Raw genomic sequence first — 72,089 nt, 5'->3', positions numbered from 1 at the left:
AGAGATAGGGTGAGAAGCTCTGCCATCCGGGAGGAACTCAAAGTAAAGCCGCTGCTCCTTCACATCGAGAGGAGCCAGATGAGGTGGTTCGGGCATCTGGTCAGGATGCCACCCGAACGCCTCCCTAGGGAGGTGTTTAGGGCACGTCCAACCGGTAGAAGGCCACGGGGAAGACCCAGGACACGTTGGGAAGACTATGTCTCCCGGCTGGCCTGGGAACGCCTCGGGATCCCCCGGGAAGAGCTAGACGAAGTGGCTGGGGAGAGGGAAGTCTGGGTTTCCCTGCTTAGGCTGTTGCCCCCGCGACCCGACCTCGGATAAGCGGAAGATGATGGATGGGTCTACTCTCACTTGGATGCCGACTCATAGGTTGTTCATATTTTCCCATTTAGATGAAGAATTTATCATAATCTTGGGGGAGCATGCGGCCACCTTTTCTGTTATTTTTCGCCATTTCCTGGTCTACAGTACGTTGGCTGTCAAAGTGTACCAAATTTTTGGTTTAAATCCATGTTGTTTTACTATCCAGGTGCAAGGCATGATTTATAATCTAGAATTAGCTTTCACCAGGTCAGTAGCTCCCTAGCTCATAATGTCAAAACAGCAGCATAAGGAAGTTACTTCAAACTGCTCAATCTCGCTAATACTTGGTTAACATTCAGGTCACAAAATGTAAATGAAGTATTTTTGGTGGGTTTTATGTTTTTAGTGGGTTTAAGGGCATAATAGACATGATTTAATGTCCCTTGTAAGTTGACTTTCTAGTTGACTATTAAAGTTGGTCTGTTGGTTACTCTCCTGGTAAACATGGCACCAAAGTCAAATTACTACAATTTTTTTTAATAATATAGTCACGTTCGACCGGCGGAGTCTCAAATATCGATGGCTCAATCGCTATCAATGGGTTATGGATCCCTGGCTTAAAGCATATTCCTAAATTAAATATCTTGTCGGTATTTGGAATTTATCTGAATGTGTCGGCTACAGTCATGGTCAATTGTCGTGAATTCTGAAACCATGCAGGCATTTTGTGATTGAAAAGTGTCGGTCAAGAGATTGTGGTTGTTGGCACCTGCTTACACCACCACAATGGTGCATAACAATTTATCATCAGATTAATACAAAACGTGGGGAAACTCACTTGCATTATTTATTTGCTGTATTGTGTAGAAAAATCACATAAAGCATTAGAACATGTTTTTTCCCCACATAAACTTCACTATACATCAGGGGTACGGAACCTATGGCTCTAGAGCCAGATGTGGCTCTTCTGATGACTGCATCTGGCTCTCGGATAAATCTGAGCTGACATTGCGTAACACGATAAGTAATGAATAATTCCACATGTAATCACAGTGTTAAAAACAAAAGTTCAAAATAAACATTCACATGCATTTTTAATCCATTCATCCGTTTTCTACCGCACCAGTTCAAGAAGTTGCGTTAATGGTAAGAAGTTATTATTGGTTAGTGTAAGGGCTTGCCCTCCTGGGGGTTTTTCAGACCACCAAGCACTGACATGAGAGCCTGTTTCAGGGTTACAATATTGTTTTGTTTTTCAATAAGTCTCTCAGTTTCTTTCCAGCAATTGTCTTTTCCTCTTCCGTTCTCGCTCGCGCTCTGGCTCCAGCCCCAACCCCGTCTCTCCTCCTGGCTGCTGCTTATAAACAGAGCGACGGGTGATTACATAACAAGGCCAGGCGGGCCATACGCACCTGTCGCTGATTTCGAGTCCGATTCTGGCAACACTCCACTTAGCTTCAGAATGACAGTGTTATTACAAAGAATAAGAGACCTATTATACTCTAGAAATGTTGGTTTTACTTAAAATGCACGCATTTAGTTGTGTTCAGTGTTGAAAAAAATATATGGCTCTTACGGAAATACATTTTAAAATATTTGGATTCTTGGCTCTCTCAGCCAAAAAGGTTCCCGACACCTGTTATACATGTATTGATGATTTTAAGAATCAAAATCATCAAGTAATTGAGTGGATTGATAATACTCTGCAGTAGGGGTGTCAAATTAATTGTAGATCGGTGGTTACATAAAGAAAAATCTACTCTCAAGTGGGCCTGACTGGTAAAATCACGGCACGATAATTGAAAAATAAAGACAACTTCAGATTGTTTTCTTTGTTTAAAAATAGAACAAGCAAATTCTGAAATTGTACAAATCATTATGTTGTTTTATTTTTATTTTTTTTACGATTACCTATTGCGGTTAATAGTACATATACTGTATTTGTCGTTATTTATATTTTCTGAATAAATTATGTGATAATGTTCATCAGACAACTCATTGGTGCTAATTTTCAATCTATCAAGATAAAAAAAAATATATCAAAATTAATTGAAAGTAGGTTTTTTATGTAGTTTGATCATTTTCCATCATCTACAAAGATACAAAAAATTGCTATTGCGACATCCAGTGGACACATTTAGAAAAGTAGTTTCTTTCATTCAAAATTTGAGGTCAATTTTTATACTAGGCAAACTCAAACCGCGGGCTGGATAAAACCTGTTGGCGGGCCTTTTCCGGTCCTCGGGCCGTACTGTTTGACACGCCTTTCCACAGGTTTTCTCATTGCATGTATTGATAATAAATAAGACATTCAACGATGATCTTTTTATTGTTACATTCTTAATAACAGTTTAACATATTAAGTAAGGACCATCATTAGCTGGTGTATTGGGTTGGTTCTTTATTCAAACTTTGAACACATTACAATGGACTATTTTTACATTACTGAAATGTTAATGTACATGTTATCGTGTAATCACTTGATAATCAATAGCTGACAGTAGCAGAACGCAACAAAAGTGAGTCAGTCATAATTTTTAAATTCATAAACTCAAACATTTGAGTATATCAGATCATAAATATTTGGAGTTTAATGTTAAATGTACTTTTAAATTATAATTAAACTTACCAATTCAACTCAAAAATGTTCCTCCTCGCGTCTGCTGCCTGAACAGGAAGTGCAAAATAGCACTTCCTATGTGTGTGTGCGTGCGCGCGCATGTAATAATTTATATACACATACACACGCAGAGTTTAATAACAATACAAATCTATAATGCGATTGATTCATTCTTAATGTATTCTTGACTCAGCAGTCTGCAAACAAGTTAATATTAATTAAAAATAGCAAGTTTAATAAACTTAAAAAGAAGGAAAATGTTACTCACACTCAACATTATTAAATAAGTACAACTTTTAAATGGGAACATTATCACAATTTCAAAAGGGTTAAAAACGATAAAAATCAATTCCCGGTGGCTTGTTTTATTTTTTCGAAGTTTTTTTACACCTCACGGAATATCCCTAAAAAAAGCTTTAAAGTTCTTGATTTTCCCTATTTGCTATGCGACTGTCCATTTCCCTGTGACTTCATACAGGGCTGCCAATACAAACAACATGGCGGTTACCACAGCAAGATATAGCGACATTAGCTCGGATTCAGACTCGGATTTCAGCGGCTTAAGCGATTCAACAGATTACGCATGAATTGAAACAGATGGTCGGAGTATAAAGGCAGATAGCGAAAACGAAATTGAAGAAGAAATTGAAGCTTTTGAGCGAATAGCTATTGACGCTATTCGGCCATAAAATGGGTGTACCTAATGAAGTGGCCCATAGCATAGCTGCCTTATTAGCATCGCCGGTAAAATGTGCAAACCAAACGATCAGGACTTTCGCATCTTGTGACACTGGAGCAACTTAAATCCGTCGATTGGTAAGTGTTTGTTTCGCATTAAATGTGGGTATCTAGTTTCAAATGTACATACAGCTAGCGTAAATAGCATGTTAGCATCGATTAGCATAGCATGTTAGCATCGATTAGCTGGCAGTCACACCGCAACCAAATATGTCTTATTAGCACATAAGTCAACAATATCAACAAAACTCACCTTTGTGATTTCGTTGACTTAATCGTTGCAAATGCATCTGCAGGTTATCCATACATCTCTGTGCCATGTCTGTCTTAGCATCACCGGTAAAATGTGCAGACAAATTCAATGGGGGTCTGGCGGCAGATTTCTTGCCAGTGGTGCAACTTTAATCCCTCCCTGTTAGTGTTGTTACACCCTCCGACAACACATCGACGAGGCATGATGTCTCCAAGGTTCCAAAAAATATTCAAAAAACCGGAAAATAACAGAGCTGAGACCCGGTGCTTGTAATGTGAAAATGAAAGTGGCGGGTGTATTACCTCGGTGACGTCACGTTCTGACGTCATTGCTAAAAGAGCGATAAACAGAAAGGCGTTTGATTTGCCAAAATTCACCCATTTAGAGTTCGGAAATTGTTTAAAAAAATACATGGTCTTTTTTCTGCAACATCAAGGTATATATTGACGCTCGCAAAGGTTTGGTGATAATATTCCCCTTTAACAATTTGTTAAGTTTACACTACTTATTCTAAATAATTATTTTAAGCATTCAGGTTTACAGTGTGTATGTTCTTGGAAGGAAAATTACTCAACATATTTTTGGGAATGCAATTATTTCTTTATCTTAATAACTAGGATAAAATTTGTTGGTACCCTTGAGTCGTGCGCACAGACTACCAGCTGCACATGTAATCGGATGCTTACAGTTGTCATTTGAGTCAAGATACAGAATAGCAACGTGGGAAGTGATGTAAACACGTTGTACAAACGAAAAACAAGCGCCATGTGGTCGAACACAGACCAGGATTTCGAAGTCGACCAAATACCCCTCTCAGGATACAAATCTTCAAACCAATGTTTGCCACCCTTTTTTGGAAGAGGAAGGCAAAGAGTCAACCAGAGAATGATCACACAGACAGGGAGTGCTCCACTTTGCTGCTCAGTGAATTCCAACAACTTCATGGCACAACAAGCGGCCCTGCAGGAATTTAACAGCAATTTAGTTTTGCCCAGAGAATACTTGAGGCAGATGACAAAGGTTATCCAGGACCGTCCCGAGGATGCACGCATGGCAACCGGCAGCCAAAACCAGCACAGCTTGATGGAAAGAAATGTCACTCTGTGAAGTGACATTTTCATCCTGGCAATGTGGACTCCCGCCAGTAAGACCGAGGCCAAAAAAACTCCCCTGACCCATCTGCTAGTGACAGCAGGAAGACAACCATCCAGTCTGGCTGAGGTGAATCTGAGGATGTCTGTAAAAGGGAAAAAAAAATAATACAAGTGACACATTTCGGGGAACATTTAGTGGTTTGTGTTTACCTGATCTTCGAAGAAAGGCCACTTTTGGAGAGTATGTGTCAAAGGCCTCAGACCGTTTCTGCATACGATAAAATAATACTTCAGTTTGCTAGGTGCCTGTTTGGCTTTTTAATTAACATTTTATGTACAGTCGTGGTCAAAAGTTCACGTACACTTGTGGAGAACATAATGTCATGCCTGTCTTAGGTTTCCAATAATTTCTACAACTCTTGTTTTTTTGTGATAGAGTGGTTGGGGCACATACTTGTTTGTCACAAAAAAAAAAAAAACATTCATGAAGTTTGGTTCTTTTATGAATATATTATGGCTCTACTGAAAATGTGAGCAAATCTGCTGTGTCAAAAGTATACATACAGCAATGTTAATGTTTGGTTACATGTCCCTTGGCAAGTTTCACTGCAATAAGCCGCTTTTGGCAGGCTTCTGGTTGAATTTTTGACCACTCCTTTTGCCAAAATTAATGCAATTCAGCTACAGTTTTCTGGTTTTCTGAAATGGATTTGTTTCTTCAGCATTGTCCACACGTTTAAGTCAGTACCTTGATGACCACGGAACTTTTTTCCAGAAGGTCTTATCTTTGTCCATGTGATGTCAGATGAAACAAAAATTGAGCTGTTCAGCCACAATACCCAGAAATATGTTTGTTGGAGAAAAGGTGAGGCCTTTAATCCCAGGAACAACATGTCTACCGTCAAGTATGGCGGTGGTAGTATTATGCTCTGAGCCTGTTTTGCTGCCAATGGAACCGGTGCTTTAAATGGGACAATGAAAAAGGAGATTTACCTCCAAATTCTTCAGGACAACCTAAAATCATCAGCCCGGAGGTTGGGTGTTGCGCGTGTTCCAACAGGACAATGACCCTAAACACACGTCAAAAGTAGCAAATAAATGGCTAAATCAGGCTACAATTAAGGTTTAAGAATGGCCTTCACAAAGTCCTGACTTAAACGTGTGGACAATGCTGAAGAAACAAGTCCATGTCAGAAAACCAACAAATTTAGCTGAACTGCACCAATTTTGTCAGAAGGAGTGGTCAAAAATTCAACCAGAAGCTTGACAGAAGCTTGTGGATGACTACCAAAGACGCCTTAATGCAGTGAAACTTGCCAAGGGACATCCATCCATCCATCCATCCATTTTCTACCGCTTATTCCCTTTTGGGGTCGCGGGGGGCGCTGGCGCCTATCTCAGCTACAATCGGGCGGAAGGCGGGGTACACCCTGGACAAGTCGCCAACACATCGCAGGGCGCCAAGGGACATGTAACCAAATATGAACATTGCTGTATGTATACTTTTGCTCACATTTTCAGTAGACCCATAAACAATTCAGAAAAAAAACAAACTTCATGAAGGTTATTTGTGACAAACAATTATGTGTTCCAATCACTCTAACACAGAAAAATAAGAGTTGTAGAAATTAATGGAAACTCAAGACAGCCATGACCTTATGCTCTTTACAAATGTGTGTAAACTTTTGACTACGACTGTATATCATTGATTAACACACATATCACATTTGAATGGTTACATTAGAATATAAACTGCATTTTATCATATTTGTGGAAAACTTAATAGTGTCATTGAGTCATGTTTTCCTAACATCCATTTCAATTGAACAGAAAGCAAAATGTAGTACACGTTATTTTGAGAACTTAGAAAACTGGAGGCAAAACCTGCTCACAGCAGATCCCGATGTAAACCCTCTCGGGCTCTTCTAAGGACATCACTTCGACCTCAGGCAGGACATGTGGTATCTGGAGAGGTCCGATAGTTAAACGTTGTTCAATTTTGAGCTCTGGGTTGTAGTCAGCATTTCGAGAAGCCTCTCCAACGAGAGAAGCAACAAAACACAAAAAACTGCCGCAATTCGCATGTGTGTTGCGATGATCAGCATGAATCTACACAGAGGAAAATATATGCAGACAAGTCGTCAGTGCATTATTCAAATGAAGACAACTTTTTCCTATTGATTTACAACTCACCTGTATCATCATGATATGACCTCTGCGCTTAAACATAATCAATCTGAGACAATTTTGCTTCATTTTAGGTGCAACTTCTTGAACTCGGTTCCTCAGTTGCCCATCAAGACGTTTGTTCTGTAAAGTGGAATCTTGTCCTGAGAGAATCATGTGTCTCATCTGTGGAACGCTAAGCAGGTAGGAAGAAACAAAACCCTTCATTTAGTCGTAAAAACCACACCAGGTTGACAACGTTTAATTCATTCATCATCATCATGATATGATTTCAAACTGTGTATATTTAACGTCAGCAGAAATTACATTTAGAAGTAAAAGACAAAACAGTTTTTATGATTCCAGTGTGCTTTAGAGCAGGCTTAGGCCGCTGTCAATCAAGTCGGTTACCTCCTGAATCGTCAAAAAGATGTGTTGAATAGAGAAAGGACATTATTTTACTCACCTGTTAGAGCCCTGACTGTAGACATGGTGACCCAGCTGAGAACGGGGAGCCAGCATGGACCATGGGCCAGCTGACGCCATCCAAGTGAGCGGTGCCAAAAAGACCAATGCTACTGTTGTCATCTCAGCTGATTCCCCTTTTGGCACAGCCAGCCTCTTCCAATGGGGGTCTGAGTTTTTATAGCTTCATGTCTACTATTCAGGAGTAGGAGGCAACTATGAGAGCCGTTCTCTAAGGTACCCGCTTGACTTTGTCAGGCATAAAAGTCAATCTAATTGCAATACTCCAGGGCCAGGGTTTCTTGTTACAATTGATTATAAAGTGATCACCGTGGGTGTTTTGATAAGTTCGACTAATATGTTTAGATGCTTCCATGCAGAGATCTCTCCAAAAATCTTTAAGTTACCCCATTGAATTGCATGTACCGTATTTTCCGAACAATAGGGTGCATTGGATTGTAAAACCCACTCCGGATTAGCGGGTCTAGTCAGGATTATTTTCATAGAAAAGGCGCACCGGATCATAGAGTGCTTTAAAGGGGTTATATTATTATTCTTTTTTTTCTAAATGTAAAACACTTCCTTGTGGTCTACATAACATGTAAAGGTGGTTCTTTGGTCAAAATGTTGCATGGATTATGTTTTACAGATAAGCTTCAAAACGCTTTCTGACAGTCGCTTCAGGATGCGCCGTTTTGTGGGCGGTGTTATTTACATGGCTCACCTTCGACAGCGTCTTCTCCCCGTCATCTTTGTTGTAGTGGTGTAGCGTGCAAGGATGTGAGTGGAAGAAGTGTCAAAAGATGGAGCTAACTGTTTTAATGACATTCAGACTTTACTTCAATCAACAACGGAGCAGGATCTCCTCATCTGTGGCTCACTAGTGCAACAACAAGGCCAGAATATGTGTCCCGTGAAAAACCGTCCGACCGGAACTCTCTAATAACTTGGCTGAATAAAGGTAAACTCACTTCACAGCAATGTTTTAGCGCTCTAATAACTTGGCTGAATAAAGGTAAACTCACTTCACAGCAATGTTTTAGCGCTTTCATGACGAGTTTACTGACAGACAGTACGAACTTTACACTACTTTATATTGAAAATGGCAACAGCGAAGGATGAATGTCCCATAACAAGAAGATAGACGAAAAGAAGAAATTTATCGGCTACGGTATCGTCAAGGACTACAAAGGTGAAAGTGCGCAAATTTTCAGGACTTATGTAGATCCCATATACAGATCAGCAGGTACCAGAAGGTAAGAAAAGTTGCTTTTTGCAATATATTGCGAAACAAAATGCCAAATGATATGTCTTACCTTATACACACACCATAATAATACTCGTATGTTGACGCACAGTACAATCCATCAAGCGGTGCGGCTTCATTGCTTACCAAAGTCGTACTAAAACATTTTGATAGATTTTTGAGCGCTGTGTGTAATTTTTCATATTTTCATTGGAACATATACAAATTTGGTGTTGTTTACTTGAGTCATATTGCAGTCTACACATATCTCTTATGTGTGACTGCCATCTACTAGTCACACTTATCATTTCACCATGTACCAAATAAAATAGCTTCATGGTCTGTAAGCACAACCAAAATCATTTCGTACATTCGCCGCACCAAGTTATAAGTTGCACTGTCGAGTTAGTGCCTTATTGTCCGAAAAATACCTTGGTTTGTCTTTTTTTAGGGATTTTGTATGCTCCATCCATCCATTTTCTACCCCTTGTCCTTTTTTTTGGTCGCGGGGGGTGCTGGAGCCTATCTCAGCTGCATTTGGGCGAAAGGTGGCGTACACCCTGGACCTGTCGCCAGATTTTGTATGCTTTTATATGCAAATAAATATTGTGTAATCAGTAGAAAATATACATGTTTTGGGGGTTACATTCCTAATTCCATCCATTCATCCATCCGTTTTCTACGGCTTCTCCATCTCGGGGCCGTGGGGGGGCTGGAGCCTATCCCAGCTGCACTCGGGCAGAAGGCGGGTTACACTCTGGCCAAGTCTCCACCTCATCACAGAGTCAACACAGATAGACGGATAACATTCACACTCACATTCACACACTAGGGCCAATTTAGTGTTGTCAATCAACCTATCCCCAGGTGCATTTTTTTGGAGGTGGGAGGAAGCCGGAGTACCCGGAGGGAACCCACGCAGTCACAGGAAGAACGTGCAAATTCCACACAGAAAGATGCCGAGCCCGGGGATCACAGCTAAAAGGTTTCTCTCATCTTGTGTTCTGTTCTCGGAAGACTTTCTGTAAGATGTTGGAAAGTGTCTCATATTTGAAGCGTTCCGGTACCAAACCAACCAAGACACGGTGAAGAGACTATGTCTCTCAGCTTGCCTGGGAACGCCTTGGGATCCCCCGGGAAGAACTGGACAGAGTAACTCTAATCTGCTGCTGTCAATAAGAAGTTTGTATGCATTTTATGTGACGAATCAATAGATGACAAGCGTAGTGTGATAACTATAAGCAAAGTATGGGACATATATTGCAGGTTTTTAGATACCAGTTATAGATGCAATAGTCTGACCTGGACTATTTACGTGCATAAAATAGATAGAATATATACTGAATACCAAAAATGGTAGAGGGTAGGGTTGTACGGTATACCGGTACTAGTATGGTACCGCAGTACTAATGAATCAAAAATTGTACTATACTCTGTTTGAAAAGTACCGGTTTCCAATGTATTTATCTTTTCTTTTAACAGGCATGTTCACGTTGGACTGGTTTAACAGCAGAGGAGCATGTTTGGCAGCGCACAAGTACAGGTACATACAGGCAAACAAGGTGTGTAGACAGAAAAGGGAGAATGGACACATTTTGGCCTGAAAACTGACGATAAAGGTGCAATTACAACACTGAAACGCCCTCAGGAAGAGGTGCTATAAGCCATGGCTAGCTAGCTAGCTGCAAACATCCATTCGCAGTGGGCGTTGTTTTAGCTACTTCTAAATCATTGATCCTTGCCTCCGTAGCGACAAATGAACAAGGAATAGCTAAACATTATCATTACACACCGTAGGAGGATACAATAGCTCTGGCGTTACTGCTAACAAAAGGGTCGTTGGCTCTACACCTGACATCTACTGTAATGATACCAAGTACACGAGCGTATCTAGTCGATATCACTATGATTACATCTTGAGTCCTTTTTTAGAAATTCATATCATGTTTATAAACTCAGGAACCATGTCCCTGGACACATGAGGACTTTGAATATGACTAATGTATGAACCTGTAACTATTTGGTCGATACCTAAATTTGTGATATCGTCCAAAATTGATGTAAAGTATCCAAACAACAGAAGAATAAGTGATTATCACATTTTAACAGAAGTGTAGATAGAACATGTTAAAAGAGAAAGTTAACAGATATTAACTGTAAGTTAACAAGTGGATCAATAATACATTTTTACAGCGTGTCCTTCATATTGTTTACAAAATACTAGGATGATAAATGACACAATTTGTTACTGCATACGTCAGCAGACAAATTAAATTATTTGTTTGTTTACTTACTATCAAAAGACAAGTTTTCTTGTATGTTCACTATTTTATTTAAGGACAAAATTGTTCTCAGATTGCAATAAGAAACATATCTTTAATGTACTCTAAGATTCTTTTGTTGAACTCAAGCCAATAATGACATTTTTTGTGGTACCCTTTTTTGTTTTTAGAAAACAATGAAAAAGTATCAAAATACATTTTGGTACTGGTACCAAAATATTGGTATTGGGACAACCCTAGTAAAGAGTGGTAGCAATTATTTTGGTCTAAACCAGGGGTCGGCAACCTTTACCACTCAAAGAGCCATTTTGACCCATTTCACAAAATAAAGAAAACAATGTGAGCCACAAAACTCTTTTGAAATTTAAAATGAAATAACACAGCGTACAATGTTTTTTTTAGCTTTGTGCTATGTATAAATCAGGGGTCTCAAACACGCGGCAAAATTTAATATTGGTGCGGCCCCGAAAACCGCTTGACAACATCACATTTGCCAACCATCCCAAATTTTCCAGGAGACTCCCGGATTTCGGAGCAGCAATGTCTGCCGATTTTCACTTAAACAACAATAATAAAGTCATACAATGTGTTTACCGACCTCTACAACCGTAACAAACGGCTTGCACGCCCATCTACATGTTGTGTGTGGCTTCTGCAGATACACGTAAGTGACCGCAAGGCATACTTGTTCAACAGCCATACATGTCACACTGAGAGTGCCCGTTTAAACAACTTTAACACTCTGACTAATATGCGCCACACTGTGAACCCACACCAAACAAGAATGGCAAACACATTTCAGGAGAACATCCGCACTGTAACACAACATAAACACAACAGAACAAATACCCATAGACCCATGCATCCCTAACTCTTCCGGGCTACATTATACACCCCCGCTACCTCAACTGACGCACGGGTATAATGTAGCCCGGAAGAGTTAGGGATGCATGGGATTATGGGTATTTGTTCTGTTGTGTTTATGTTGTGTTACAGTGCGGATGTTCTCCCGAAATGTGTTTGTCATTCTTGTTTGGTGTGGGTTCACAGTGTGGCGCATATTAGTAAGAGTGCTAAAGTTGTTTGTATCACAACCCTCAGTGTAACCTGTATGGCTGTGGACCAAGTATGCCTTGTAGTCACTTACGCATATTGATAGCAGCCGCACACTAGATGTGACCGGCCAGCACTCAGATAGCATGATATAAAACATGACGCGACACATGTTCTAGAGGACATTAGAATCATTGCCATCACGGCACGCCCTCAAAATTGTTGTCCGGGTGAAAAAATTATCCTCGGAGATTTCTGGGAGAGGCACTGAAATCCGGAAATCTCCCGGAAAAAAATGGGGGGGGTCGGCAAGTATGCAGCTGAGCCACATCAGAGTGACCAAAGAGCCGCATGCAGCCCCGGAGCCGCGGGTTGCCGACCCCTGGTCTAAACTATAGAAACCAGGAAGTTAGAGTGATCCTAACAAGCTCCTAATTGCAATAAAACACATGAGTATGTGTTGACATACTCATTTTGCCCGAGGCATCTAGCCACCTGTTGTACATGTTGTTGTGTAAGAGGATGAGGCAACATTGTTCCATCTCTTGCCTCCTACTTGGCGCACTCTCCCAGTAGGCCGGCACCGCAGGGTAGGAAGTTTCCGAATACAACATATGAGGATGTATTTAGCTCCCACTGGTCTTCCTCTTCCTCTTTGTTGTTTTCGTGCATGATATTGCATCATTGCATAGTTACACTTAGCTTAGGGAGAGCAGTCAGTGACTTCTCTGGATGGCTTTGCAAGCCTTTGCCATATTGAAAGGGCTAACATACCTTTTTCAGTTATATTTGTTTTTTCCTCATTTATTTTCAAATGAATTAATTAATTTCTTCTGGCTTTTACTGAGAAAGTACACTGTATTGCCAAAACTATTTGACCACCAGCTTTGACTCACGTATGAACTTGAAAGTGCCATCCCATTCCTAACCCATAGGGTTCACTATGATGTCGGTCCACCTTTTGCAGCTGTTACGGCTTAAACTCTTCTGGAAGGCAGTCCACAAGGTTGCGGAGTGTGTTTATAGGAATTTTCGACCATTCTTCCAAAAGTGCCTTGGTGAGGTCACATAGTGATGTTGGTTGAGAAGGCTTGGCTCTGTTTCTGTTGTAAGTCATCCCAAAGGTGTTCTATCGCATTCCAGTCAGGACTCTGTGCAGGCCAGTCAAGTTCATCCACACCAGACTCTGTCATCCATGTCTTTATGGACCTTGCTCTGTACACGGGTGCACAGTCTTGTTGGAAGAGGAAGGAGCCCGCTCCAAACTGTTCCCACAAGGTTGGGATCATGGAAAGGTTGTAAATGTTTTGGTATATTGGAGCATTCAACGTTCCTTTCACTTGAACTAAGGGGCCAAGCCCAACTAATGAAAAACAACCCCACATCATAATTCCTCCTTCCCTAAATTTCACACTCTGCACAATGCAGTCCGAAATGTACCATTTTCCTGGCAACCTCCAAACCCAAACTGGTCCATCAGATTGCCAGATGGAAAAGCGTGATTCATCACTCCAGAGAACGCATCTCCACTGCGTCTGCTGACCCTTCTCTGTCAATTTATGTGGCCTAAAACTTCGCGGCTGAGTTGCTGTTGTTCCGAAACTCTTCCATTTTCTTATACTAAAGCTGACAGTTGACTTTGAAATATTTAGGAGCGAGGAAATTTCACGACTGGATTTGTTGCACAGGTGGCATCCTATGACAGTTCCATGCTGGAAATCACTGAGCTCCTGAGTGCGGCCCATTCTTTCGCAAATGTTTGTAGAAACAGTCTCCATGCCTAAGTGCTTGATTGTATACACCTGTGGCCAGGCCAAGTGATTAAGAGACTTGATTCTGATAATTTGAATGGGTGGCCAAATACTTTTGGCAGTATAGTGTGTTGTTTCTCTTGAACAAAAAAATGGCTTAACTGTTCCTTATTAACCTGATTCTGATCATTTGAATGGGTGGCCAAATACTTTTGGCAATATAGTGTATATGTTGTTTCTCTTCGACAAAAAAATGGGCTAACTTTTCCCTATTGAGGCCTGCACTGTAATATATATATTTTAATAATAATTATTATTAGTACATGAGTTGTGCATTGTGTTTTAAATATGCACAAATAAATAGTTTATGTTGCTTTTATTATGATTTGAATAAAGTGACACAACAGTATTATTGACATGTTCTTTATTTGAAATAAAAAGCAAGTCTATGTTTTGGACACATGTTAACACGGTTGCACATTTGAAAATAATACATTATATTGCCAAAAGTATTTGGCCACCTGCCTTGACTCACATATGAACTTGGAGTGCCATCCCATTCCTAACCCCTAGGGTCCAAAATGATATCTGTCCATCTTTTGGAGCTATTACAGCTTCAACTCTTCTGGGAAGACTGTCCACAAGTTATCCACAAAAAACAGTGTCCATGCCTTAGTGCTTGATTTTATACACCTGATTCTGATCATTTGGATGGGTGGCCAAATACATTTGGCAATATAGTTTATCTATGTTTACAAACATCTTTAATTATTTGACTTTCCCATGATGTGCTTCTTTGTATTTTTCTCAGGCTTAAACAGTATTATAAAGCATTTTGGCACAAAAATGCAAACGAGCAGTCCGTAACTAGAGGCCAGGATGGCAAATATCTCCACAGCGACAGTGAACTTGCCAGGAGAGCTCACATAAGCCGGGATGAAGGCGATCCAGACTGCACAGAATATCAACATACTGAAAGTGATGAATTTCGCTTCATTGAAATTATCTGGTAGTTTTCGAGCTAAAAAAGCAATTAGGAAACATAACACGGCCAGGACTCCTATGTAGCCCAGAACAGCCCAGAAGCCCAAAGCAGAGCCGAGGTGGCACTCTAAGATGATTCTGTCTTGGTAAAGTAACATGTTCTTGAATGGCAAAGGAGGGCTGATGGTTAACCAAAGTATGCATATGACCACCTGTACCAGAGTGAATGCCGCAACACAGAGTCTCTGCTGTGTGGGTCCAAACCACTTCATTAGATTACTGCCTGGAAGTGAGGCTTTAAAGGCCAACAACACCAGTATTGTTTTACCTAGAACACATGAGATGCACAGCACGAAGGTGATGCCGAAGGCTGTGTGGCGCAGCATGCAGGACCACTCGGTGGGTCGGCCGAGGAAGGTCAGAGAACACAGAAAGCACAGGGTCAGCGAGAAGAGCAGCAGGAAACTCAGCTCAGAGTTGTTTGCCCGTACGAGCGGCGTTTCTTTGTGGCAGTAGAAGACCAACGTAGCTATCGTGGTCAGGAACATTCCTAGCAAAGAGAAGAAGGCTAAAAGAGTTCCTAGTATTTCTTCATAGGTCAAGAACTCTATTTTCTTTGGGATGCAGGCATCTCTGTGTTTGTTGGACCAGAAGTCAGATGGACATTTCATGCAGTGTAGAGAATCTGCAAAATGGCAGTGTTTGTTTACATTGATTTGAAGGTTGTTCTTACAATGGAATAGTGACCTGTTTACCTGTCATATTACTGATCTCTCCTGCGGGGCAAATAATGCAGTCATAGCAACACACTGGACGCCCTTTTTGAAGGACTTGGTGGGTTCCTGGAAGACAACTCTCACTGCACACTGACGTGGGCACCTGTCAAACAAACCCAGTGTGAACCAAGCATTAAACTACCTAGACCAGGCCTGGGCAATTATTTTGACTCAGAGGGCCAAATTTAGAGAAAAATATGTGTCTGGGGGTTGGTATATCTGACAAACATAGCTAAACTTTATGACGGACCGCGTTACAAAACAGAATGGAATTTAAAGGTTTTAAACTAAATGAAAAACCCAGAATGTACATGAAAATAAATGAAGCGGGATTTACAATATTAACTATGAACGATGAAATACAGAATATTGACAACATATGAATGTCACACCCCTTCTCCATCGACATATTTCAAAATAGAAAAAAAAATGGAACAAATTCAGCAAAATATGAACGCAAAGGGTTCCTACAATCTGATACATCTGATATATCACAAAGCTTTAGAACTTTGCTGTTAAAATCTCCTTCCGATATGCGGAAGTGTCTCTGACACCCGGATTTCAGGCTGGCCGCTCTAGAAACACTCTGTAGAAACGCTCCCCACCCACACTGCTTGGTGCCTTGTCTGAGCTGTTTTGAGTTAGATTACCATGGTAACTGGTATATCATGCAAAAGTGCAGATTCCAACCATTGAAATACTTTGTACAGTCCAAGACTTACAGTCATTTGAAAACATCATAATGACAGCTACAGTTTCCCCCAAAAAATGTTTGGGAATGTCCGGTGGGCCAGATTGAAAAGCTTAACGGGCCGCATGCCCAGGTCTGACCTAGACAAACAGTCTTTTATCAAAATGACTAATAAAACTCAACCACCACCTTGGAGTGTCCGTTTCCCCAGACCACTGGAATGTTGCTCATGATAAACTGATGGCTCTCTGCCAGAGAAGCGTCATAAATGCCCACTGTCACTCCCTCCATCATTCCTCCGCTTTTCATTTGTAAGTTGACCAGTTCGTATTTTGCCGGTGAGTCACCATTGCTGTCGAAATACACTCTTTCCCCTCCTTGAGTGGTGAAGTTGACTTTGCTGAGATACTGCAGGACCTGGAGAGATGGTGCAATGTGCAAACAATTTAGCAGAAATTGCACAAAATGTTAGGCGCTCTCACTACACCTGCATTTGCTTTGTGAAAAATCCCACAGGAATATACAAACACAGGAATGATGAGTTCTGCTACAACACAAAACACAAAAGGGGCTAACGTTTTCAACAAATAACTTTATTTTGCCATCATTTCGAAGCAGCTAATGTTCCATGAGTGTAAAAGAAATAGTAATTGTTTACCTGCCATGGCTCAATGTGTGCAGTATCAGCACAACTCCCATTGGAAAAGGGCCCTTTTCCTTCTTCACACCTGAATAGGTTGTTTAGGGCGTGGGCCACCGAGTAGACGGACTTGTAGACATTGTTGGTGAACCTCAGCTCGGACACGTCGGTGTATTGTGACTGGACGTCTTGCAGGCTCTCGTGGCCGGTGCAGGGCTTCCGTTGGCCATTTGCGAATGCAGTTAGCGAGCAGTCAAACGTCTCCTCCCAAAAGTCTTGCACGAACTGGCTGTGCGGGAACTGCGAGGGGTGGAGCCCTCTCAGGTGCTCCTCGAGCCCGGGGATCTCAGCTCTGCTGACAGTGAAGCCCAGTGAGCCCGCAAGGACGCCGTGGCCCTCGCTTTCAGGCAGAGAGTGATCCGTGATCCAGGCATCACTGCCGACCCACTGCAGACCTGTAACGTTACGTCTGAACAGCTCCTTTGCCAGCAATTTGATTTCTCTATGACTCACAAAGGCCATAATTACTTTGGAAGTAGCACTTTGAATTGTGTCTGTTACCCTCTGCAGATCATTAGGTGGACCAGAGGATGAGAAGGCATCTGAATACTCAATGCACACTCCATATTCTTGTGCAGCCTGTATGAATGCAGCAATGCCATTGAGGCCATACTCATTGTCCACAGCTATGGCTCCAATCCACGTCCAACCCATGTGCTTGACCAGCTTTGCTAAAGCTCGACTCTGGTAGTAGTCACTGGGAATGGTTCTGAAAAAGGTTGGGTACTCTTTTCTGTTGCTGAGGCAGGCACATGTGGCAAAATGGCTAACCTGTAATGAACCAAACAAACTCTGTGCCAAATATTACAATGTTTACAATATTAAAGTTAATAAAAGCATGTATTCATACCACCGGAACATTGAAGCGTCCAAGTATTGGTGCAAATGCAATGGTTGGTCTGGAACCTGAATGACCCAGGATAGCTTGTACTGTCTCTACTTTGGTACAGTTTTCATTGCGGATTTCTCTCTCGAGTCCAGTCACCAGTGCCAGTGCAGCTCTCAGAATATCCATAGTCCCACAGTCGTCGTATATCTTGTAACCCAGTTTGATGTCAGAAAGCATGTCAGGGTTCTTATTGATCTCATCAATAGCGAATATCATGGCCTGAGAGAATTTAAATTCCCTAAAGTTGAAGCTGGAGTGGCAAAAGAAATGCACTCATGTGTCAGATTCAAATAAGTTCTACATTAATACAACAAACGGATAACTAGCAGTACATACTTTTTACACCTTCGCACCTCTGGAAGGACCTGAAATGTGTTAACTGCATAATCCTGCCCCGTCCGGAACGAAAAAATTCCTCCAATCACAAGATCCCCATGCTGCTCCAGCTCGGGCAGGTGTGGTGACCCTTGCATTCTGCACACACACTCCCCCCTCTTCACTGCCAGCAAGACCAAAACCAAGAGGCTCAACGGCGACATGGTGCAGCTCTGCAGACCAGGCCAGCCAGCAAGCCACACGACACATTACACGGCTTTATACACTAAGGAGGGAGAAGTTGTCATGGTTCATCTCATACCTCAGGAGATTAGAAGAAACCAAACAAGTGAAGATGTGTTGTTTTGTGGAAATGTGTTTTTTACTCCAGAACAAATAAAAATAATGGGAATTATGATATAATCACAGGTAATGTACTGCATTGTAATTCTTCTTCTATTTATTCTTCAAAATATGCAATTAGATTTATAGTTATTCTTCATGTGCAGTCTCGTTCAGTTGCATGTCTTCAATGTATTGCGTTAACATATTTCTGTGTCAGATTAACTTCTCATACATTGATAAAAGTATTAGGAATGGACATTACACCTGAAGGCAGTGAAATTTTGTGAGGCAGCTGATGTTGGACCTGGGAGAGTGTTGGTTTAAAAAATTGGTTTTAGTTACAAATGTGATCGGAAATAAAAACAGAATAAAAGGATTTGCTAATCCTTTTCAATTTATATTCAATTGAATACACTCCAAAGAAAATATATTTGATGTTCAAACTGTGTGATTTTTTTTTGCAGATAATCATAAGCTTAGAATTTAATGGCAGCCACACATTGAAAAAAAGTTGGCGGAATGGCATTTTTACCACTGTGTTACATGGCCTTTCCTTTTAACAACACTCAGTAGACGTTTGGGAACTGAGAAGAAATATTTTTGAAGCTTTTCAGGTGAAATTCTATCCCATTCTTGCTTGATGTACAGGCAGGCAGGCCAGTCTAGTACCTGCACTCTTTTACTACGAATCCACGCTGTTGTAACAAGTGGCTTGGCATATATATATATATATATATATATATATATATATATATATATATATATATATATATATATATATATATATATATATATATATATATATACACAGTATATATCTACCTCTTTGGTCCGGAGGACAAGATGTCTGGAGTTTCCAAATATAATTTGAAATGTGGACTCGTCAGACCACAGGACACTTTTCAACTTTGCATCAGTCCATCTTAGATGAGCTCGGGCCCAGCAAAGCTGGCAGCGTTTCTGGGTGTTGTTGATAAACGGCTTTCGTTTTGCATAGTAGAGTTTTAACTTGCACTTACAGATGTAGAGACAAACTGTAGTTATAGACAGTGGTTTTCTAAAGTGTTCCTCAGCTCATGTGGTGATATCTTTTTCACACTGATGTCGGTTTTTGATGCAGTACCGCCTGATGCTTCAAAGGTCCGTAATATCATCGCTTACGATTCTCTGAATTTTTTTGATGATATTACGGACCGTAAATGGTGTAATCCCTTAATCCCCTACAATAGCTTGTTGAAAAATGTTGTTCTTAAACTGTTGGACAGTTTGCTCAAGCATTTGTTCACAAAGTGGTGACCCTCGCCCGATCCTTGTTTGTGAATGACTGAGCATTTCATGGAAGCTGCTTTTACACCCAATCATGGCACCCACCTGTTCCCAATTTGCCTGTTCTTCTGTGGTACGTGTTAATTAAGTGTTTGATGAGCATTCCTCAACTTTTTCAGTCTTTTTTCCCACTTGTGCCAGCTTTTTTGAAACATCTTGCAGGTATCAAATTCCAAATGAGTAAATATTTGCCAAAAATAACAAAGTTTACCAGTTTGAACATTAAGTATCGTGTCTTTGCAGTCTATTCAATTGAAAATAGGTTGAAAAAGATTTGCAATCCTTCTGTTTTTATTCACGATTTACACAACTTGCCAACTTCACTGGTTTTGGGTTTTCTACAATGATTATTACATCAATATTTTTGGTTTTCACAAAATCTTTTATTTATTTATTTTTTAATGTTGATGAACTTAGGAAATACGTCCCTGAAAACATGAGAACTTTAATTATGACCAATGTACCACCCTGTAACTACTTGGTATTTGATCCATACCCAAAGTTGTAGTATCTCCCAACACATATGTCACATATCCAAACAAAAGAAGAATATGTGCTTATTACATGTTAACTGAAGTGTAGATTGAGCATATTACAAACCCCGTTTCCATATGAGTTGGGAAATTGTGTTAGATGTAAATATAAATGGAATACAATGATTTGCAAATCAGTTTCAACCCATATTTAGTTGAATATGCTAGAAAGACAACATATTTGACGTTCAAACTGATAAACACTGTTTTTTTTTGCAAATAATCATTAACTTTAGAATTTGATGCTAGCACCACGTGACAAAGAAGTTGGGAAAGGTGGCAATATATAGTGATAAAGTTGAGGAATGCTCATCAAACACTTATTTGGAACATCCCACAGGTGTGCAGGGTAAATGGGAACAGGTGGGTGCCATGATTGGGTATAAAAACAGCTTCCCAAAAAATGCTCAGTCCTTCACAAGGAAGGATGGGGCGAGGTACACCCCTTTGTCCACAACTGCGTGAGCAAATAGTCAAACAGTTTAAGAACAACATTTCTTAACGCTCTATTGCAAGGAATATAGTAATTTCACCATCTACGGTCCGTAATACCATCAAAAGGTTAAGAGAATCTGGAAAAATCACTGAACATAAGCGATGATATAACGGACCTTCGTTCCCTCAGACGGTACAGCATCAAAAAGCGACATCATCGTGTAAAGGATATCACCACATTGGCTCAGGAACACTTCAGAACTCCACTGTCAGTAACTACAGTTTGTCGCTACATCTGTAAGTGCAAGTTAAAACTACTATGCAAAGCCAAAGCCATTTATCAACGAAACCCAGAAACGCCGCCGTCTTCTCTGGGCCCGAGCTCATATAACATGAACTGCTGCAAAGTGGAAAAGTGTTCTGTGGTCTGACGAGTCCACATTTCGAATCGTTTTTTGGAAATGATGAACGTTGTGTCCTCCGGACCAAAGATGAAAAGAACCATCAGGACTATTCTAGGTGCAAAGTTGAAAAGCCAGCATCTGTGATGGTATGGGGGTGTATTATTACCCAGGGCAATTGGTAACTTACACATCTTTGAAGGCACCATTATTGCTGAAAGGTACATACAGGTTTTGGAGCAACATATGTTGCCATCCAAGCAGCGTTATCATGGACGCCCCTGCTTATTTCAGCAAAACAATGACAAGTCATTTGTTACAACAGCGTGGTTTCATAGTAAAAGACTGTGTGTACTACTAGACTTTCCTGCCTGTAGTCCAAAACTGTCTCCCATTGAAAATGTGTGGCACATTATGAAGCCTAAAATACCACAACGGAGACCCAGGACTGTTGAACAACTTAAGCTGTACCTAAAAAAAGAATGGGAAAAAATTCCACCTGAAAAGCTTCAAAAATGTGTCTCCTCAGTTCCTTTGGGAACTGAGGAGACACATTGTAAAAAGAAAAGGTGATGTAACACAGTGGTGAACATGCCCTTTCCCAACTACTTTGGCACGTGTTGCAGCCATGAAATTCTAAGTTAATTATTCTTTGCAAAAAAAAAATAAAGTTAATGAGTTTGAACATCAAATATCTTGTCTTTGTAGAGCCTTCAATTGAATATCGGTTGAAAAGGATTTGCAAATCATTGTATTCCGTTTATATTTACATCCAACACAATTTCCCAACTCGTATGGAAACGGGGTTTGTAAAATGGAACGTAGTCCGATAATAACAGCAAATGAAAAAATAGATTAATAAGTCCATCCATCTATTAATTTCTTACTTCTTGTCCCTCATCATTTTGACAAGTCTATACAATCTGAAATCAATGACACAATACAGTGGGGCAAAAAAGTATTTAGTCAGCCACCGATTGTGCAAGTTCTCCCACTTAAAATGATGACAGTGGTCTGTAATTTTCATCATAGATACACTTCAACTGTGAGAGACAGAATGTGAAAAAAATACAGGAATTCACATTGTAGGAATTTTAAAGAATTTATTTGCAAATGATGGTGGAAAAAAAGTATTTGGTCAACCATTCAAAGCTCTCACTGATGGAAGGAGGTTTTGGCTCAAAATATCACGATACATGGCCCCATTCATTCTTTCCTTAACACGGATCAATCGTCCTGTCCCCTTAGCAGAAAAACAGCCCCAAAGCATGATGTTTCCACCCCAATGCTTCACAGTAGGTGTGGTGTTCTCGGGATGCAACTCAGTAGACTTTTTCCTCCAAACACGACGAGTTGAGTTTATACCAAAAAGTTCTATTTTGGTTTCATCTGACCAGATGACATTCTCCCGATCCTCTGCTGTATCATCCATGTATCCATTTTGGTATAAACTCAACTCGTCGTGTTTGGAGGAAGAAGAATACTGAGTTGCATCCCACGAACACCACACCTACTGTGAAGCATGGGGGTGGAAACATCATGCTTTGGGGCTGTTTTTCTGCTAAGGGTACAGGATGATTGATCTGTTAGGAGCGTTTATAACCAGTTTGCTTACTTTCAAGGAAAGTTGTCCAGTATGTTCACTAAGTTAATTATTGCCAAAAAATTTATTTGATTGCAAAAAGAAACATGCACTATGTTTAATGAGTTTTTGTTAAAATTAAGGCAACAATTTAATATTTTTTGGGATGTGCTTTATTTTGACAAGTATGGAAATAAAATTTGGTAAGGGTCCCAAAATATTGGTATCTGAACCTTGGTGCCTCAGACCGGAGGTCTCTGCAGAGAGTGGTGAGGACGGCGGAAAAGATCATCGGGACTCCTCTTCCTCCTATCCAGGAAATCGCAAAAATCCGCTGCCTGACTAGGGCTCAGAAAATCTATAGTGACTCCTCCCACCCCACCAAGGACTGTTTTCACTGCTGGAATCTCAAAAGAGGTTCCGCAGCCTCCATACAAGAACCTCCAGGGTTCTGTGACCGCTTCTTCCTTCAGGCCATCAGACTCTTGAACACATCAAAACAGTTCTCTCAATTCCCCCCTCCAAAACGGATTAACTCGCTGCAATATAAAGACAATTTAACATACATCCATAAACGTGGATGCAAACGAAAAAGTGCAATATTACAGTAATCTATTTATTCATACCTGCACTATATTGCTCTTTTATCCTGCACTACAACGAGCTAATGCAACGAAAAGTTGTTCTTATCTGTACTACAAAATTCAAATTTGAATGACAATAAAAAGGAAGTCTAAGTCGAAATAGCAGTTTTATTTTTATTTATTTTAGAATGCACAGAAAAGTGAAAGACGTGTGCTCTTGTCTCACAGAAGGATTGTGAATGATGGGCAAATTAATAAAACGGTTGCCATAATATATCTATCTAGTTTTACTAATAAAGAGGTGTTCACCGTCTCTAAATCTAAACAAATGTGTTGTGTTGTGTTGTGTTAAGTATTTATAAGGATTTTAGTGTCCCTTTACTCATCATGTTCTTTTTTGTGTTCTTCTCAGGTCGCATTAGTATTATGTAACATTTAGGCACAAATATGCAAATGAGCAATCCAAAACTGGAGGCCAATATCGCAAATATTTCCACAGTGACACTGAACTTCCCAGGGGAGCTGATATACGCGGGGATGAAAGTGATCCACACTGCGGAAAATATCAACATGCTAAAGGTAATCAATTTGGCTTCGTTAAAGTTATCGGGCAACTTCCGCGCCAAAAAGGCCAGAATGAAACACAACACGGCCAAAAGACCGATGTAGCCAAGCACAGCCCAGAATCCCACGGCTGAACCCACGGCGCACTCCAAAATGATTTTATCTTTATACTCCTTGAAATTCTTCAAAGGAAAAGGAGGAGCCAATGTTAGCCAGAGGATGCATATGATGACTTGTATAAGAGTGAACGCCAGCACACTAAGCCTCTGCTGAAGAGGCCCGAACCACTTCATGACATTACTGTCAGGTAGTGTGGCCCTGAAGGCCATAAGCACCACTATGGTCTTCCCCAGAATGCAAGAGATGCAAAGCACAAAGGTGATTCCAAAAGCTGTGTGGCGCAGCATGCAGGACCACTCGGTGGGCGGGCCGATGAAGGTCAGAGAGCACAGGAAGCACAATGTCAGGGAGAACAGCAACAGGAAGCTCAGCTCCGAGTTGTTGGCCCTGACTATGGGTGTTTTCCTGTATTTAAAGAAAACACAGGCTACAGCCGCTGTCATGCACGAGCCAAGTAAAGACGCCACGGTGAGGATCGCTCCCATGACCTCCTCGTAAGACAGGAACTCGGCTTCTTTTTTCAAGCAGGCGTTTCTTCTCTCATTTGACCAGAACTCAGAGGGACATCGCGCACATGTGGCAGAATCTGAAATTGAAAACATTTCTCAGACTACATTTTCATTAATATCTGTGTGGAGTCTTATCTTTTGTAGCTCCGGTTACATTTGCTGAACTGCAAATGTAATCGTTTTCCAAGTATGCAATCATTTTGATTTGACCAAAGAGGTTACGCGTACACCGTATTTTCCGGACTATAAGGCGAACTCAAAATCCTTTTTTTTTTCTCAAAACTCGACAGTGCGCCTAAGAACGCGGTGCGCCTAATGTTAGGAATAGGTTTTTTTTTAGCTAACCCACCTCGAAGCAATTTTATTTGGTACATGGTGCAATGATAAGTGTGACCAGTAGATGTGAAATATATTTATATAGCGCTTTTCTCTAGTGACTCAAAGCGCTTTACATAGTGAAACCCAATAACTAAGTTACATTTAAACCAGTGTGGGTGGCACTGGGAGCAGGTGGGTAAAGTGTCTTGCTCGAGGACACAACGGCAGTGACTAGGATGGCAGAAGCGAGGATCGAACCTGCAACCCTCAAGTTGCTGGCACGGCCGCTCTACCAACCGAGCTATACCGCCCCAAACATAAGATATAAGTGGAGGCTGCACCGTTTGATGTGTTTCAACATACGAGTATTATTATGGTGTGTGTCCAAGGTAAGACAATAAATCAGGCGTTTTGTTTCCCAATGTTATGCAAAAGCAACTTTTCTTACCTTCTGGTACCTGCTGATGGGATCTGCATAAATCTTGAACAATTGCACGCGTCCACCTTATAATTATCTTCTTTTTCTCTATCTTCTTGTTATGGGACATTCATTCTCCAATGTTGCCATTTCTAATACAAAGTAGTGAAAGTTCTAACTCATATCTGTCAGTATACTAGCCATAAAAGTGGTAAAACATACCAGTGTAGTGAGTTTACATTATTCACCTGAAGAACTAAAGTTATTAAAGTTCCGGTCGAACGGTTTTTCACGGGACACATTTCCGGTGTTGTGGTTTCCGGATGAGGAGATGCTGCTCTGTTATTGATTGAAGTAGAGTCTGAATGTCATTAAAACATTTAGCGCTTTTTTTTGACTCTTCCTCGATTCCCGTCCTTGCACGCTACACCGCTACAACAAAGATGACGGGGAGAAGATACTGTCGAAGGTGAATCACGTAAATAAGACCACAAAAAGGCAAATTCGGAAGTGACTGTCAGAAAGCGGCTTGAAGTTGATCTGAAAACATCATCTATGCAACATTTTGACCTAAGAACCACCATTACATGTTATGTAGGCCACAAGAAAGCGTTTTACATTTAGAAAATAAAATAAAAATGACTCCACTAATGCGCCCTATAATAGTCCATTTATTGGCAGTTTTCTTTATAATCCAGTACGTCCTATGGTTCGGAAAATACGGTATATATATTTTTTTTTTCAAAGGTCTGACTACCTGTTATGTTGCTATATTCACCCTCTGCACACCTCACACAGTCATAGCAGCAGACAGGCCTTCCTTTCTGCAGAACTTTGCGTGTCCCCGGGCGACACTTCTCACTGCAAACTGACATCGGCACCTGCATTATTTCAACATTTTGTGAATTCTCCTATACATTGCAATTTAACTTTGTCTGTTGCACCCCTGCTTACCTGGTGGGAGTTCTCTGCCCAAACCAGAGACTTAGTATGCAAAGTCAGCTGTTTGTCTGCAGATGCGTCATACAAACCGACTGTGACAAATGTGACAACCCCGTTTTCTCCGGGCTGCCAGTTTATGATTTCATATTTGGCTGTTGGGTCTCCATTCTCATTAAAGTAAACTTCATCTCCTTCCTTAGTTATGAAGCGAATATTCTTCATGTGGTGTAAAATCTAAACAGAGATACATATAAATAATAAATAGCTTATTTATTTAATTTTTCTTACACTTTGGAATGTACCTACTGTGGATGGCTTTAGCTGCACCTCTGTGTTACATGTTGTGTTACAACCAAGAATACCATGAAGTGCGTGGACGACAGTGTACACTGCTTTATAGACATTATTAAAGATTGGCATGAGTGACATATCAGTGAAGCTGTTGTGAATGTTGCCCAGGTCCTCAAAATCACTGCACTTCCTCGGACTCCTTGAGGACAAGTTTGTTTGCTTGAGCTGACAGTTGAACAATGTCTCCCAGAATTTTTTGAAAGTGTCATCACCAGATGAATTGAGGGGTTTGACATCCAATATAAACTCCCTCATGCCCGATACATGTGCTTTGGGAATGGACAGGCCGATGGCTCCATCCAAGATGTGATGCTGATCCATAGTGGCAGTTTGGGAATCAAATATCCAACCTTCAGTGCCAACCCACTGGTAGCCGGTCAGGTTGTGATAAGACAATTGGGGTATCAGCACATCTATGTCCATGTGGGAGAGGAATGCGACAATCACTTTGGAAGTGGAACGCTTAATGACATTTATTATCTTTTGTATTTTGTCTGGTGGATCAGTCCTAAAGAAAGACACTGAGTACTCCAGGCAGATACCGAGCTGTCGGGCAGATGCTGTAAATGTGGCCATTCCGTTGTTACCATAATCATCATTGGTGTTAATAGCTCCAACCCAGGTCCACCCAAAGTGTTTGACTAGCTGTGCCAGGGCTCTACTTTGGTAGTAATCACTAGGTATTGTTCTGAGGAAAGACCGGTATTTGACTTTATCGCTGAGGCAAGCACAGGTGGCAAAGTGACTGATCTGCAGGAATAGAGGACATCATTATTAACAATATTTATTTATGATTGACTGTACATTACACCCAGTCCTACCCACCAGTGGGATGTGAAAGGGTCCGATTACAGTAGCAATAGCCATGCAAGGAGAGGACGACGTCTCACCCACAATAGCTTGAACTTGGGCTGGTCTGGTGCAGGGCTCGTCCAAAGGACCGTCCGAGTCTCCATTGGCCAAAGCCAGGGCAACCCTTACCCCTCTAGAAATGGAGCCGCAAGAGTCATAGATTTTATAGCCCAGAGTGAGACCGGGCAGCAGGTCTGTGCTGTTGTTTATCTCCTCGATGGCAAAGAGCATAGCCTGGGCAAACTGGAATCCCCTAAAATTCAAACTGTGTACAGATAGTTGCAAGCAGCTTTATGCAAAAATGTAAAGTGAATGCATTCCAATGTCCCTGCTATGGTTTATTTACCTGGTGCACTGCAGTGGAGGCGGCTTGTGCACGTAGGTATCCTTTCGGTGAATCCAGCTGCTGTGGAGAGAAAAGATGCCCCCCAACATGATGTCTCCATCCTTAAACAGCTGGGGGTTCTCAGTATTTCCTCTGCGCTTGCAGATTGGGTGATCGGCCCAAGAGAAAGACGCTACCAGGAACAGGTGTAGAAGTGCCCAACCCTGCTCTGCCCACCTGTGTGTGGACGTCATGGTGTTTGAGCATGAGGCCAAGTCACAGAGTAACATGGCTGGACCATTTAAGTGAATCAGGAGCACTGCATGTTTTATACCTTTTAAAGCAGCATATAATCAGTCTGCAAGGAGGGGCAGGAGGTGGGAGGTACCAAGAGAAATTAATGTAGTTTTATAAAATAAAGTGCTTCAAAAAAGAGCTCTCGTTTATTTGTTTGGAATGTGTTGAATTTAAGTTGTATTTAACCCATGCAATCAGTTTTGCATTGTTAAACTTTAAGAAACAAGACTCTGTCCAGTATATTCTATCATATGCAGAAAATATGAGTATTTCCAACCATTTCCATTTCCAGAACAGCAAATGTAGTTCAAAAATACAATAACCCATCACTTCATTGGGTACTTGACACCAAATTTGAGACCCAAAAGAAAGCTCTATCGGCAACAGTGTTTTTTCAAAACATATTACAGAAAATAAAACGCACATTCTTAAACTAATACCTTTCTGAATTAAGTGTACGTTGGTAAATAGGGATGGGTGCTTTTGAATCGATACTGGTACTCAACAATACCAATTGTTTAATTCTGGGTAGTACTTGTATAGCGCTTTTCTACCTTTAAGGTGCTCAAAGCGCTTTGACACTACTTCCACAATTACCCATGCACACACACATTCACAGCCTGATGAAGGGAGCTGCAATGCAAGGCGTTAACCAGCACCCATCCGGAGCAAGGGTGAAGTGTCTTGCTGCGGACACAACAAACGTGAGGATGTTGGTACTATGTGGGGATTGAACCTGGGACCCTCGGGTTGCGCAAGGCCACTCTTTCACTGCGCCACGCCGTCCCGTTTGTACTTTTGTGTGTGTTAATGTGTTAAGAAATGTTGTTTTTCAATAGCAAATAATTTTTTTTAATTAAAAGTTTTTAACAGTGACATATTTGTGAAAGATAATGGAGGTTGACAGTTTTATTTGTTGTTTTTTACACTTTTGAGTCTCATTTGCAAGTATTGTATTTAGGGCTGGGCGATATATCGAATATACTCGATATATTGCGGGTTTTTCTCTGTGCGATATAGAAAATGACTATATCTTGATATTCGAGAATATGTTCTCACGCAGTTGCTTTTAGCTGCGGGCATTACACTGCAGGCTTTTCTCACTTTTTCTTGTATCTGCTTCTCACAGAGACGTAAAACAAGCGCACCTTCTTACATACGTCACCATACTGTCACAACGTCATACGCCTTCGCAGAGCAGACAAGTTGTGACATGGTAAGGTTCATTGTGATGCTAGCGGTGTGGTAACAAATGAAGGAAGAATTAATTCCCAAGAAAAACAGCAGGAAGTCCATCGTCTGGCGGTGGTTTGGCTTCAAGCGGGAAGAGGTTTTACAAGTGTGCGGAAAAAGCGTAGCAGCACTGCTAATGTGTAGTACCATTTGAAAAGTCACCTCCTAAAGAATGAAGAGTGATTACTCCGCATGTCAACATCTCCAGCTGGTGTCACACCAACAAAATACCGAAGCAACAATTTCCATATCAACACCTTATGAAAAAAAGTCAACAACAGAAGGAGATAACGTCCGCAGTAAACTACCACATAGTGAAGGACATACACTATTGGATTTCCTTTTATGCAGCTATTTTTTATTTGACAGTTATTGAAGGTTAGTGCGTCTGCCTCACAATAGGAAGGTCCTGAGTAGTCCTGGGTTCAATCCCGGGCTCGGGAGCTTTCTCTGTGGAGTTTGCATGTCCTCCCCGTGACTGCGTGGGTTCCCCTTCGGGTACTCCGGCTTCCTTCTACTTCCAAAGACATGCACCTGGGGATAGGCTCCTCCCACCTCCAAAGACATTCACCTGGGGATAGGTTGATTGGTAACACTAAATTGGCCCTAGTGTATGAATGTGAGTATGAATGTTGTCTGTCTATCTGTGTTGGTCCTGCGATGAGGTGGCGACTTGTCCAGGGTGTACACTGCCTTCCACCCGATTGTAGCTGAGGTAGGCACCAGCCGCCCCCACTACCCGAAAGGGAATAAGCGGTAGAAAATGGATAGATGGATGGATGAAATATATTGTGTGAAATAATGCACAAAAGTGCACTTTATAAGTTTTAAACTATTGTATTGGAGTTCAGTACAAAAAGTGCACTTTAATTTAGTTTTGTTATGATATGTCATCCTAGTGACATCATGCACAAAAGTGCACTAATAACTTGTTTTAAAATGTCTCTGACAATCTTTTTAGAATTTACATTAACGTTTGTGCTACTGCTTAATAACTGTTTAATAAATACAGTTTTAAAAATGGACTTAGTTGTGATCTATCTCTCTGCATGAAAGTTTAAAATGAGCATATATTAATGCAGTATGTACAAGAATGTTTTAATGTAGACACATAGAATCATCATACTGCTGGGATTATATGCATCAAGTGTTAATTCAAGGCTAAGGCAAAATATCGAGATTTATATCATGTATCATGATATGGCCTAAAACTATTGAGATATTAATGAAAGGCTTTATCGCCCAGCCCTAATTGTACTGTGTTATAAAGTAGACTTTGTATGCAGTTGCAATTACAAGATTGCGGTAGTACAGAGGTGTCAAACTCATTTTCATTGAGGGCCACTTCAAAGGGCCACATCTATCAATGAGTATTATAGGAATGTACATATATATATATATATTTATATATATATATTACATTAACAATGTATTTTTTTACATAAGCTGCAAAAAAAGTCTTTACATTTTACTTTAAAAACTGGCAGCTCAGTCACCAGAATGTTACAGTGAAAGCAGTGTGCTTTTTACAGCATATAAGAAATGGAATAAATGGAGTGGAATGAAAAAACAATACCACTGTTTTTAGCGATAACATTCATGCAACAGAGCTGCCAGGTTGTGTTTTTTTACGGTCAAATCTTGCTGTTTCAATGTTTTTTTTGTTATTTTTTTTCAATTTTTTTTGTGTTTTACTGTATATGGAAAAAAAAAACAGTACCTAAATTGAGTTTACAGTAAAAAACCTCAGTTGGCGGATTTAACCGTAAAATCTATTGTCAATTCTACAGTGTACAATTTGATTGATAATTTTTTTTTTAAATCATAAGTCAAGCAGATATTTAAGTGCAGTATTTATCTTTATTTTAATAAAAACATTTTTAGTAATACATGATAATATAATATTCGGATTTTGATAATATTTGTTTTAAAATATATGCAGCTGCATGCATTATATGTTTTTTAATGTCAAAAGGGAAATATATATATATTTAGTAAGAAAAGATTAAGCATTTTATTAATGCATATTATTTATAGGCTTTCGCCAGCCACTATATATAATGTGGCGGGCCCGACTTGGCTTCCGGGCCTTGAGTTTTACACCTGAGTTGAGTGTATGGATTACGGTGTGTTGCCTAGTGGGGAAGTAGTATTTGCTATGAAATGGAATGTTATGTTCAGCCCTACAAAGTGTTTATACTGTAAGTTGTGTACTTATTACACACTCGCCGTTTGATTGTTTGATTGATAAGGCGTATCTCAAATTTGGGGGTGTTAAAAATTGCCGTGTAAAATTGCTAATGCTAATCAGTACCATGTATATGCTTGAACCGATGTAAGTTATCACTGAGCTACCACATTTTGAACAAGTGGAGCCAAACTTTATGTTCAAACACTTTGCATCAGGCATACTTGCTATGCTGCCATGGAAAAAAAAGCATCATTACCTAGAAACAATCTGCTCTGAGTACTGCTGTAGTGCTTGTTTTACTAAGTGTTTGAGCTGGTGACCAATCAGGGAAACATCCATCCCATCCATCCATCCATCTTCTTCTGCTTATCCGAGGTCGGGTCGCGGGGGCAGCAGCCTAAGCAGGGAAGCCCAGACTTCCCTCTCCCCAGCCACTTCGTCCAGCTCTTCCCGGGGGATCCCGAAGCGTTCCCAGGCCAGCCGGGAGACATAGTCTTCCCAACGTGTCCTGGGTCTTCTTGGACGTGCCCTAAACACCTCCCTCGGGAGGCGTTCGGGTGGCATCCTGACCAGATGCCCGAGCCACCTCATCTAGCTCCTCTCGATGTGGAGGAGCAGCGGCTTTACTTTGAGTTCCTCCCGGATGACAGGGCCTCTCACCCTATCTCTAAGGGAGAGCCCCGCCACACGGCGGAGGAAACTTATTTCGGCCGCTTGTACCCGTGATCTTATCCTTTCGGTCATTACCCAAAGCTCATGACCATAGGTGAGGATGGGAACGAAGATCGACCGGTAAATTGAGAGCTTTGCCTTCCGGCTCAGCTCCTTCTTCACCACAACAGATCGGTACAACGTCCGCATTACTGAAGACGCCGCACCGATCCGCCTGTCGATCTCACGATCCACTCTTCCCCCACTCGTGAACAAGACTCCTAGGTACTTGAACTCCTCCACTTGGGGCAGGGTCTCCTCCCCAACCCGGAGATGGCACTCCACCCTTTTCCGGGAGAGAACCATGGACTCGGATTTGGAGGTGCTGATTCTCATTCCGGCTGCTTCACACTCGGCTGCGAACCGATCCAGTGAGAGCTGAAGGAGTTTAAGTACCAGGGAAAAGAAAGTTTCGAAATATGATACTGTTTGAGTTCATGTGAATTGATACCCGTTAGTACCGATGGAATTCGATACCTATCCCTATTGGTTTATATGGGGAATGCATATATTTTTAAAGGCCTACTGAAATTAGATTTTCTTCTTCAAACGGGGATAGCAGGTCCATTCTATGTGTCATACTTGATCATTTCGCGATATTGCCATATTTTTGCTGAAAGGATTTAGTAGAGAACATCGACGATAAAGTTCGCAACTTTTGGTCGCTAATAAAAAAGCCTTGCCTTTACCGGAAGTAGCAGACAATGTGCGCGTGACGTCACCGGTGTGAAGGCTCCTCACATCCTCACATTGTTTATAATGTGAGCCTCCAGCAGCAAGAGCTATTCGGACTGAGAAAGCAACAATTTCCCCATTAATTTGAGCGAGGATGAAAGATTCGTGGATGAGAAAATTTAGAGTGAAGGACTACAAAAAAAATTAAAAAAAAAAAATTTGGTAAAAAAAAAAGGCGATTGCATTGGGAGCGATTCAGATGTTTTTAGACACATTTACTAAGATAATTCTGGGAAATCCCTTATCTTTCTATTGTGTTGCTAGTGTTTTAGTGAGTTAAATAGTAGCTGATAGTCGGAGGGGTGTGGCCACGGGTGTGTTGACGCCAGTCTCTGAGGGAAGTCACAAAGCTGCAGCAGGACAGAAGCCCCGCTGATCACCGGTAAGAGGCGACTTTTTACCACAATTTTCTCACCAAAACCTGCCGGTTGACAAGTGGTCGGGAACCATGTTCGCTTGACCGCTCTGATCCTTCACCTCCGGGAATTTTAAACAAGGAAACACTGTGTGTTTTTGTAGCTAAAGGCTAAAGCTTCCCACCTCCATCTTTCTACTTTGACTTCTCCATTATTAATTGAACAAATTGCAAAAGATTCAGCAACAAAGATGTCCAAAATACTGTGTAATTGGGCGATGAAGAAAGACGACTTATAGCCGTAAGTTGTGCTGGGCTAATATTTCCCCTCCAACCAATAACGTCACAAACACGCGTCATCATACGCGTCATCATTCCGCAACGTTTTCAACAGGAAACTGCGCGGGAAATTTAAAATTGTAATTTAGTAAACTAAACTGGCCGTATTGGCATGTGTTGCAATGTAAAGATTTCATAATTGATATATAAACTATCAGACTGCGTGGTCGGTAGTAGTGGGTTTCATTAGGCCTTTAAGAGTTATTTCTTTATTCATAGTCATATTTAAAGCAGCTAATATTTTCCCATGTGTACTCTTTATGCTTGTATCTTATGTATGCAAGTAAACTCTGTGCCTTACCTGAAGGCGTTGGAATGTGGGAGTATGGTCTACTCCCTTTTTACCTTATCAGTATTAGAACAATGAGGCTTTATTCCTTTCTGGGCGGGTGGGGGCTGTTTTCGTACTCAATAAGCTGTCTCTTTCTGTTTGATTTTCAGACCGCTTCGAGATGCTGGTATTACCGCATTCTAAGGCTGGTCTCCTAAAGATTTAGTAAAACTTAATAATATTCCTATTCTGTCTTTTTGGTCCTTATTACCCAACATATATGTCATCTGAAAGTACTTGGGATTCACCAGTGACTTTAATTCCCTGAGAGGAAGACCAGTCAGACACAACATTAGACAGACTGTTTGACACAGCTCTTGTATTAGCTCTAAAAACAGGTATCAAATAAATTACTCATTGAGCGTATACTTACTGAAGTCTGTTTACATTATAACAGGAGTGGTTGCATCACCTCAACATGAAATGAAATGCAGCAACGCAGTTATCTACACGTAATCTTATCAGTACAACTTTTGAATAGTAATTTTACAGGCAAAAGATAATCTTGCAATGCCATTAAAATATTCCACGGTCATTGTTTTTTCCCAATCATATGTTTCTTTGTATTTTTCTCTGATTTCAACAATAAAATATAACATTTTGGCGCAAATATACAGAAAAGTAACCCAAAGCTTGAGGGAGAGCTGACATAAGCAGGGATAAAAAAAGATCCAGACTGCACAGAATATCAACATGCTGAAAATGATGAATTTGGCTTCATTAAGGCAAAAAAGCGAGAACGAAGCACAGAACAGCAAGCAGGCCGATGTACCCAAACACAACCCATAACCCAGCTGGAGAACCCAAAATTACACTCTAAAATGATCTTCTCCGTAGCATGGCCTGCATTTCTGTAGGTTAATGGTGGTGTAAGTTTCAGCCAAAGCACGCAAACAAACATCTGAATAGAAGTGCAGCTGAGGACGCTGGTCCTTTGAAGTAGAGCAGAACATTGTACCATTATGTTTGCCGGCCTTGTTGCCTTGAAGGCCGTTACCACGGCTATAATTTTAGCCAAGACGCAGGAAAGGCACAGGGCAAAAGTAATACCAAAGGCCGTGTGGCGCAGCATGCAGGACCAGTCTGAGGGCTTGCCTATGAACATCAGTGAGCACAAGAATCCCAAAGTCAGGGAGAAGAGCAGGAGGAAGCTCAGCTCTGAGTTGCTGGCTCTCACAAGAGGAGTGTGTTGGAAACAGAAGTAGATACAGGACACCATTACAGTTAGACCTGCTCCAAAGAGTGAGAATGTGGTCAGCAGAGCCCCCATGGTTTCTCCATTGGACAGGAACTCAATCACCTTTGGCGCACACTGTCTGTGGTTTTCATTGGACCAATCCTCTCGCATGCATTAGAAACACTCTGCAGAATCTAAATAGAACAAATGCACCGAGTCAAGTCAAGGTGGTACGCACACCACTCACCATTGACAGTCAAAACCGAGTACCATGATTTTCTTTAGTTTATACAGCTCTTCTGTCATTACATTGAGCAAGTGTACCTAATGGTGTGGCCAGTCAGTGTGATATCAATCAATCAATCAATGTTTACTTATATAGCCCTGAATCACTAGTGTCTCAAAGGGCTGCATAAACCACAACACAAACCAATACGACATCCTCGGTAGGCCCACATAAGGGCAAGGAAAACTCACACCCAGTGGGACGTCGGTGACAATGATGACCCAGTGGGACGTCGGTGACAATGATGACTATGAGAACCTTGGAGAGGACGAAAGCAATGGATGTCGAGCGGGTCTAACATGATACTGTGAAAGTTCAATCCATAATGGATCCAACACAGCCGCGAGAGTCTAGTCTAGTCCAAAGCTTATCCAACACATCAGCGAGAGTCCCGTTCACAGCGGAGCCAGCAGGAAACCATCCCCCAAGCTGATACACAGGCGAGCGGTCCATCCAGAGTCCCGACTCTGGACGAGCGGTTCATCCAGGGTCCCGACTCTGGGCAACCAGTACGTCATCCATGGCCACTGGATCGGACCGGACCCCCTCCACAAGGGAGAGTGGGACATAGGAGAAAAAGAAAAGAAACGGCAGATCAACTGGTCTAAAAAGGGAGTCTATTTAAAGGCTAGAGTATACAAATGAGTTTTAAGGTGAGACTTAAATGCTTCTACTGAGGTGGCATCTCGAACAGAGTACTGGAGCCCGAAATGAAAACACTCCATAGCCCGCAGACTTTTTTTGGGCTTTGGGAATCACTAATAAGCCGGAGTTCTTTGAACGCAGATTTCTTGCCAGGACATATGGTACAATACAATCGGCAAGATAGGCTGGAGCTAGAGCGTGTAGTATTTTATACCTAAGTATTAAAACCTTAAAGTCACATCTTAAGTGCACAGGAAGCCAGTGCAGGTGAGCCAGTACAGGCGTGATGTGATCAAACTTTCTTGTTCTTGTCAAAAGTCTAGCAGCCGCATTTTGTACCAACTGTAATCTTTTAATGCTAGACATGGGGAGAGCCGAAAATAATATGTTACAGTAATCGAGGCGAGACGTAACAAACGCATGGATAATGATTTCAGCGTCTTTAGTGGACAGGATGGAGCAAAATTTTTACGATATTACGGAGATGAAAGAAGGCCGTTTTAGTAACGCTTTTAATGTGTGGCTCAAAGGAGAGAGTTGGGTCGAATACCCAGATTCTTTACCGAGTCGCCTTGTTTAATTGTTTGGTTGTCAAATGTTAAAGTTGTATCACTAAATAGAGTTTGGTGTCTAGCAGGACCGATAATCAGCATTTCCGTTTTTTTGGCGTTGAGTTGCAAAAAGTTAGCGGACATCCATTGTTTGATTTCATTAATACCAATATTTTAGATACCAATCTTTTGGTACCGGTATCAAAATGATTTTGATACTTTTCGGTACTTTTCGGGGACTACAAAAAACTGCATTATTGGTTTTATTTTAACAAAAAGATTTGAGGGTACATTAAACATACATGTATGTTTTTTTATTGCATGTTTGTCCTTAGATAAAATAGTGAACTTACTAGACAACTTGTCTTTTATTAGTAAACGGGAAACAAAGGCTCCTAATTTATCTGCTGACGTATGCAGTAACGTATTGTGTCATTTATCATTCTATTATTTCGTATACATTGTTAAGGACAAGTGGTTGAAAATTAATGATTAATCTATTTGCTCATTTACTGTTAATATCTCCCTACTTTCTATTTTAACATGTTTCATCTACACTTCTGTTAAAATTTAATAATCACTTATTCTTCTGTTGTTTAATACTTTATATTAGTTTTGGATGATACCACACATTTGGGTATCAATCCAATACCAAGTTAAGTTTAAGTTAAAGTACCATTGATAGTCACACACACAGTCAGTGTGGTGAAATTGCCCTCTGCATTTGACCCATCTCCTTGTTTGACCCCGTGGTAGGTGAGGGGAACAGTGAGCAGCAGCGGTGTCTGTGTTCGGGAATCATTTTGGTGATTAAAGCCCCAATTCCAACCCTTGATGCTGAGTGCAAAGCAGGGAGGCAATGGGCCCCATTTCTATAGTCTGGTATGACTCAGCCGTCGTTACACGATCATACATTGATCATATTCAAAGTTCTCATGTGTCCAGGGACATATTCCTGAGTTTATAAACATAATGAAATAAAATTAAAAAACGAAAGAAGATGTTGTAATGCCAAAACATATCGACATAATCATAGTAGTATCGACTAGATACGCTAGAGTGGTGGCGGACCGGTACTTTTCAGAGGCAGTATAGAACCGAAAATGATTAATTAGTATCGCGGTACTAAACTAATTCTGGTATACCGTACAACTCTAATGTTTGAGTTTGAGTTTGAGTTTATTTCGAAAAACCTTTGTTCACTTCCTGTTCTCAATTTATTCACAATATACTGCATAAGTAATCACAATATAAAGCTACTCAGTTGCTTAGTGGTTAGAGTGTCCGCCCTGAGATCGGTAGGTTGGGAGTTCAAACCCCGGTCGAGTCATACCAAAGGCTATAAAAATGGGACCCATGACCTCCCTGCTTGGCACTCAGCATCAAGGGTTGGAATTGGGGGTTGAATCACCACAAATGATTCCCGGGCGCGGCACCGCTGCTGCCCACTGCTCCCCTCACCTCTCAGGGGGTGAACAAAGGAATGGGTCAAATGCAGAGGACAAATTTCTCCACACCTAGTGTGTGTGTGAAAATCATTGGTACTTTAACTTTAAATTTAAATAAATAAATAATAATTGATGAAGTAAGTTGTATTGCATATGATGAGATAAGTAAGATTATTTTGAGAATGAATTAATGGATGAAATACATTCAAAATGTTTATCATGTACAGCTAACAGAACATTAATATTTCATCTTAAAACTCACGAGTGGAGTTGCGGATCTCCCCAGCAGCACAAGAGATGCGAGAAAAGCAGCAGATTGGTTTTCCCCTAATGGCAGACAACTGTAACTGCACACGGACTCGGGTCTCTGCAACAATCAGTAGCACTCCATTTTAAATACCATGGACACATCTCAGTTTTTCTACGGAGATGGGTACCGTTGAGGAATCAGTAGCCCATGTGATGTCAATTCCGTTCATCTTGAATTGATTTCCCTGTGGTAGTGAAGCGTCATAGCTCCTGACAGTCACAAACGCAACACCTCCCACTGCGTCTTTCTGCCAGTTCACCAGCACTTATGTTGCAGCGGGGTCTCTGTTCTTGTCAAGGTGCACATTTTCGCCGGACTGAAGAGTGAAGTTCACAGTTTGCAGGTGTTTCACAATCTAAAAATGGGAAATCTTTTCAGTTTCCTAACAGAAAATGTTGTCATTACTTTAGGTAGGTGACTTCTAACGTTCTCCGTCTCTAAGATATCTGGCCAAACACATGACAGGGTCACATTGGAGACACCTTGTCGACATCGGAACATGTTATATTCACATTGTTAGATAGCTTTAGGTCAGACACGTCCGTAAAATTATTGTAAATATTCTTCAGCCTCTCAGAGCCAGTACACTGCTTAGTCGGAATGAAAGCTACAGTCAAAATTCGCTTCCCAGAATTCTTTGAGCAGTTCATTCTGAGTTGGGTTAACCTGCAGCAGAAACTCTCGCAGGCCAGGGATTTTGGTCTTTCTGATGGTGGAACCCAGAGCCCCTGTCAGGATGTGTGAGTACTTCTTGATGGAGAGATGTTTGGCTGTGATCCAGGATTCACTGCCAACCCACTGCAACCTGGTCAGGTTCTGTTTTATTGCTTCTTATAGCAAAACGTCCATCTCGCCCCGTGCGAGGAAAGCAACTAAAACCTGAGCTGTGCTGCGCCGATCCTTCTGACAATTTGTGACACCTTCTCGGTGGAATCAGTCCTGGAGATGGCTTCAGAGTACTCAACACAGACTCCCTCTTGGCCTGCAGCTGCAATAAATGTAGCCATGCCATAGTTGCAATAGTCTTTGTTGCTTCTAACGGTGCCGACCCAGGACCAGCCAAAGTGTTTGACCAATTTTGCCAAGGCTCTGCTCTAGAAGTAGTCACTGGGGATGGTTCTAAAGAAGGTGGGGTACTCCTTTCTGATACTTAAACAGGCACAAGTGGCAACAGGGCTGATCTGGAGAAAAAAATGAGAGCGACAAAAGTGGGACTAACAAAAGCGACAATATTGACAACAATTAAATATTTACCACCAGTATTTGGAAAATCCCAGATGTTTGTAACATGGCAATGGTTGAGGATGACTTGGAGGCACCATTGACTTGAGCAATTTGGTGCTTGTGGTCCATTCGTCAGACCCATGGCGCCAGGCACTGAAGGTAGCGCTGACCCACAGGTGGAGATGTTGGGCAGCAGAGAGCTATTGTTGATCTCCTTGATTGCGACTATTAATGTTTGCACAAAACGTAATTCTCTAAGATTTATCCTGAAAAATAGCATTCCGAATGTATGTTCATACAGTGTGTACCATCAACACAAAAGAGCATTTAGTACCTGGAACATCTTATGGGTTCTGGAGTCTCTCTGAAAGCCAGTTTAGGCTTGGAAATTTGACTATGTATGAAAAATGCACCTCCAAAGATGATGTCCCCTTCCTCAGATAAGAGAGGGAATTCTGGCCTACCCAATGCCTCACAAAGTGGAGCCTCATCCGCCGCTGCTAAGGCTGTCGTGAGAAACACAAGAAGTAACATCCCACAGACGCAGTCATACATCTAGAAGATGTACACAAAATATTCTGTAATGACACCAAATGTGATGGGTCGAGCATTATATGGGTGCAGTCAATGACGATGAGGATGATTTAGCATGACGTCTTTTTTTATGCAAGAGGCGGGATACACCCTGGACCGGTCGCTAGTCAATCACAGGGCACACGTTAACAAACAGCCATTCAATGAATGAATGAATGAAATAAGTTTATTTCGGTCATATAATCAATCAAATCAATCAACCATTTTGTGTGATCAGTGTTACAGTACATGTTATATGTATACAATAATGCACATTTACACACGAAAGAAAAGAAAAAGAATGACCAAAAAAGGAATAGGCTGAAGCCAAAGCTTATATTTGCCTATCCTATACCTTCACTGGAGAATAGATTGTCTGGAACATCAACGTTAAAAAAAAACTTAAAAATCAATGGGATGAAAGTAATTGTTACTATATTTTATAATTTTCAATTATTTCACCTTTCAATGTTTTCTTAAACCTTACCAGAGAAGTGCATGTCTTCAGCTCATCACTGAGCTTGTTCCACCATTTAACTCCTAAAACTGTAATACATTTGTATTTTATATTTGTTCTCGCTTTACCTATTTCAAAAATCGATATCCCCAGTAAATTATAGTTTTCTCCTCTTAAATGAAATAGCCTGAGAATACAAGCTGGAAGGCAGTTGTCCTTTACTCGAAACATAATTTCCATTGTTTTTAAAAACACAATGTCTGAAAATTTTAATACATTAGAACTCATAAATAATGGATTGGTATGTTCATAGTAGCAGGCTTTGTGTATTATTCTAATGACCCTTTTTTGAAGTTTTATTATTGGGTGTATGTTTGTTTTATAAACATTTCCCCAAATTTCGCCACACCTAGTGTGTGTGTGAAAATCATTGGTACTTTAACTTTAAATTTAAATAAATAAATAATAATTGATGAAGTAAGTTGTATTGCATATGATGAGATAAGTAAGATTATTTTGAGAATGAATTAATGGATGAAATACATTCAAAATGTTTATCATGTACAGCTAACAGAACATTAATATTTCATCTTAAAACTCACGGGTGGAGTTGCGGATCTCCCCAGCAGCACAAGAGATGCGAGAAAAGCAGCAGATTGGTTTTCCCCTAATGGCAGACAACTGTAACTGCACACGGACTCGGGTCTCTGCAACAATCAGCAGCACTCCATTTTAAATACCATGGACACATTTCAGTTTTTCTACGGAGATGGGTACCGTTGAGGAATCAGTAGCCCATGTGATGTCAATTCCGTTCATCTTGAATTGATTTCCCTGTGGTAGTGAAGCGTCATAGCTCCTGACAGTCACAAACGCAACACCTCCCACTGCGTCTTTCTGCCAGTTCACCAGCACTTATGTTGCAGCGGGGTCTCTGTTCTTGTCAAGGTGCACATTTTCGCCGGACTGAAGAGTGAAGTTCACAGTTTGCAGGTGTTTCACAATCTAAAAATGGGAAATCTTTTCAGTTTCCTAACAGAAAATGTTGTCATTACTTTAGGTAGGTGACTTCTAACGTTCTCCGTCTCTAAGATATCTGGCCAAACACATGACAGAGTCACATTGGAGACACTTTGTCGACATCGAAAAATGTTATATGTGGCATGGGCCACTGCATACACAGCCTTATTCACATTGTTAGATAGCCTTAGGTCAGACACGTCCGTAAAAGTATTGTCAATATTCCTCAGCCTCTCAGAGCCAGTACACTGCTTAGTCGGAATGAAAGCTACAGTCAAAATTCGCTTCCCAGAATTCTTTGAGCAGTTCATTCTGAGTTGGGTTAACCTGCAGCAGAAACTCTCGCAGGCCAGGGATTTTGGTCTTTCTGATGGTGAAACCCAGAGCCCCTGTCAGGATGTGTGAGTACTTCTTGATGGAGAGATGTTTGGCTGTGATCCAGGATTCACTGCCAACCCACTGCAACCTTGTCAGGTTCTGTTTTATCGCTTCTTATAGCAAAACGTCCATCTCGCCCCGTGCGAGGAAAGCAACTAAAACCTGAGCTGTGCTGCGCCGATCCTTCTGACAATTTGTGACACTTTCTCTGTGGAATCAGTCCTGGAGATGGCTTCAGAGTACTCAACACAGACTCCCTCTTGGCCTGCAGCTGCAATAAATGTAGCCATGCCATAGTTGCAAAAGTCATTGTTGCTTCTAACGGTGCCGACCCAGGACCAGCCAAAGTGTTTGACCAATTTTGCCAAGGCTCTGCTCTAGAAGTAGTCACTGGGGATGGTTCCAAAGAAGGTGGGGTACTCCTTTCTGATACTTAAACAGGCACAAGTGGCAACAGGGCTGATCTGGAGAAAAAAATGAGAGAGACAAAAGCGACAATAGTGACAACAATTAAATATTTACCACCAGTATTTGGAAAATCCCAGATGTTTGTAACATGGCAATGGTTGAGGATGACTTGGAGGCACCATTGACTTCAGCAGTTTGGTGCTTGTGGTCCATTCGTCAGACCCATGGCGCCAGGCACTGAAGGCAGCGCTGACCCACAGGTGGAGATGTTGGGCAGCAGAGAGCTATTGTTGATCTCCTTGATTGCGACTATTAATGTTTGCACAAAACGTAATTCTCTAAGATTTATCCTGAAAAATAGCATTCCGAATGTATGTTCATACAGTGTGTACCATCAACACAAAAGAGCATTTAGTACCTGGAACATCTTATGGGTTCTGGAGTCTCTCTGAAAGCCAGTTTAGGCTTGGAAATTTGACTATGTATGAAAAATGCACCTCCAAAGATGATGTCCCCTTCCTCAGATAAGAGAGGGAATTCTGGCCTACCCAATGCCTCACAAAGTGGAGCCTCATCCCCCGCTGCTAAGGCTGTCGTGAGAAACACAAGAAGTAACATCCCACAGACGCAGTCATACATCTAGAAGATGTACACAAAATATTCTGTAATGACACCAATTGTGATGGGTCGAGCATTATATGGGTGCAGTCAATGACGATGAGGTTGATTTAGCATGACGTCTTTTTTTATGCAAGAGACGGGATACACCCTGGACCGGTCGCTAGTCAATCACAGGGCACACGTTAACAAACAGCCATTCAATGAATGAATGAATGAAATAAGTTTATTTCGGTCATATAATCAATCAAATCAATCAACCATTTTGTGTGATCAGTGTTACAGTACATGTTATATGTATACAATAATGCACATTTACACACGAAAGAAAAGAAAAAGAATGACCAAAAAAGGAATAGGCTGAAGCCAAAGCTTATATTTGCCTATCCTATACCTTCACTGGAGAATAGATTGTCTGGAACATCAACGTTAAAAAAAAACTTAAAAATCAATGGGATGAAAGTAATTGTTACTATATTTTATAATTTTCAATTATTTCACCTTTCAATGTTTTCTTAAACCTTACCAGAGAAGTGCATGTCTTCAGCTCATCACTGAGCTTGTTCCACCATTTAATTCCTAAAACTGTAATACATTTGTATTTTATATTTGTTCTCGCTTTACCTATTTCAAAAATCGATATCCCCAGTAAATTATAGTTTTCTCCTCTTAAATGAAATAGCCTGAGAATACAAGCTGGAAGGCAGTTGTCCTTTACTCGAAACATAATTTCCATTGTTTTTAAAAACACAATGTCTGAAAATTTTAATACATGAGAACTCATAAATAATGGATTGGTATGTTCATAGTAGCAGGCTTTGTGTATTATTCTAATGACCCTTTTTTGAAGTTTTATTATTGGGTGTATGTTTGTTTTATAAACATTTCCCCAAATTTCAACACAATACGTTAAGTATGGAAAAATACAAGAATAATACAACATATGCAGGCATATATTTGGATATTTTTCCCTTTATATATTCAATATGCGGTTTCCAACACAGTTTATGATCAATTACTATTCCCAAGAATTTAGTTTCATATAATCCATCAATTTCCACTTGATTTAATTTTAATTTTGCTTCACAATTTGTCCTTGCACCACTAAACACCATAAATTTAGTTTTCTTATCATTTAATGATAACTTATTAATATTAAACCATTTTTTTAGCTGAATTAACTCAACCTCCATTATCCTCAACACTTCCTTCAAGTCTTCTCCTGAACAATATACATTTGTATTCATATTAACACTCACAAAATATGGACATAATACTAGTAGTATTTTCAAGTACTGCAATCACAAGCTGTTCTCCTAATATTATAATGCACGCAATTCATATCAGCAGTGTGTTTATATAGGTGTACACATATACAGCGTATAGAGAAAAGAAGACCAATACCCACTGTAAAACATTGACATGACTCGGTGATGTACTGAGAAGGCTTTGGTCTTTGATCTGCGTAGGTATAACAAAAGGCAAGACCATACAATCAAGCCAAAATGTGAAATCTAAGTCCTAATTGCAAGTCATGGGTCCTCCAACAAGACAATTACCCAAAACACAGCCGAAACCCCTTAAGAATGGCTACGGGCAAAACTATTCAAAAGTGTCCGTCCATGAGCCCTGAATTAATTCAATTGAACATCTGTGGAAAGAGCTTGAACATGCAATTTGTAGAATAAATGTATCAAGCCTAAGAGAACTGAAATCTTTTGCGGACAAGGAGTCGGCCAAAACGCCTGGCGACAGATGCAGTAGTATCACTGAGAATTACAGGAAGGGCCTAACTGCAGTAAATGCTTAGAAAGGTTGTGTCAGGGGTCAGGCCTAGCCAGTTCATTACTGATATATTTTTTAAAGTTATTTTGGACCACAAATAAAATATAATGTATGAAAGGAGTTTTCTTTTGTCCGTTTTATTAGTTTAGTAGTGGTTAGAGATGCGCGGTTTGCGGTTTCATCCGCGAACCGCGGGTCGGGCGGGTGACATGACGAAAAAATAGATTTTAATTAGATTCGGGCAGATGGCGGTTGAACCATTCGGAAATATTTGATACACGTGGTTCTGGGATCAGTATCCTATGCAATTCAAAGAGCCATTTAGGACCCGTGTCATAAAGCGAAGAAGACAATAGGAAACGCAATCACCCAGTTAATAAGTATTAGGGCGTGCTATGAAGCCATTGATTTGTCGTCTTCTACAGCATGTCCAATCTGCTTGTCAGTCCAGTAACATGTTGTGTGTGGCTTCCATAGACACACGCACACGACTGCAAGGCATACTGGGTGACACAGAATACACTAATGGTTGTGATATAAACAATTTTAACACTCTTAGTAATATGCGCCACGCTGTGAAGCCACACCATCAAGAATGACAAACACATTTCGGGAGAACATCCTCCCAATAACACAACATAAACGCAACACAACAAATACCCAGAATCTTTTGCATCCATGACACAACCTGACTATTTTATACACCCCGCTAATAGCAAACCTCGACCTACCCCCCTACCCCCTGTGCGTCGGTAAGGTGGGTGGGTGTGGGGGCGCTGTGGTGTAAAATATATTCAGGTAGTGTCACGGATGCAAAGGATTCTGGGTATTTGTTGTGTTGCGTTTATGTTGTGTTACTGTGAGGATGTTCTCCTGCAATGTGTTTGTCATTCTTGTTTGGTGTGGCTTCATAGCGTGGCGCATATTAGTAAGAGTGTTAAAATTGTTTATATCACAACCATCAGTGTACTCTGTATCACCCAGTATGCCTTTCAATCTTGTACGTGTGATTATGGAAGCTGCATACAACATGTTGCTGGACTATCAAACGGTCTGTACATATTGTTGAAGGTGTCAAGGGCAATGGTTTCACGGCATGCCCTTATTCTTGTCATCAGGATGAACACCAATGGATATTCGCGAGAACGTTAGCGGCTCTCATTGTCATCTTTATTCCGTGTAACGGATTTAAATAGCTCTTTGAGTGGTAAAGGTGGCCGACCTCTGATGTATTTCAACGGGCGGGCGGTTGCGGTTCTGATAAAATGTTGGTTCGGGTGGATGACGACTTTGGTGATGCGGTTGCGAATTATATAATTGCCTATCCGCGCATCGCTAGTAGTGGTTGTTGTAGGTCTTTCTTGCTTTGGTGTAAGGGTACCAACAATTTTGACCTTGTAAAACTATTACAATTGTATTCATTCCACAGTTTAATCGCAAATGCTCAAAATGTCCCCCTTCAACTTTGTATTTTTTCCCACACTTTTTTTTCTTTTTTAATTAATCAATCCAACAAAATAATAGACAATAATGCCATAATTATACAATTCCAATTCCAAAACCAAACCAGCAACATTAAGAATAGCAACCAACAGACCAATTGAGAGGACACACAAACCTGATACAAAATAATCCAAAAGTAGTCAAACAAAAATGAATAATATCAACAACAGTATCAATATTATTAAGAATTCCAACATAACAGTGATTAGAAATCCCTCATTGACATTATCATCACAGCCATTTATAAAAAAGATTAAAAAATGAACAATAGTGTCACAGTGGCTCACACTTGCATCGCATCTCATAAGCTTGACAACACATTGTGTTCAATATTTTCAACAAAGATAAAATAAGTCATATTTTAGGTTCATTTCATAGTTTAAAAAAAAATTTAATAACCGATCCAATATTCCAATAAATGACTCATTATTATCCAAACTAAATCCATTTTTTTCGATTGATATCATCTCCATAGCTTGTGTATAGGAGTTGGACTATCAAAATGTATTTTAGTATTACCATTTTTGTTATTATGCCTATCGAACAAAATGCATGTTTGTTCTTTTGATGACACGTTACTAAATTGGTGCAGATCACCAAGAATACAAGATTGCAGTGTCATTGGGATGTTTATATTTAGGAATGTGATTGCTTCTTTTGTTGTTGTCAACCATAACTCTTTTATTCTCTGACATCCCCACAATAAATGAACAAGAGTTCCCTCAGCTGCCCGACACTTCGTAAATAATTTGCGATCTACTACGGCAATTTTAAACAGCTAAGAAGATGTAAAATACAATCTATTCAAGATTTTAAATTGACTCAGCTTCCCACATCTTTCTAGAACACCGTAACACATAGAATAACACATCACACTTGACATACTTTTGGTCTTTAAAAGCACAAATAAATGTTCACTTTTGTCCAGTAATTTATTAAAACTGTCTAGTTAAGTTGAAGTTTTGCATCCGGATGAGGATAATAAAGTTACTCTTTTGACAAGTGATCCAAATAAACTCTTACGCACACCTGATTAAGCAGAGCGTTGGACCGTGTCATCTTTAATTTGATGTTATTGTTGTTTTCCGCTGAAGAGCTTCCTCTTAGGGCCCCGTTTAATTAAAAAGGAGTCGTAAGCAGTACCTGATGTATTAAACAGATCAGTGGTCTCCGGAGGGTTAGCCATGTGGGATGGGAACAAGGTATGGGGCCTCAGGCCTGACCTTGACTCACACCTGAGGTACTTTTACCTACACTCAAACAATAACGAGCTAAAAGTCCCTTCCTCTGGGATTTAGTACCGCTTGCCTTCTGTCACAACTTGTCCTCACTCTGCTCTTGAAACTGTAGCAAAATAACCCCCCTGCGAGTCTTATGATGAATGGCAGACACTTAACAAGACTGTCACTTGGCAAAGATGTTTAGAAAACAAATACTCATTCATTTGAACTTGAGATACATTTTAAAAAATATACTTGTTTGGCTTGTTAGGCTTAAAAGGGAACTGCAGTTTTTTATTTCATTTTGTCTGTCGTTCACAATCATTATGAAAGACATGATGACGGATGTTTTTTGTTTTTTTTAATGCATTCTACAAACCCCGTTTCCATATGAGTTGGGAAATTGTGTTAGATGTAAATATAAACGGAATACAATGATTTGCAAATCCTTTTCAACCCATATTCAATTGAATGCACTACAAAGACAAGATATTTGATGTTCAAACTCCATCCATCAATTTTCTACCGCTTATTCCCTTTTGGGGTCGCGGGGGTGCTGGCGCCTATCTCAGCTACAATCCGGCGGAAGGCGGGGTACACCCTGGACAAGTCGCCACATCATCGCAGGGCCAACACAGATAAACAGACAACATTCACACTCACATTCACACACTAGGGCCAATTTAGTGTTGCCAATCAACCTATCCCCAGGTGCATGTCTTTGGAAGTGTGAGGAAGCCGAAGTACCTGGAGGGAACCCACGCATTCACGGGGAGAACATGCAAACTCCAGACAGAAAGATCCCGAGACTGGGATTGAACCCAAGACTGCAGGACCTTTGTATTGTGAGGCAGACACACTAACCCCTCTTCCACCATGAAGCCATTTTCAAACTCATAACCTTTTTTCTTTTAAACTCATACATTTTTTATTTTTTTGCAAATAATAATTAACTTAGAATTTCCTGGCTGTAACATGTGCCAAAGTAGTTGGGAAAGGGCATGTTCACCACTTTGTAACATCACCTTTTCTTTTAACAACACTCAATAAACGTTTGGGAACTGAGGAAACTAATTGTTAAAACTTTGAAAGTGGAATTCTTACCCATTCTTGTTTAATGTAGAGCTTCAGTCGTTCAACAGTCCGGGGTCTCCGCTGTCGTATTTTACGCTTCATAATGTGCCACACATTTTCAATGGGAGACAGGTCTGGAGTGCAGGCGGGCCAGGAAAGTACCCGCACTCTTTTTTTACGAAGCCACACCGTTGTAACACATGCTGAATGTGGCTTGGCATCGTCTTGCTGAAATAAGCAGGGGCGTCCATGAAAAAGACGGCGCTCAGAAGGCAGCATATGTTGTTCCAAAACATCTATGTACCTTTCAGCATTATGATTATTTGCAAAAAAAATGTTTATCAGTTTGAACATCAAATATGTTGTCTTTGTAGGATATTCAACTGAATATGAGTTGAAAATAATTTGCAAATCATTGTATTCTGTTTATATTTACATCTAACAACATTTGCCAACTCATATGGAAACGGGGTTTGTAAATATTAAATACGTTTGATCGAAAGTCCGCCTACAATGGAGCCTATGAGAGTCATTCAATTCTGCACAAGCGTTTTTCGTCTCATCCTTGTCAGTTCCAGGTCTTAAAAGGCTGTTATAGTATCCCAACTTGTCAGATTATTTTCTCAGCTATCTACTTTTCAGGTGACAATAAATTTACAGGGAAGCGAGGAAGCAGCAGACCACTCGATGGTGCAAACTTAGGCAGACTAGCTTGTGGCACTGTTACTGTGATAATCCCTAGCCCGGATCATGTTTTTTTTTAATTTAGGATTCCCTTGTTGCTGTTTTAGCACCCCTGTTTTGTGTTCCCTGTTGCCATGGGTGCTGATTATGTTCACCTGCCTCTGATGAGTGGTCGAGACGATCACCTGCTCGCAGTCACTAATCAGAGATCTATCTAGTCCTGCCTCTCGCCCCACTCTGGCTGTTTTGTTTGCTTCACGTAACACGTTATGTTGATTTCTTGCCCCTTATTCCTGTGCTATTTTTTTCTGTAGCTTCCCGGGCCAGCGGCACATTCCTATGTTTTGTATTCTTACCAAGTCATGATAATAAACCCTTTTACTTACTTGCATGCTGCTTCCGAACGTCCATCTGTATCTTGGGGAAACGACCAGTGCATAACCATGCGACCCCACCACATATAACTCACTACAAAATGTGTTCATATAGTAGTCTGCTCACAGCCAGATTACACTTTCATGTGAAAATTATATAATATTTGGTTTGCAATCTTTTAAATGTAAAGATGCCAGCACAATCACAAAGGATAGGAAATACTTTGATTCTTGTTTAATTACTCATCTTACTATTGCAACCTTGTAGAGCTACTTGTGGTAGCAGCCACCTGACACAAAGTCGAACCATTCCTCCACCGTCTCCGGTGCCTTTTGTGCCTCAACCATGAACATAAAGAATTACAGTAAATGCATTGGCGAAAATGTTGTTTTTGCCTCGATCTTCTACATTGTGGAAATCATATGTTGGCAAGGCCCGAACAACCCCCTCTGTGTGTATTCAAAGCTTCTAAAACCAAGAGTAAGTCAGGCACCGCACATTTCCATGTTCAGGTTATTCTTGGTACTTCTCAACTTTGCCATAAAAAAATTAGTACGCCCGCTTAATACATGAGGCCCCGGGTGCCTATGCTTACTCTCTCAGACCTGGTTCCACTTTTGCAGGTGTTGTTCCCCTAAAACTTTATATAGAAAAAAAATCACTGATGAGAAGATGAGATTAATGAGCCAACTTACAAAACCCAAAACCATTGAAGTTGGCACGTTGTCTAAATGGTAAATACAAAACCAATACAATGATTTGCAAATCCTTTTCAAAATATATTAAAAGCAGCTTCCATGAAATGCTCAGTCATTCACATAGACGGATTGGGGCGAGGGTCACCACTTTGTGAGCAAATATGTGAGCAAATTGTCGAATAGTTTAAGAAAAACATTTCTCAATTAGCTAGTGCAAGGAATTTAGCAATCTCACCATCTACGGTCCGTGATATCATCAAATGGTTTGGAGAATCTGGAGAAATCAATGCACGTAAGTAATAATATTACGAACCTTGGATCATCAGGCGGTACTGCATTAAAAAGGGACATCAGTGTGTAAAGGATATCACCACATGGGCCCTGGAACACAGCAAGTTAAAACTGTATTATGCAAAGCAAAAACAATTTATCAACAACACCCAGAAACACCGCCGGCTTCGCTGGGCCCGAGCTCATCTAAGATGGACGGATACAAAGTGGAAAAGTGTTTTATGGTCTGACGAGTCCACATATCAAAATGTTTTTTGGAAACTGTAGATGTCGTGTCCTCCGGAAATCAATGCACGTAAGTAATAATATTACGAACCTTGGATCATCAGGCGGTACTGCATTAAAAAGGGACATCAGTGTGTAAAGGATATCACCACATGGGCCCTGGAACACAGCAAGTTAAAACTGTATTATGCAAAGCAAAAGCAATTTATCAACAACACCCAGAAACACCGCCGGCTTCGCTGGGCCCGAGCTCATCTAAGATGGACGGACACAAAGTGGAAAAGTGTTTTATGGTCTGACGAGTCCACATATCAAAATGTTTTTTGGAAACTGTAGATGTCGTGTCCTCCGGAAATCAATGCACGTAAGTAATAATATTACGAACCTTGGATCATCAGGCGGTACTGCATTAAAAAGGGACATCAGTGTGTAAAGGATATCACCACATGGGCCCTGGAACACAGCAAGTTAAAACTGCAAAAGCAATTTATCAACAACACCCAGAAACACCGCCGGCTTCGCTGGGCCCGAGCTCATCTAAGATGGACGGATACAAAGTGGAAAAGTGTTTTATGGTCTGACGAGTCCACATATCAAAATGTTTTTGGGAAACTGTAGATGTCGTGTCCTCCGGACCTAAGAGGAAAGGAACCATCAGCGCAACGTTGAAAGGTCAGCATCTGAGATGGTATGGGGGTGTATTACTGCCCAAGGCATGGGTAACTTACACATCTGTGAAGGCACCATTAATGCTGAAAGGTACATAGAGGTTTTGGGGCAACATATGGTGCCATCCAAGCAACATTATCATGGACGCCCCTTCTTATTTCAGCAAGACAATGCCAAGTCACATGTTACAACAGCATTGCTTCATAATAAAAGAATGTGGGTGCTCGACCTGTCTGCCTGTAGGCCAGGCCTGTCCCCCTTTGGAAATGTGTGGCGCAATATGAAGCCTAAAATACCACAATGGAGACCACGGACTGATGAACAACTTACATAGCCACCAGGCATGTAACATGAATTACTCCCTAAATTTATTAAAGCATGCTTACTTTTACCGCCGGGTCTAAGTCGTGACGTCACAAGTGACGCTTCCCTTGTCGTCAATTCCAAAATAGATAGATAGATAGATAGATAGATAGATAGATAGAAAGTACTTTATTGATTCCTTCAGGAGAGTTCCTTCAGGAAAATTTAAATTCCAGCAACAGTGTACAGAGTTGAGATCAATTTTAAAAAAAAAGTAAATAATGGGGGTTGAAAAGGAAACAAAATAGAGAAATATTACAAAAAGAATAAAAAAGAAGAAAAAAATGGCAGGGTCTTATTTTTTGCTTTTGCTATGTGTAAACCAGGGGTCTTGTTCCACAGCCATACAGATCACACTGATGGTTGTGATATAAAACAACTTGTCTTTAAGACTCTTACTAATATGCGCCACACTCTGTGAACCCACACCAAACACATTTCTGAAGAACATTGACTCTGTAACACATTATAAACGCAACATAAGAATTACCCAGAATTCCAATGCATCCATGACTCTTGGCTATATTATACACCCTCCCTCTGCGTGCGCCGGTGGAGGTGGGCGGGGTTGGGGGCGCGTGTATAATATAACCAGAGTCATGGATGCATTGGAATTCTGGGTAATTCTTATGTTGTGTTTATAATGTGTTACAGAGCCAATGTTCACCAGAAATGTGTTTGGTGTGGGTTCACAGAGTGTGGCGCATATTAGTAAGAGTGTTAAAGTTGTTTATATCACAACCATCAGTGTAAAAAGTATGGCTGTTGACCAAGTATGCATGCAATCTCGTAAGAGAAACAGCAATATGCATGAGTCTGACCAGCACGCAGATAGCATGGTGTAAAGATGGGTATGATAACATGTTATGGAGCAGTGGTCCCCAACCACTGGGCCGCGGCTGCAGACAAATATATATATTTATTTTTTTAATATTTTATACTCAATTTTTTACTGCATGCCATTACTAAGGGCAAGGGTGATAAAGAGGTTTTAAAATGATTAACGCCTGCTTACTTTTACTGCATGCCTTGAATAAGCGCAGGAGTGTGAATAGGTTTTAAATTAATTAGCGCTCAGGCGGCAATTCAAGGAAATACGGTAAACAGTACATCAATCAAGAAAGGGAAAGATTTCCACCTGAAAACCTTCAAAAATGTGTCTCCTCAGTTCCCAAACGTTTACTGAGTGTTGTTAAAAGGAAAGGCCATGTGACACAGTGGTAAAAATTCCCCTGTGCTGACTTTTTTGCATTTTGTTGTTGCCACTAAATTCTAAGTTAATGATTATTTGCAACAACAACAAAAAAAGAAGTTTCTCAGTTGTAACATTAAATATCTCCTCTTTGCAGTCTTTTCAATTGAGTATAAGTTAAAAATGATTTCGAAATCATTGTATTTGGTTTGTATTTACAATGTACACAACGTGCCAACTTCACTGGTTTTGGGTTTTGTATATAGGTGATATATTTTGCATAATATGCTGGGATAGGATAGGCTCCAGCACCCTGCGACTAGCAATAGAAAATGTATGAATGGATTGAATATACAGTTCTAAACTTACCAATTGACAAAACACAACTTGAAAGCCTTGAATATAAACACCAAATTCATCAAGTAAGGCCTCCTCAAAAATTCCACATTTTCCACTATTGACAAAGTTGTGTCAAATACTGCATGAAGTTCACATTCCTTTTAATTTCCAGGATAATTAACTGAGGGGTGTGAGATTTATGGACGTTGATTTGAATTTGCTCTTGATCTTGATTAAGTCAAATAGCTACAAAACAAAACTAAACTAAAATTCAACCACTTAACCACGTTTTTTATTCTATTTGGTTTTCATTAATATGGATGGCTGGATGGATGTTTCCCCAATCTCATATTAGCACAAGAACCCTTCTCTTCTTCACAGCTCCTTGCATGGGCTTTGAATCCCCTCATATGATGGACTATAGTGCCATCTCCTGGATACATTGGGTAATAGCATAAAGATGCTGCATTTACTATAATAAATAAGTAGTCATAGCCTCACAAGAGGTAAAGATAATAACAATTTGTATAGTCTGTTAACATTGTTGTACAGCTGTTTTGAAAACATGTTCTCTTATGGCTGATTTATTTAGGAAAAACTCCACCAGAAATGCTCTTTAAAGTGGTACAGACAATGCCACTTTAACTCCTAAACCAGCCCCACATTTTATGGATCATCTTGTACTTAAATTACAGCCCAACATGTACTCTTTCACTTTAAATAGTTTTACGTCATTGGCTACCACAATTTGCATTGGTTTGTTTTGGATTTTGATCAAATATATTATATTGTTTTTGGTTTGTTGTAAGACTTAGTTAAAATATGCACATTTAAGTAGTGTGCTAATAGTATACACAAAAACCAAAACCAGTGAAGTTGGCACGTTGTGTAATTCGCAAATAAAAACAGAATGCAATGATTTGCAAATCTTTTTTTCAACTTATATTCAATTGAATAGACTGCAAAGACAAGATATGTTATATTCGAACTGAGAAATATATATATATATATATATATTTTGCAAATGATCATTAACTTAGAGTTTAATGGCAGCAACACATTGCAAAACAGTTGGCACCGGGGCATTATACTACTGTGTTACATGACCTTTCCTTTTAACAATATTCAGTAAATGTTGGGAACCGAGAAAAACAATTTTTTTAAGCTTTTCAAGTGGAATTCCTTTCCATTCTTGCTTGATGTACATCTTAAGTTGTTCAACAGTCCCGGGTCATCGTAGTGGTATTTTAGGCTTCACATTGCGCCACACATTTTCAATGGGATTCAGGTCTGGACTACAGGCGGGCCAGTCGAGTACCTGCACTCTTTTACTATGAAGCCACGCTGTTGTAACACGTGCTGAATGTGGCTTGGCATTGTCTTGCTGAAATAAGCAGGGGCGTCCATGAAAAATACGGCACTTAGAAGGCAGCATATGTTGTTCCAAAACCTGTATGTACCTTTCAGCATTATGATTATTTGCAAAAAAATTTTTTTACTAAGGGAACAGAGGAGACTTATTTTTTGAAGCTTTTCAGGTGGAATGCTTTCCCTTTCTTACTTGTTGTACAACTCAAGTTGTTCAACAGCCCAGGGTCTCCATTGTGGTATTTTAGGCTTCTTATTGCGGCACCCAAAGAGTACCCGCACTCTTTTACTATGAAGCCCTACTGTTGTAACACGCGGCTTGGCATTGTCTTGCTGAAATAAGCAGGGGCGTCCATTATAACGTTGCTTGGATAGCATCATATGTTGCTCCAAGACCTGTAATGTATCTTTCAGCATTAATGGGGCCTTCACAGATGTGTAAGTTTCCCATGCCTTGGGCACTAATACCATCACAGATGCTGTTTTTTTTAACTTTGCGCCACCACAATCCGAATGGTTATTTACCTCTTTGATTCGGAGGACACAAAGTCCACAGTTTACAAAAAAAATTGAAATGTGGACTCGTCAGATCACAGTACACTTTTCCACTTTGCATCAGTCCATCTTGGACTGATACGCAGCCGGCGACGTTTCTGGGTTTCGTTGATAAATGGCTTTGGCTTTGCATAGTAGTTTTAACTTGCACTTACAGATGTAGCGACAAACTTTAGTCACTGACAGTGGTTTTCTGTAGTGTTCCTGAGCGCATGTGGGGATATCCTTTATACGCTGATGTCGCTTTTTAATGCAGTACCGCCTAATGTGATTAAAGGTCACGGGCATTTAATGTTGGTTTTCGGCCTTGGAGTGATTTCTCCAGATTCTCTGAACCTTTTGATTATATTACAGAACATAGTTGGTGAAATCCCAAAACTCCTTTCAATTGCTTGTTGAGAAATGTTGTTCTTAAGCTGTTCGACAATTTGCTCATGCATTTGTTCACAGAGTGGTGACCCTCGCCCCATCCTTGTTTGTGAATGACTGAGCATTCCATGAAAGCTGCTTTTACACCCAATCATGGCCCCCACCTGTTCCCAATTAGCCTATTCACCTGTGGTATGTTCCAAATAAGTGTTTGATGAGCATTCTTCAACTTTCTCAGTGTTTTTTTTTTTCACTTTTTCCAGCTTTTTTCAAACATGTTGCAGGCATCAAATTCCAAATGCAAAAAATAACAAAGTCTACCAGTTCTAACATTAAATATATTGTATTTGCAGTCTATTCAATTGAATATAGGTTGAAAGGGATTTGCAAACCATTGTATTCCATTTTTGTTTACCATTTACACAATGTGACAATTTCACTGGTTTTTGGGTTTTGTATTATATCATAGAAAAATTATTTTTAATAACTCTATTGTCCCTTTAATAAGAACAATGAACATCAAGTTGGTGTGATCAATATTAGCTGCTTATAATTTAGAAATAAAATGTTTAATATCAAATAATCCTAATTATTTACAAATTAGTTGTATGTCATTTTATGTGTCCATATATTTTTTTTTTACAAAGATAGTTGTCCAGAGTATTGTTATTTATTCACAGAGGAGATTGAGATAGCTGACAGCAAGCTGATTGGCTGACACAGACAGAGAAGGGCAGGGCTGAAACAACCCACTACTGTAGTAGGCTACTCATGACCAAAACAACCTAACATGGATGAAAACCTAAAAAACAACAACACAATGATGCTCTGTAGGTCATTCAGACCAACAACTGAAATATGTGAAGATAAACAAATAAATGCAGTTTCACTGATAGCGGTGCCCTTTTTACGGCGATAACTGTGTTACAAATGAAATAATTAGATTAATTTAACCTTCAGTAGTACTAATTATTTACCCCTTACCTTGGAGGGGTCAACAACCCGTGGCTCACGAGGCGCCCGCGGCTCTTTGGTGCGGCCCTAGTGGCTCCCTGGAGCATTTTTTAAAAATGAATGAAAATAGAAAAAGATGGGGGAAATATATTTTTTTGTTTTAGTATGTTATTTGTTTTAGGACAAACATGACACAAACCTTCCCAATTTTTATATAATTTAGTTTTGCATGTCTCATGACACATTATCTGTATGTAATATTGGCTGCATTTCAGATAGTTGTTTGTATGTCAAGTTGTTCCAGACCACAGCAAATGTTACCTAACTTGCCAAAGATTGTAATAAATATATCAAAAGAAGACAGCCTGCCATTTCCTTTAACTTGGACACTTACATCTATGCCTTTGGCCATTAAAAGTTTTGGCCAATAATTTCCAGCAGTTATCTCACCTTCTAAGTAGTCTCTGATGTACTAATAGAATAGAATAATATATAAAGCACTTTATTGATCCCTGGGGGAAATTCGGCACCACAGTTTGCTCACAATATACAATAAACACTTGGGTATATTTTGCATGTTAATAATATAAATACAGTCTATTCTACAGCATTATTCACATGTGAATAATATAAATAAAGTCTATTCTACAACATTATTCACATGTGAATAACATAAATACAGTCTATTATAAAGCATTATTCACATGTGAATAATATAAATACAGTCTATTATACATTTAAGTACAGTCAAAAAGGAACATATGCATTACACAGTCTGACAGCTGTCAGTATGAAGGACTTCCTGTGTCGTTCCATGTTGCATTTTTGGAGTCCGAGCTTTCCAATGAACGTGCTCATTCTTTCTGCCAGGTCCGAGTGTAGTGGGTGGGAGGTGTTGTCCATAATGGCTAGGAGCTTTGCTAGACTTCTCCTCTCTGACACTACCGCCATAGAGTCTAGCTCCAATCCCACGTTACTGGCCTTCCTTACCAGCTTGTCCAGCCTTTTTGCGTCCCCCGCTCTCAGTCCGCTGTCCCAGCAGGCCACGACGTACAAGAAGGCGCCGCCACCACCGACTCGTAGAACATCTTCATCATCTTTGTGCAGACGTTGAAGGATCCTAGCCTCCTGAGGAAGTAGAGGCGGCTCTGACCCTTCTTGTAGAGTACCTCAATGTGTTTTGAACCATTTAACTTGTTGTCAATGTGTACTTTGAGGTATTTATAATCCTCAACCATGTCCACATCGACCCCCCTAATGGAAACAGGAGTGGCCGGAGTACTCCTTCTTCCCAGGTACACAACCAGCTCCTTGATCTTCGTCGCATTGAGCTGGAGGTGGTTCTTCCCACACCATGTGACAAAGTCCTCCACCAGTGCACTGTATTCCTCATCATCACCATCCTCAATACACCCCACTATCGCAGAGTCATCAGAAAACTTCTGAAGGTGCCAGGACTCTGACTGGTGGTGTAGATGGTGAAGAGGAAGGGGGAGAGGACTGTGCCCTGCGGGGCTCCAGTGTTGCTGACCAGTCTGTCAGGCACACAGTCCTGCAGTCGCACGTACTGTGGTCTGTTAGTCAGGTAATCAAAAACCCAGGACACCAAGAGGGCCTCCACCTGCATCGTCTCTAACTTCACACCTAGTTGCCCGGGCCATGTGATTTCGAAAGCACTGGAGAAGTAAACAAAACATGCTGGCAGGCTTGTCTAGGTGGGTGTGGGCTCTGTTCAGCAGGTAGATGACCGTGTCCTCCACTGCCAGTCGGGGCTGATAGGCGAACTGGAGTGGTTCCAGGTGGAGCTTGTTCGTTGGGCGCTGTTGTTCCAGGACCAACCTGTCCATGGTCTTCATGATATGGTAGGTTAGAGCCACCGGTCTGTAGTCCTTCGACGTGCTGGGTCTTGTGCACTTGCACTGGGGATAGGGATCCACGCATGAAGGAACTCTCCTGAAGGAATCAATAAAGTACTATCTATCTATCTATCTATCTATGAGGTTTTCCACAGTGTGGGGACTTTCTTCAGCCTAAGGCTCATGTTGAAGATGTGTTGAAGCACACCACACAACTGTGGGGGACAGGTTTTGAGCACCCCGGGGCTCACATCGTCAGGACCCTTGGCCTTGCCTGTGTGTAACTTATTTAGCTGTGCATTCACCTGTTATGCAGACAGACCAGGTGGTTGGGGGAGGGATGATCGTCAAGCTGAGGGTGAGGTGTTAAGTGGGGGGAGGTCGTCATTGGAGTTGGGGGGTTGTGAGGGGGGGGAGGGGTGGACTGGTTTGCTGAAGTTGGGGGCTTGTCGGAGCCACTGTGTCAAATCTGTTGAAGAACTGGTTTAACTCATTGGCCCTCTCTTTGTTTCCGTCCACCCCCAACCCCCTGATGGTTTGAGGCCGGTGATGGTCTGCATACCTCTCCAAACCCCCTTCATGTTGTTGACCTTCAGCTTACCTTCCAGCTTCCTCCTGTAGTTCTCCTTGGCCTCCCTGAGTTTGGTCTTTAGCAGACCCTGAACTTTTTCACCTCCAATCTGTTACCAGAATAGATGGGTTTCCGCTAGCGGCGATTACCCATAATCCTTCAAGGCAGCCGCCATCTTGTGTGTCAAAACTTTGTTGCCTTCATTATAAGACTTGTATATGGCTTTTCATTTTTTGCGGCTCCAGGCAGATTATTTTATTGTATTTCTGGTCGATTATGGGTTTTTCAGCATTTTTGGATGCCGATCCCTGCCTTACCCCCAGACATTTCTGTTTGAATTAGAAACAAACTAAAACAATTAGATAACATTAATACTGTAGTGTTTTACTATCTGTGATATATTATGGTTTATGTCAGCATGTTCAACAAACTTTACGCCGCAATTAAACAAGCATGCTAGGTTAATTGGAGATTTTAAATTGTCAAGTCTGAATGTGAGTGGTAATGGCTTTTATAAGAACAATCTGTATACCAGATGGATGCATGAATTAATGGGTTATTAATTTGACTGAAAGTCTAAAATACATTAATTGTATTGTTTGGACTTAGACTTAGACAAACTTTATTGATCTACAAGGGAAATTGCATAAGAATGGAAAGGATATTGCACACAAGGGCACAAAAAGAGGGCGAAAACAAAAGGTATAAAGTAGACTAAAAATGTACCATTGTAGCAATATAAAATATAACATATATGTAATATTTACATATTATATATACTGTATATAATATATACTCATATATTATAGTATTATATTATATTACATTTGTACATGATACATACAATATATAACCAATCCCAATTACCCTGTACAATATTACAGTAAATGTAACAGAAAAAATAGACAGTAGATCCAGCAGAAAATATACATTATAAACAAAGAGAGGTAGCTAACATAGAAGCGGTCAGGTAATAGACAATTGTCATCTATTGCTGTATGTCCAGTGATTCTACAACTGGATAGGGTGCGTAATGAGGGAGTTCTTGAGTTGATTACATAATCATTTTAATGCCTAATGGGACATTTTTTTTTAATTTACTTCAATAGTCGTAAAAAAATGTGGCTTATTTAATTATTTACTCGAAAAAACAATGCACATTCTTCTCCATGTTTTACTAATTAATAAAACTAAAGATAACAGACTTCTTCCACTTGGTTTTGAGGCATCTTTTTATTTTGTTTGTAATTTGTTATTGGAAAAGCCAAAGTTGGCCAATTAGCTTGTTTTGAAAGAGGTGCGCAGGCCTTTAATTAAAACCTAAAACATAATTAATTTTACACTCCCGCACCTGGTGAGCTGGTGAGTCTGCAGCCTCGGGCTCGCTTGTCATCAATCTCATTGGAAACTCTTACTTGTCTTTGCTTGCCCGCCTGCCCCTCGGCCTGCTGGGAACAAAGTCAACTGTTGTGACTCAATAGACACAATAACACGTTTAAGTGCATCCCAGGTGTGTGTTGTGCTCCAGTCCAGCAGATTGTTATTGCTGCTGACTGGCCGATTTAAATACAAAACATCCCATCTCACCTGATCCCTGTTGGAAGACTGCATAGTTGTTTGTCTATGCCAGACATGCTCAGTCTGCATCCACTCCAGTAAATACCTTGCTGACAGTGTCTATTCTTGTCTTTTTAAAGGCTGAATTATTGATATAGCTATTGTACTGGATTATGCAGGTGAACATCATGTCACAGTTAACCAAAAACAGCACAATTATTCAAGGGAGTAGGTTGGATTTTGAGATTGGTGAGGACACAAAAGTGCTCCAAGGCAGCACTCTGAAAGTTTACTTTTTTTTTTTTACATTAGCAATCATAATTTCACGTCATGCAGATGTTATAGATGTTATCAGTGTGTGAATGTGTGTGTGAATGGGTAAATGTGGAAGTAGTGTCAAAGCGCTTTGAGTACCTCGAAGGTAGAAAAGCGCTATATAAGTACAACCCATTTGTCATTTATAGGGTAAAGCAACTAAAATGAAAGCAAAGGAGACAACTTGGAAGAGTTCTCATCTTTACTCTTTGGTGTAGGGCTGTAGTGCAACTGTGCATCACACTGTCAATTAACATAGCCTACTGTCCATCAACAACATCAGAAATACATTCATGCAATACAACATTGTAAATAAACATAAATGAACTGTAATAATATTTTCCCCAACTTGTGTTTAAATCACTCACAATTTTTCCCTTCAACTACTTCTTTCTATTGCTGCTTTTGTACTTAAATATGTTTGTCACTAATACTCAAATACAAGCAGGTTAGTGTCCACTGGTTGTTCCTATTTGAAAGAGCCAAATACATGCCTCCGCCGGTCTGTCACAGAAATGAACTGCTGGCCAAATATATGTTGATGCATGCATGACAGATACATTAAGGACAATGACCATAGAGCTTGATGGTACCGTTACTGCCTGAGAAAAAAGGTTTTTACTAAATATGAATATTATTTCATATTAATGAATTATATTTTAGCATTGAAAAATCAAATGATCATCTAGTGAGGGTTTATTGTATTTCCACCACTTTGGTATTTTCAAACCGTTGCTCACTTCTACACAAATACAGTACATGAAACAAAAAAATAATTTCAAAAATAAAACGGAAAGGTGAAATCCGGCAATCTGATTGGCTGTTAACCGTGGTTTAAATATTCTAAAGCCTTATCACAGCGTAGGCTATCACTCCGCCTCAGGCACGCATGACTGGTATGAATGGAAGTTGTTGTCATGTATCCATGACAACGGACTGTTGCAGTCCGTAGTAAAAGACAGCTGATATTTTTACGACGTTAAAAAACGGACTAAAGTAGTTGAATTCACATGTTTAAGGTCAATTTTCACCTCCGGGGAGGGTTAACAATGGTAGAGGGGACTGAGCATTGACTTTCACCTAAAAAAAAGCAGAGGAAAAGACGAGATGCAGTGCTAATTTGGAGCTAACGTCTGGATAGGTGGGACTATTTTTTCCACAGTGAGGCTATTTTATTGGATAATATGTATTTCTGGTTGAATAAAACTACATTAAATTGATTGAGTATTCCTATTTCATAATGCCTTTATTTGTAACAGTATCATAAAAGCAATATATCACTCCAGTCCATGGTATATGCTCATTATAGCACTCTAAGGGGCGTGACTGGAGTGATATATTGTTGAATTATTCAATATTGTTGAGCCTCTATACACCCTTGAAGTAACTTACAGTTTGACTCCTAAAGAAGTCTCTTATATCCAGTTTTCTTTTCATTGACACCCTTCAAAACCTACAGCACACACGCACGTAAACAGACACAAACACAATGTGTTTGTCATCAATCTCATTGGAAACTGATATTAAAGTCCATCTAGCTACCGTGTGCCAGGAACAACAAATACCGAACATGTTGACAACTTACACTTACTTACAACTTACACTTACTTACAACTTACACTTACTTATAACTTACAACTTACACTTACTTACAAGTTAGAACTTACAACTTACACCGAGTTGAACTGCCTCTCGTCCGCTCGCTAGCAACTAGCTTGTAGGCTAGCTTTTACAAGCAGAAGGAGTGACAGCGGGGACAGCCAATCACACGTAAGTTAGAATGAATGTGGCAACCAATTAGGGAGCGATATTTGGGTTAGAGGCGGGACTTCTACCAGAGACCGACATTTAACCCTTTCTGTGCCATAATCATTGACTAAACATTACGGGGAGCGCTTGTATTGATAGTGACTACACAGTAGCGGCTGGATATTGTTAGGGACGTGTCCCTAGCGTCCCTACCCAATTCTACGTCCTTGCAATTATTTATGTCTCATCTTTGCATTTCGTCTTATTGCGAGTTATTGTACTGATTATTCTTATTTATGGTTGTTTATTTTTTATAATACAGCAGACCTTACATTACAAACTATTATACAATTTATAATCTCCTGCATCGCCGCCTCCGCGACCTCCAGCTGGCCAACAGGCACCCGCACGTGGCTCCTTTAGTGGCCAATTCACGGACGCCCTTGCGCCAACAGTGGCGACGGTCAGTTCTTGGGCGTAAAACTCTTCAGCTGCTAAGGTTTGGTGCCGCTCATATCCGCCTCCTTTTCAGCCAAAAATATGGCCGCTCCTCGCCAGTTATGGCGGCGTTCGACTCGTCGCAGCCACCTGACTCATCCCCTAGTGCAGTGGTTCTCAAATGGGGGTACGCGTACCCCAGGGGGTACTTGAAGGTATGGCCAAGGGGTACGTGAGATTTTTTTTTAAATATTCTAAAAATAGTAACAATTAGAAAATCCTTTATAAATATTTTCATTGAATAATATTTCATAAAAATATGAATGTAAGTTCATAAACTGTGAAAAGAAATGCAACAATGCATTATTCAGTGTTGACAGCTAGATTTTTTGTGGACATGTTCCATAAATATTGATGTTAAAGATTTATTTTTTTTGTGAAGAAATGTTTAGAATTACGTGCATGAATCCAGATGGATCTCTATTACAATCCCCAAAGAGGGCACTTTAAGTTAATTACTTCTATGTGAAAAATCTTTATTTATAATTGAATAACTTGTTTTTAGTTTTTTTTTTCCAAACAGTTCAAGAAAGACCACTAAAAAGGAGCAATATTTTGTACTGTTATACAATTTAATAAATCAGAATCTGATCACATAGTGTATTTTACTTCTTTATCTCTTGTTTTCAACCAAAAATGCTTTGCTCTGATTAGGGGGCACTTGAATTAAAAAAATGTTCACAGGGGGTAGATCACTGAAAAAAGGTTGAGAACCACTGCCATAGTGCACAGGTGTCAAACTCAATTATTTTAAGTGGCCCGCGAAAGCCTATAAATAATATGCATTAATACAAACCCCATTTCCATATGAGTTGGGAAATTGTGTTAGATGTAAATATAAACGGAATACAATGATTTGCGAATCCTTTTCAACCCAGATTCAATTGAATGCACTACAAAGACAAGATATTTGATGTTCAAACTCATAAAGTTTTTTTGATTTTTTTGCAAATAATAATTAACTTAGAATTTCATGGCTGCAACACGTGCCAAAGTAGTTGGGAAAGGGCATGTTCACCACTATGTTACATCACCTTTTCTTTTAACAACCCTCATTAAACGTTTGGGAACTGAGGAAACTAATTGTTGAAGCTTTGAAAGTGGAATTCTTTCCCATTTTTGTTTTATGTAGAGCTTCAGTCGTTTAACAGTCCGGGGTCTCCGCTGTCGTATTTTACGCTTCATAATGCGCCACACATTTTCAATGGGAGACAGGTCTGGATTGCAGGCGGGCCAGGAAAGTACCTGCATTCTTTTTTTACGAAACCATGCTGTTGTAACACGTGCTGAATGTGGCTTGGCATTGTCTTGCTGAAATAAGCAGGGGCGTCCATGAAAAAGACGGCGCTTAGATGGCAGCATATGTTGTTCCAAAACCTGTATGTACCTTTCAGCATTAATGGTGCTGCCACAGATGTGTAAGTTACCCATGCCTTCCATCACAGATGCTGGCTTTGAACTTTGCGTCAATAACAGTCTGGATAGTTCGCTTCCCCTTTGGTCCGGATGACACGATGTCGAATATTTCCCAAAATAATTTGAAATGTGGACTCGTCAGACCACAGAACACTTTTCCACTTTGCAATTGTCCATCTTAGAGGATATCGGGACCAGAGAAGCCGGCGGCGTTTCTGTATGTTTTTCATAAATGGCTTTCGCTTTGCATAGTAGAGCTTTAACTCATACTTACAGATGTAGCAAAGAACTGGATTTAGTGACAGTAGTTTTCTGAAGTGTTCCTGAGCCCATGTGGTGATATCCTTCAGAGATTGATGTCGGTTTTTGATACAGTGCCGTCTGAGGGATCGAAGGTCACGGTCATTCAATGTTGATTTTCAGCCATGCCACTTAAGTGGAGGGATTTCTCCAGATTATCTGAACCTTTTGATGATATTACAGACTGTAGATGTTGAAATCCCTAAATTTCTTGCAATTGCACTTTGAGAAAGGTTGTTCTTAAACTGTTTGACTATTTGCTCATGCAGTTGTGGACAAAGGGGTGTACCTCGCCCCATCCTTTCTTGTGAAAGACTGAGCATTTTTTGGGAAGCTGTTTTATACCCAATCATGGCACCCACCTGTTCCCAATTAGCCTGCACACCTGTGGGATGTTCCAAATATGTGTTTGATGAGCATTCCTCAACTTTATCAGTATTTATTGCCACCTTTCCCAACTTCTTTGTCACGTGTTGCTGGCATCAAATTCTAAAGTTAATGATTATTTGCAAAAAAAAGAAAAAAAAGTTTATCAGTTTGAACATTAAATATGTTGTCTTTGTAGCATATTCAACTGAATTTGGGTTGAAAATGATTTGCAAATCATTGTATTCCGTTTATATTTACATCTAACACAATTTCCCAACTCGTACTTAAACGGGGTTTGTTAAATTCTTAATCTTTTCTTACTAAATATATTTATTTCCCTTTTGACATTAAAAAGCATATACCGCATGCATCTGCATATATTCTACAATTTAATATTATCAAAATCCAAATACTATACTAGCATGTATTGAAAAAATGTTTTGTTAAAAATAAAGATAAATACTGTACTTAAATATCTGCTTGACTTATGATTTAAAAACAGATTATCAATCAAATTGGACAACCAAACAATTAAACAAGGCGACTCGGTAAAGAATCTGGGTATTATCTTCGACCCAACTCTCTCCTTTGAGGCACACATTAAAAGCGTTACTAAAACGGCCTTCTTTCATCTCCGTAATATCGCTAAAATTCGCTCCATTCTGTCCACTAAAGACGCTGAGATCATTATCCATGCGTTTGTTACGTCTCGCCTCGATTACTGTAACGTATTATTTTCGGGTCTCCCCATGTCTAGCATTAAAAGATTACAGTTGGTACAAAATGCGGCTGCTAGACTTTTGACAAGAACAAGAAAGTTTGATCACATTACGCCTGTACTGGCTCACCTGCACTGGCTTCCTGTGCACTTCAGATGTGACTTTAAGGTTTTACTACTTACATATAAAATACTACACGGTCTAGCTCCATCCTACCTTGCTGATTGTATTGTACCATATGTCTCGGCAAGAAATCTGCGCTCCAAGGACTCCGGCTTATTAGTGATTCCCAAAGCCCAAAAAAAGACTGCGGGCTATAGAGCATTTTCATTTCGGGTTCCAGTACTCTGAAATGCACTCCCAGTAACAGTTCGAGATGTCATCTCAGTAGAAGCATTTAAGTCTCATCTTAAAACTAATTTGTATACTCTAGCCTTTAAATAGACTCCCTATTTAGACCAGTTTATCTGCCGTTTCTTTTCTTTTTCTCCTATGTCCCACTCTCCCTTGTTGAGGGGGTCCGGTCCGATCCGGTGGCCATGGATGACGTACTGGCTGTCCAGAGTCGGGACCCAGGATGGACCACTCGTCCAGAGTCGGGACCCAGAATGGACCGCTTGCCTGTGTATCGGCTTAGGGACATCCCTGCGCTGCTGATTCGCCTCCGCTTGGGATGGTTTCCTGCTGGCTCCGCTGTGAACGGGACTCTCGCTGCTGTGTTGTGTCCACTTTGGACTGGACTCTCGCGGCTGTGTTGGATCCATTATGGATTGAACTTTCACAGTATCATGTTAGACCCGCTCGACATCCATTGCTTTCATCCTCTCCAGGGTTCTCATAGTCATCATTGTCACCGACGTCCCACTGGGTCATCATTGTCACCGACGTCGCACTGGGTGTGAGTTTTCTTTGCCCTTATGTGGGCCTACCGAGAATGTCGTTGTGGTTTGTGTTGTGGTTTTTGTAGCCCTTTGAGACACTAGTGATTTAGGGCTATATAAGTAAACATTGATTGATTGATTGATACACTGTAAAACTGACAATAGATTTTACGGTTAAATCCGCCAACTGAGGTTTTTTACTGTAAAATCAACATTAGTAAATTTGTTTTTCCGTATAATGTAAAATACTAAAACAAAAAAAAACAATAAAAAAAAAAGCATTGAAACAACAAGATTTTACAGTAAAATAAAACCTGGCAGCTCTGTAGCATGAATTTTACCGCTAAAAACAGCGGTATTGTTTCTCCATTTATTCCATTTCTTATATGCTGTAAAAAACACACTGCTTTTACTGTAAGATTCTGGTGACTGAGCTGCCAGTTTTTAAAGTAAAAGTTAAAGATTGGTTTTGCATTCGGTGTAAAAAAATATATTGTAATGTATTATATGTATATATAAATGTACATTCCTATAGTACTCATTGTTAAAAGTTGCCCTCTGAAGGCAACCATAACTGCGATGTGGCCCTCAATGAAAATGAGTTTGACACCTCTGCCCTAGTGGATTTGGGACACTTGGCCTGGCAACCCACAACCAAGTCCTCCCTGAGCCCTCCTGTGACTTTGAACTGGTTCTGTTTTTTTTTTTTTTTTGGTTTGTCTGGAATCTGTCCCTTAAGGGGGCGGTTACTGTGATGAGCCGTAGCCCGGATCATGTTTTGTTTAAATTTAGGAATCCCTCTTTTCTGTTTTAGCACTTCTGTTTTTGTGTTCCTTGTTGCCATGGGTGCAGGAGATCAAAAAGTTGCTTTTGCTACAATGTGATCTTCAGCTAAGAAGTCGAGTGATTTCCTTGACTTCTTGAGGGTTTCTGTTGGGGGGGCATGTTGGCACTGACCAGTCAGCTATGGCGAGTCCGGTCCAACGGGATCTAGCCCGCCTTCGCTCCCTCTCACGGCTTAGCACTTTACCAAAAGCGAGCAAGTCCAGTCCCTGATCCAAGAAGCACCAAAAATCCTGAAGGTTTGTGTTCCAAAAAAAGAAATCAAAATTGTCCGTAATCCAAAATCGACATCAATAATCCAGAAAAATATCGTCCCACGGCACTGTCATCATCTCCTGCATCGCCTCCACGACTTCCAGCTTGCCTGCCGCACAAACAGCCAACAGGCACCCGCACGTGGCTCCCTCAGTGGCCATTCCATGGACGCCCCTTGCGCCAACAGCGGCGACATGCAGGACTTGGGCGTAAAACTCTTCTGCCACTCACGTCCGTCTCATCATTGGCCACAAATATGGCCATTCCGTGGCCGACCTCCATCGCCAGTTGTGGCGGCGTTCGACTCGGCGCCGCCACCTGACTTGTCCTTGTTGGATTCGGGGACAATTGGCATGGCGACCCACAACCAAGTCCTCCCTCCACCGTCCCGTGACTTTGAACAGGTTCTGGGTTTTTTTCTTGGGACATCTGTAATCTGTCCCTTAAGGGGGGGGAGGGGGGGTACTGTGAAGATCTGTCATGTTTTGTTTAAGTTTAGGATTTCCCTGTTTCTGATTCTGCACCCCTGTTTTTGTGTTCTTTGTTGCCATGGGTGCAGGAGATCAAAAAGTTGCTTTTGATGCGATGTGATCTTCAGCCAAGAAGTCCAGTGATTTCCTCGACTTCTTGTGGGTTTCTCTTGGGGGACATGTTGGCCCTGACAAGTCAGTTATGGCGAGTCCGGTCCAACAGTCTCGAGCCCGCCTTCGCTCCACTAGCGGCTTAGCTCTTTCCCAAAAGCGAACAAGTCCAGTCTGTGATCCAAGAAGCACACAAAAAGCCTGAGGTTTGTGTTCCAATAAAAGCAATCAAGATTGTCCGTATTCAAAAATCGACATCAATAATCCAGAAAAATATTGTTGTTGAGCAAAAAGCACAAACAACACCGTGACCGGGTTTTTAATAAAAGTTTCCCAAATACAAAAGAATTAAGGATGCTAAATAGGTTGTTTTTGAAGCAGATACCAATATACAAGACATGACAACAAATAACTTAAATCTTAATTTGACCAACTGTAGTTTGTTCTTACCTGTAGGTAAGAATGAGTCAAAGAAAAGTGGATTTGACAAACTTTATCTGTAGATTAGTTGACAAAAGTTAGTATCTTCAAGGTAGTCAAGGGCAGGTCGACCACGATACAATCAGAAATTACTTTAGCCCTCGGGTTACCTCTGACAAAATGTTCGCACTTTTCAAACACTGAGGCGAAAACAACATGGCTGGCTTTGGGGAAGCTCCTTTAGCAGCAGGCTTCTTTTTAGGCTTTTGAAACACGATCATAAAGATATTGACGTTTCTGGTGGCTGATGGTGTTTGATGTGTTGAAGCAAGACGTTTTTTTGTGTGCACAACATTCGGTGCAATTTGCACATGAAGAAGTTTTTAACAGCTATTTTTTTAAGATATTATTGAATTAATTGGTGTGATGCCATAATTCCTAATATTGGACCGATAATTATTGGGCACCGATCGCAGTTTATCGCTTTCCCAAAAGCGAGCAAGTCCAGTCCTTGATCCAAGAAGCACCAAAAATCCTGAAGGTTTGTGTTCCAAAAAAAGCAATCAAGATTTTCCATAATCCAAAATCAACATCAATAATCCAGAAACATTTATATTTGGGGTCAAAGTATGGTTGTACGGTATACCAGTACGAGTATGGAATCGCGGTACTAATGAATCAAAAACGGTACTATACTCTGTTTGAAAAGTACCAGTTCACCATATTAATTTTTACAGGCATGACGGCGCCTCGTCACGTCCTGACGTTGATGGTTTTACAAGCAGAGGAGCATGTTTGGCAGCGCACACACACAGAGTACTTACAAGCAGACACAGTGTGTAAACAGAAAAGGGATAACCGACACAATTTGGTCAAAAAAGTAAAGTTAAAGGTGAAGTTATAACACTGGGAGCCCTCAGGAAGAGGTGCTTTAAGACATGGCTAGCTAGCTGTTTTAGCTAGGTGTTTTAGCTACTTTACGCTGATCCTCGCCTCCATGGCGACAAATAATAGTATCATCCCTGCAGGACGAGGAATAGCTAAACATGCTTCACTACACACTGTAGCTCACCGGGTGGCTCTACACCTGACAGCCACTGTAATGACATTAAGTACAGGAGTGTATCTTGTCAATACTACTATGATTACATCAATATTTTTCATCGTCACAGAATCTTTTTTCTTTTAATTCAGGAAATATGTCCCTGGACACATGAGAACTTAAATTATGACCAATGTATGATCCTGTAACTACTTGGTACCAGTGCAGTACCTCCCACTCCGGCGCCCGCGTTGCAGTCATGTCAAGTAATGTTTTACAAGCAAAGGAGCATGTTTGGCAGCGCACAATCACAAAATACTTACAAGCAGACACAGTGTGTAGACAGAAAAGGGAGAACAGATTCATGTTTGTCTAAAAAGTAAAAAAAAAGGTGAAGTTAGAAGACTGAAATGCCCTCAGGAAGAAGTGCTTTAAAGGGGAACATTATCACAATTTCAAAAGGGTTAAAAACAATAAAAATCAGTTCCCAGTGGCTTGTTGTATTTTTTTGAAGTTTTTTTTTTTAATTTAACGGTCCCCTAATATCCCTAAAAAAAGCTTTAAAGTGCTTGATTTTCGCTATTTGCGATGCGACTATCCATTTCCCTGTGACGTCACACAGTGCTGCCAATGCAAACAAACAAAGGCGAATACCACAGCAAGATATAGCGACATTAGCTCGGATTCAGACTCCGATTTCAGCGACTTAAGCGATTTAATAGATTACGCATGTATTGAAACGGATGGTTGGAGTATGAACGTTTTGAAGAAGAAACTGAAGCTATTGAGCGAATAGCTATTGACGCTATTCATAGCCATAGCATGGCCGAATAGCTGCGTTAGCATCGCCGGTAAAATGTGCGGACCAAACGATCAGGACTTTCGCATCTCGTGACACTGGAGCAACTTAAATCTTTCGATTGGTAAGTGTTTTTTTCGCATTAAATGTGGGTGGAAGTAAACGTAATATAATTGCAAATGCATTTGCAGGTTATCCATACATCTCTGTGCCATGTCTGCTTTAGCACCGCCGGTAAATAGCATGTTAGCATCGAATAGCGTAGCATGATAGCATCGATTAGCTGTCAGTCAACATCAACAAAACTCACCTTTGTGATTTCGTTGACTTTATAGCTGCAAATGCATCTGGAGGTTATCCATACATCTCTGTGGCATGTCTGCTTTAGCACCGCCGGTAAATAGCATGTTAGCGTCGATTAGCATAGCATGTTAGCATGGATGAACTTTTAGTTACGCCGCAACCAAATATGTCTGATTAGCACTTAAGTCAACATCAACAAAACTCACCTTTGTGATTTCGTTGAATTTATCGTTGCAAGTGCATCTGCAGGTTATCCATACATCTCTGTGCCATGTCTGTCATCGCCGGTAAAATGAGGAGACACTTTGGTACATTCAATGGGGGTCTGGCGGCAGACACTTTCGCATCTTCGGGCCAGTGGTGCAGCTTGAATCCCTCCCTGTTAGTGTTGTTATACCCTCCGACAACACACCGACAAGGCATGATGTCTCCAAAGTTCCAAAAAATAGTCGAAAAAACGGAAAATAACAGAGCTGAGACCCGGTGTTTGTAATGTGTTGAAAATGAAAATGGCGGGTGTATTACCTCGGCGACGTCATGTTCTGACGTCATCGCAAAAAGCGCGATAAACAGAAAGACGTTTAATTCGCCAAAATTCACCCATTTAGAGTTCGGAAATCGGTTAAAAAAATATATGGTCTTTTTTCTGCACCATCAAGGTATATATTGACGCTTACATAGGTCTGGTGATAATGTTCCCCTTTAAGACATGACTGGCTAGCTAGCAGCTAAC

The 72,089-nt window shown here is 40.5% G+C and overlaps 3 protein-coding genes and 1 pseudogene across 3 annotated transcripts; all 4 read right to left on the bottom strand.

Annotated features, from left to right (window-relative positions):
* Positions 1 to 14,735: 14,735 nt before the first annotated feature.
* Positions 14,736 to 18,550, bottom strand: LOC133537134 (extracellular calcium-sensing receptor-like). The gene is made up of 6 exons (XM_061878022.1): positions 18,348 to 18,550; positions 17,973 to 18,261; positions 17,081 to 17,893; positions 16,612 to 16,839; positions 15,711 to 15,834; positions 14,736 to 15,640 (listed from the first exon to the last, which is right to left on the bottom strand). Exons 1-6 carry the CDS (start codon positions 18,548 to 18,550, stop codon positions 14,736 to 14,738), a joined length of 2,562 nt encoding a protein of 853 aa, XP_061734006.1.
* Positions 18,551 to 23,888: 5,338 nt separating this feature from the next.
* On the bottom strand, positions 23,889 to 28,146 carry LOC133537136 (extracellular calcium-sensing receptor-like). Its single transcript, XM_061878025.1, has 6 exons — positions 27,953 to 28,146; positions 27,580 to 27,871; positions 26,710 to 27,504; positions 26,416 to 26,637; positions 26,219 to 26,342; positions 23,889 to 24,802 (listed from the first exon to the last, which is right to left on the bottom strand). The coding sequence occupies exons 1-6, from the start codon at positions 28,039 to 28,041 to the stop codon at positions 23,889 to 23,891; spliced, it is 2,436 nt and encodes an 811-aa protein (XP_061734009.1). The 5' UTR covers positions 28,042 to 28,146.
* Positions 28,147 to 34,655: 6,509 nt separating this feature from the next.
* Positions 34,656 to 38,709, bottom strand: LOC133537439 (vomeronasal type-2 receptor 26-like). The gene is given in 6 exon segments (XM_061878445.1): positions 34,656 to 34,790; positions 34,792 to 34,846; positions 34,848 to 34,930; positions 34,932 to 35,494; positions 38,493 to 38,577; positions 38,668 to 38,709. Coding segments are annotated over 6 exon segments (963 nt in total).
* A 298-nt stretch (positions 38,710 to 39,007) lies between these two features.
* LOC133537438 (uncharacterized) lies at positions 39,008 to 68,566 on the bottom strand (annotated as a pseudogene).
* Between the last annotated feature and the right edge of the window lie 3,523 nt (positions 68,567 to 72,089).

Source organism: Nerophis ophidion, linkage group LG18 (assembly GCF_033978795.1).
Source record: "Nerophis ophidion isolate RoL-2023_Sa linkage group LG18, RoL_Noph_v1.0, whole genome shotgun sequence".
Taxonomy (NCBI): Eukaryota; Metazoa; Chordata; class Actinopteri; order Syngnathiformes; family Syngnathidae; genus Nerophis; species Nerophis ophidion.
Note: the sequence above shows the minus strand (reverse complement) of the source record. Positions and strands in the feature narration are given on the sequence as shown.

What these genes read in the sequence shown, in the direction of transcription:
- LOC133537134 (XM_061878022.1), bottom strand. Translation starts at nt 18,550, where the DNA reads ATGTCGCCGTTGAGCCTCTTGGTTTTGGTCTTGCTGGCAGTGAAGAGG. An exon ending in GAGGTGCGAAGGTGTAAAAA is followed by an intron (nt 18,262 to 18,347) that starts GTATGTACTGCT and finishes TTGCCACTCCAG; the next exon opens with CTTCAACTTTAGGGAATTTA. An exon ending in CACACATTGAGCCATGGCAG is followed by an intron (nt 16,840 to 17,080) that starts GTAAACAATTAC and finishes CCATCTCTCCAG; the next exon opens with GTCCTGCAGTATCTCAGCAA.
- LOC133537136 (XM_061878025.1), bottom strand. Translation starts at nt 28,041, where the DNA reads ATGTTGGGGGGCATCTTTTCTCTCCACAGCAGCTGGATTCACCGAAAG. An exon ending in GACCCTTTCACATCCCACTG is followed by an intron (nt 27,505 to 27,579) that starts GTGGGTAGGACT and finishes CTATTCCTGCAG; the next exon opens with ATCAGTCACTTTGCCACCTG. An exon ending in TGAATATAGCAACATAACAG is followed by an intron (nt 24,803 to 26,218) that starts GTAGTCAGACCT and finishes TTTCAATTTCAG; the next exon opens with ATTCTGCCACATGTGCGCGA.